Raw genomic sequence first — 72,089 nt, 5'->3', positions numbered from 1 at the left:
TGGTTGCCAAAACCTTAATATGAAGGTTTACCAGCAGTGGAAGTTGTTGTAGGCCTATAAATTCTACCCTCTGTTTACATACTTTTGATGTACTTCTTCTTAGCTCTTGCCTTTACGTCCCGAACACATACCCTCATTTCACATTAATGCAATTTTTAACGCAAAATGGCTCACGGATAGCGAATGCAGGAAAATCCCAAAAATCTTTACGTACAAGCGGTTCATTCCAGCCTTTGAAGCACAAAAAAAAAAATATTCTAGGAGATTGAAACTATTATAGACAGTATTGGCATAAGAATAGGCTAAATCGAGTTCTAGAAGCTAAGAAAAATGCCCAATGGGCTTGCCTGTGTTGACATACACTAGCTGTGCTTGATTTATAATATAACAATAATTAAATAAAAAAAAAAGAAGTTTTTTTAACTGAAAGTAAGGAGCGACATTAAAACTTAAAACGAACAGAAATTATTACGCATATGAAAGGGGCTGTCCCCTCCTCAACGCCTCGCTCTTTACGCTAAAGTTTGTTATTGTTTAAAAAAAATAGAGTTGTGAGAAAGTCAAACTTTAGCGTAAAGAGCAAGGCGTTGAGGAGGGGACAGCCCCTTTTATATACGGAATAATTTCTGTTGCTTTTAAGTTTTAATGTTGCTCCTTACTTTCAGTTAAAAAAACTTGTTTTTTTTATTTAATTTTTTAACGTTTTAGAATAAATGCAGGTTTTAATCTTGGCTCACAGTACATGAATAATTAAAACAAAATTTTCATATTAATTTACTTTTATTTGGTTAAATGGCCTTCTCGAAACTTGTTTCATTTTATTTACGAACGTTTTTATTAGTAATAAATATACGTAACTTACGAATTAACTTACGTAACGAACTTCTATAGTTATATATTTTTAATACGTATATTAGGGGGTTTGCCCCCTAGTCAATACCTTGCTCTTTAAGCGAAAGTTCGAATTTTGTTCCGCTATTCTTTTAAAATGGCCGCTTATTCACAAAGGCCGTTAATTAGAATAAATAGCTCTTATGAAAGTACTAAAAAATCTCTGGCTTAAAGAGTGAGGTATTGACTAGGGGGTGAACCCAATCATGTATGTAATATTTTCTGTTCGTTTAAAGTTTTGATGTTGCAGTTGAAAAACTTGTTTTTTTATATTTAATTTCTGATCTTTTTTTAAATAATGCTGGGAAGTCTGGCGTCCCCTTCATAGCAATGTCCCTTCCCCCATGAAAACTTCTTTCATGGAAAGATCCTCCTACATAACCCCCAACCCCAGGCACGTACGCAGGAATTTGTTTGGGGGGCCCAATTTGTTTCGGGGGGGGGGCAAATCCTTCAAACCCATTATTCAGTGAGAAAAATCAGAAAATTATTGGGAAATGAAAAAAATCGAGAGATTTCGGGGGGGGGGGGCGGGCCCGGAGTCCCCCCCCTGCGTAAGTCCCTGCCCCCCCCCACACTACCAGGAAAAATCTCCCCTGAAAACGTCTGTACTGTATACTTCCCAATAACCAATACTATATGTTAACATTGGGTAAGTTCATAACTTTCGGCCCTCCTCCCGGGAACTTCGGGGGATTAAGTCATCCTAAAAGACATACTTATAATATTTTTGAATATGCTGAACAAAATGGCTATCTCAAAATTTTGATCAGGTGACTTTGGGAAAACAATGAGCGTGGGAGGGGGCCTAGTTGCCCTACATTTTTTTTGGTCAGGCGCGAACTTTTAATGGGTAGGATTAAACTTGATGAAACTTATATATTTGAAATCAGCATTAAAATCCTATTCTTTTGATATATCTATTTGTATCAAAATTCCGTTTTCTAGAGTTTCGGTTACCATTGAGCCGGGTCCCAATAACCAATACTATATGTTAACATTGGGTAAAGTTCATAACTTTCAGCCCTCCTCCTCTATCCTAAAAGACATAGTTATAATATTTTCGACCATGCTGAAAAAAATGGCTATCTCACAATTTTGATAGGGTGACTTTGGGGAAAAAATGAGCGTGGGAGGGGTCCTTGCTGCCCTCCATTTTTTTGGTCACTTAAAAAGGGTAATAGAACTTTTAATTTCCGTTCCATTGGGCCCTCCCATGATATTCTAGGACCACTGGGTCGATACAATCACCCCTGGAAAAAAAAAACACGCATCCGTGATCTTTCTTCTGGCAAAAAATAGAAAATTCCACATTTTTGTAGATAGGAGCTTCAAACCTCTACAGTTGGGTTTTATGATACGTTGAATCTAATGGTGCGAATTTTATTAAGGTTCCATAACTTTTGGGGGGTCTTTCCCCCTTTTTCCGAAAATCAGACAAATTTTCTCAGGCGTGTAGCATTTCATATGTAAGATTAAACTTGATGAAACTTATATATTTGAAATCAAAATTAAAATCTGATTCTTTTGATGTATCTATTGGTGTATATGATGTATCTATTGGTGTACCGCCGTTTTTGATGTATCAAAAACGGCGGTTTTTGCGTGAAAACATTGTGAGCCAAGGGATACTGCTTATATTATAATAATGTCATAGAACAGTTTATTCATTACAAGGGACCATGGGACTGCTCCTACATTTCAAGATGGGTATTTTAGTTGTTAAGATAAGCAACATCACAAATTACTACACTGACGGTAACTTCAAATTTAAATTCAACAAAGACAAACGAAAATCCTCTAAAATTTAAATAATCAAAGCTAGCTATGCAGTTATCATAATTTACGATGCTCAGTGACCAGTATTGAGACGAAAACAGTAAGAAAGGAGTAGCCAAACGCTTTCGAATTTAAAAGCTTGGAACAATATTGAAAGATTGGAATGATATAATAAACTATTTTTTTTTCAATACAGTATAAATCCAAATATTTACAACACAATTACCTATTCTAGCAAACAAGAGATTGGAGCGCGATGTGTCAGCAAATTATGATAAATTATGGTATAATGGTTTCAGTGTCAAGTGCAACCTAGTAAACAACGAACTCTAGCACATGTTAATCTAAATTTGAAAATTAATAGAAGAATGTCCCTTATAGTTATCATTGGACTTTAAAAGCCCGTACCGTGATCCTATTATTTCAAACATTATTTACTTTCAATTGTTTCGACTTTTGAAATTTGCAAGTTTACGCTGCAAATGATAAATAATAGTAACTTCTGGCCTACACTCAAAACTTTAAAAATAGTACTTTCAAAAATAACCGGTTTATAATCATTGAAGGAGTTGTGCTTGTTTTATTTTGCTTTCTGTGAGTTGAATCAAAATTTGCGTAATAAAAAAATAAATAATAAAAAACAAATAAAGAAAAATAAGAGTTTGTCACCCATAAAGAGACTGGCGAATATAAGATCCCAATTTTATTCGTGGTATAATAGTCAAATCCATTCTTCCTAAAAATATTTATCCCCGATAAAAACTTATTATTTTTCAAAGCAGTATTTAAAAAAAGGCTCTTCAGCGGGCTCAGGTTACTGTTTAATATAAAGCTGGGCTAGCGTAGGCTTCACATTTGCTAAGTATGCCTTTCACACTGTTTCACTTAAAGCCTGTAAGTCCCTAGCGTATTTCACTTAAAGTCCGTAACGTAAGCCGAAGTTGAAAAAATTTAAACTTCAAATCCAGACACAAGCAATATAAAGAATCGAAAGCGATTTGAGCTATAATTGAACAAGGACTGCTTCATACACCAAAATATGCACTAAAATATAACACTAAAAAAGAAAAAATATACGAGAAAAATAAACAAAATATACACAAGGCTAATGCAGAATACATGCACAACGGTTGCAATCTACGGTACTCAGTTATCCATGAGCTACCCAATTACTCAGAGATGTCAATTATAGAAGTGTAGTGGGTGGGAGGGGCGGAGGGGGTTAACAAATGTGTTTTCAAAAATCTAGGATGCCAGCCAATTTTGTTATTTTTTGGTGAAAATGAGCCAAACAAAAAAAAAAAGTATTTTTCAGTGAAAACACGAAAAACTTTACTTTTCAAAATCTAGGAAGGGGTCAAACAAATCTAATCGGGCAAGAAATATTTCCAAAAAATAGAAAACTGAGCTTGCAATCAAAGCTTCGGGATTGAGGCAAGGTTTTTTATGTTCGTGTTTTGCAAGAAGTTGACCACGTTAAGGAAGATGCTTAAACATAAATAGTAAAACATATGCTGAACCACCTTTCTAAAAATTTACGTATGTTTTTCTTGGGTGCTTTATGTATATTAAAATATTTTTTCCAGTTCTTAGCTGCATTTAAGTAACAAGTATTTCTTAGTCACAAACTTTTCAAAATTTTTCTGAAAACGAGTTTAAATTCAAAATGTTGGGCTTATCATAACTGAAAGTCAAAATATTTGGATAATAAAAATTTTTGATCAGGGAGAAATACTTAAAAGAAGAATAGAAATGCTCATTCATATCTTTCTTCAAGAAGAAATGAATAGCCTATAATTCTTTAAAAGTGTATCCACAGGTAAGCACAGCGAAAAGTGAATTGAAAAATGATTATGCCTGTGGTTATAAGTCTAGCCTCACCAGTTGTTGAGCCACTAAACTTTCAGGTTAGTTCATCTTAGTGCTCTGTAAAATATTAACTTTACCATTAGAACTAAAATGAATGAGAGGCTCACAGGACTGCAGGATGACATACTACAAATGAATATCCTTTTAAAATATAACGAAAAGAAAGTAGTATTCTGTCAATATCGTGCTGGTACTGATAAGATGCATCACTAGTCCCATCTAGCTTTCGGTTATTTAACTCCTATTTTAGTCAGCCTTAAATTGTTGCATACTTGTCTTTTAAAATGTAGCGCAAAGAAAGTAGTATTTTGGCACTACCAAGATTAGGATGCCAAGATTGTTCTAAGCTAAGCTAGACATACTTTTTGTAAAAGATTTTGACGATAAATTACTTTTGAAACCAAAAAAGGCTGCTAAATCACCAGAAATTTCAGCTATAATATTACTCTAGAATTTACTGAGAGTTCCTTTCATTAGTATTTCTACATGTAAACAGTGGCGGATCCAGGATTTTTTAGGGGGGGGCAAAATAGGTTGATCCGATAAACTTGCGTTAGGAGTAAGTTTAATTAACACAAGCTTGCGTTAATCAAGTAAATTACACTACTTTAGACTAAGTCAGAGGGGGTGCCCCCCTCGCCTCCCTCTGGATCCGCCACTGATTCACACTAAGCCAACGTAAAATTCAGTAAAACCATCATGATCATCAACTAAAATCACAGCAATCATCTTACACCAACTATTCAAAATAAAAAATGTTGATTGGAGATTTAATCTCTGATGATGATCCCGTGGGTATTGTAGCGGAATGGCTTGTGATGAAAAGACCGCGTGAAGGGCAGGGGCAGATCCAGGATTTTTTTTTAGGGGGGGGGGAAAGGTTGATCTGATAAAAAAAATTTTTAGGGGTGGGGGCGCAAAATAGGTTAATCCGATAAACTTGCGTTAAAAGCAAGTTTGATTAACGCAAACTTGGGTTAATTAAGTAAATTACATTACTTTAGACTAGGCTGGGGGGGGGTGCCCCCTAGCCCCCCCTTGATCCGCCACTGGTGAAAGGCTTTCAAGGAAAAGGAAAGGCCGGATCCGACCAATTTTTACCGAGTGAAGTAAAACAAATTATTTAGCTTCGGAGTTACCATCATGTTTTTCAGGAATGTTTAGTCTTGCGTCAACTATTCACGGTCATTTGACACGATCTTCTCAGTTGGTGCGAAGACCAGCTATGGTCACGTCTAGGTTTTCAATTCGCCATGTTGTTCCGTTAGTTTGGGAGAGTTTGCCAGAGGATTTGAGGAATGTTGGGGGTTTGCAGGATTTTCGTAAGTCGCTAAAGAACCATTGTTTTGATGTGTATATTTTGAATGGATTATTCCACGCCACTTAAGTTTTGTTTTTGAGGAGGGTTTAGTTGCAGCTGAATATGATTATAATTATTATAATTTTGTCGGGTGTTGTTTGGAGGTTCGTTGGTTTTCGGGTCCGGTAAGTTGAGCTCTAATTATGTTTTTTTTTTTTTTTTCTATTTCTTTTTTTTTTTTTCTTCTTTTTTTTTGTTTTTTTTTCTCTTTTTTTTGGTTTTTGGTTTTTTGATTTATTAGTAGGATTTTCCCGTGCACAAGCATTGCTTCAAGGACTTGATGATGCATACATAATTTTTTTTTAAATAAACCCTATGGTACATTGTTAAATGCTTCTGGATAGCAAAATTCTTTGCAAGAGAAGTTGAAAGGTCTTCAACTTTACTCGGTTTAGTGGGAAAGAGCATATGGAAATTTTGAAAGATAAGCTTCAATGACTTAAGACTAAATGACTGAGTTTCAATGACTAATCCGTAACATAGACTTAAGTAAAGTAAAATTTCTATGTCCAACTTGAGGTTACTTGGCACTGGCGGACAAAATTTACTTGCATCGGATTTCATAACTAAACGTAAAGTTATGGTAGTATGAAGGGTTCTATGATGTAGTGTGAAACAGGGGCGGATCCAGGATTTTTTTTAGGGGAGGGGGGCAAAATAGGTTGATCCGATAAACTTGCGCTAGGAGCAAGTTTAATTAACGCAAATTTGCATTAATTAAGTAAACTACACTACTTTAGACTCCGCTAGGGAGGGGGCCTGGATCCGTCACTGCATGTAAATCCACTGGCAGCATCCGGGATAAATATAATTGTGTTTCTCAGGGTAAGCTTAAAGCTGGTTATGGGAAAATTGTTGCAAAACAAGAACGTTTTAACAGGCGCGGTGCCACTAAATTCTACAGTAGTTTTGTCACCAAGCGATTTTATCCATTAGTGGGCTATATCCACTTTTTAGTAAGCATGGTCTTAAAAAATGAATATTGTAAGTTTTTATTGTATTTACCACTTGCTGTACGAAATAGGCGTCTTGTGGGTCTTTAATTTGTCCTCGCTTGATATTGTGCAAAAAAAGATCAGTCAAAATGCTAGTTCTCGTTAGAGCCCACATCATAGTATTATCTGATTTTTCTTTTGTCAGTCATTATTTCTGTTGGTATATTTATTGATATTTTTTTTTTAAATTTCTTTGTTCTTTTTTTTACTCTAGTATTTACCTGTATTTTGTACAGTGGGTTAAATTGAGTAATTATCATTCGTATCATAAAATTAGAGATGAATTACTCAAATTATCCAATTTTCTGCTTTTTGATAAAGTCACCACACGCTTTTCCGTCGTCATCACAAGCAGTTTTCAATTCCCATCTTCCCAGATTAAATCACCGAAGATCCAACTCCTATAAGTTTCGCACTCTTTTTGGTTCAAGTCTGAAAAGAGTTGGGTCCTAGCAGGGCGGTATCCAGGCTTTTTTTGGAGGAGGGGGGGGGGGTAGTTACCGTTGGTTCCCATTGATGTGTTTTTTTTAACACAAAAAGGCTCACGGGTAGCGGATGCAGGAAAATCGCAAAAATATTCACACAGAAACAGTTCACTGCAGCCGTTGAAGCGCAAAAAATATTATGAGATATTTAAATAGAGAAACGTAATATCATTATCTCATAAAAATATACTACTACTACTAACAACTCACCGCAGCACTAAGCCACCCGAGGCCAACACAGCTACGTACGCTCCTCCTCTATCCCAATATATTCAAAGCGTCCCTTTTTACAACCTCCTAGGAAGTTCCCATTCCCTTTAAATCTTTCTTTTTGACATCCTCCCACCCAAGACAGACAACCTGCTTTCCATTAGCCCTAGACGGTTGGTCGAAAAGAACAATCTTCGGCAATCTGTCATCCTTCATCCGCACAACGTGCCCTAGCCACATCAGCCTTTCTTTCATTGTTTGAAATACGGTCAGTCAGCCGGGTACCCAGAATAATCCTTAAGCAATTTCTCTGGAAAACATCTGGCAAATCTTCATCCGCTTTTCGGAGCGCCCATGCTTCAAAGCCATATTTGACCGCTGTCATCACTGTAGCTTCTAATATTCTAATCTTGGTCTGCAGACTTATCTTCCTATTCTTCCAAACCTTTTTAAGCTGTGAAAAAACACCCTGAGCCTTGGCTATTCTACTTTTAACATCTACACTATTCCCACCATCTTTACTAATAATACTACTAAGGCAAGTGAAGCTGCCCACCTGATCAATCTTTTCTTACCCAACGTCACCTTTTCATCTTCACTTATTCCTAGCCTTAGTGACTTAGTCTTCTTAACATTAATTTTCAAACCTATAATCTAAGTCCAGGAGAGTTTTTCCTCCCCATTTGATTCCGTGGTTTCCCATTGCCTTTCCTGTGCTCCTTAAGACAAAATCCATCAAAATAATCCATATAAAGGGGGATAGAACACAACCCTGCTTAACTCCTGATGTAATACAAAACCAGCTGCTAACCTCATTTCCTACCTTAACCGCAGCAGTGTTATTCTCGTACGTAGCACTAATCATAAAATATTAGGACGTCTTTAGAAAGCAAATGCATAGGAATAGGCTAAATCAAGCTCTAGAAGCCAAGAACGATTTACAAAGGTCTAAACTGTATAAGCCTAGGCCTAGCTATACTTAATAAAAATACGATTCTTATCTTGTATGTCCATTTCATTGAAAATATTCCCCCAGGCGATAAGGATTAAAATCTTGAATTAAAAGAACACAACCCTCATTTTTTTCGTCAAATATTAATGGGAACCTTCTGATAAACTTGATTGGTTGCTCAGTTACTTGCAATTTATGGGAACCTTCTGATAAACTTTATTGGTTTCTCAGTTACTTGTAATTTATGGGAACCTTCTAATAAACTTGATTGGTTTCTCAGTTACTTGCAATTTATGGGAACCTTCTGATAAACTTGATTGGTTTCTCAGTTACTTGCAATTTATGGGAACCTTCTGATAAAGTTGATTGGTTTCTCAGTTACTTGCAATTTATGGGAACCTTCTGAATGGGAACCTTCTGATAAACTTGCTTGGTTTCTCAGTTACATGCAATTTATGTTCCAAAAAGCTTTTAATCCGGAATAACGGATGCGATTTTCAATGATTCAGTAAAAATAGTTCGACGCAGCCGTTGAAACGTTGTGACGCATAAACTTGCAACAAAAAACGGAGAAAATTTGCTGCACGAGCCGAACAAAAATTTCGGGGAAAGGGAGGTTCAAACTCGGTAATTCTCCTGGACACGGCCCTGGGTTCTAGACACTTCCGAAAAATTTATAAAATAAAGTATCTCAAGGTCATGTTACAGCTCATTTTTAAAGCTGCACTAATTCACAAAACATCAGGTATTTTGCAAAAACCGTCATTTAATAACATTATTACCAAAAATGCTTATAAAAGCTATTTTTGTGCGGTCACAACAGAGTAGTTAGTTAGCAATTTTACTAACATTTGAGTTTCTGCAAGCTAAAAACTATTTCTAGAGAGTCAAATCGTTGTTGGAGAATTCGACAAGCAATCTTTAAAAGCGATACTGTGGCAAAGCAAGGTGAGTAGTTTCTATGCTATGAAAACTGATGGAAAATTAATTACAGGTCCATATTCGGGGGAAGGGGACCGGGCTTGAACCCCCTCTCCCTGAAATAATTTCTACAACTAATAAACTGGCCTTTAATGTGCAGAAAAAAAAATATCCTCAAACCCCGCGCTCAAATTTAATTCTTTTGTTATTCCTCTATCCTGAATAGGCATATTTTAGCTAGCAAATTCTTTTGTTGATATGCTAAAAATATATCACCAGAGAGAAACTCGCCCACTGGGTCATGCAGAACAAACTAAATATAACTACTAGTAGACTTATGTTGACCTAAATTTATCAAAACTTAGCATAATTTGGTTTTACCAGAGTATATTTTATTAGTTTTTTTTTTTACCAGTTTTTGTTACCTACTTTTGCCAAAATCTCATTTTTACAAACTCGTTTTTATTTTCATTTCCCACCAAACTAATATGTTTCTGAGAAGTTTTTGAGGAAACTTGAAAAATTGAAAAAGATGAAATACCTGAAAGACGAAATATGATGACGAATATAAAAGATGAGTATATGAGGTTACGGAAGAAAAAAAAATCAAGATTTTTAGGGGGGAGAATGGTTCACGTCATAAAATCCATCTTTCTTCTTAACTGCCTCAACTGGTCACTGGAAGAATGATAATATAGCAAAAAATCAAATTTTGTGCAAAATTAAACACTTTTATAATCGAACTAGCTTTTATGTTTATTCCTTTATGTAGGTGCTGTACTTGTCGAGTCAAAAAACCCTCAAAACTTTTGACATTTTAATTAAGGACATTTAGATTCACCAATTATTATCTCTTTCCCACTGAATAGGATTTTACGAATACGATAATTACTGCAACACTACCATCGTGCCGAAAGGTCGTATCTGACACTTCCACGCGTCTGAGGTGATTTCAAGAAGCCTTTTGCTAAGCTGTTCACTAAAGAGATGAGCAGGGAAGTACATATTATATCGCGCTGTAACCCTCCTGATCTATATTACCCTAATGATCCTACCTTTGAAAACAGCTCAGCAGACGCTTTTTCGCCATTATCCTATAGGTTTGAAAACGCCAGACACGACCTTTAGGCATGCCTACGACGATAGGTGAGTAAAACATCTCACGATCTTATTTTAAGCTTAAAGATATTAAGATTCAAAACTCAGAAAAAAACTTCGATAAGCAAAGAAATAAAATTGGAGGGTACCACAAAATTTGAATACAACTTCTCAACTTGATCTGATTCGACATTAATTTTCAGTATTTACTGTTAGCCAATCATCAGAAGTTCAAACATAACTTCTTTCCCAAAAAACTTGAATACAACTTCTTAACTCGATTTGATTCAACATGAATTTTCAGTATTTGGGTTTAACCAATCATTACAAGTTCAAACATAAGCTCCTTTCCCCCAAAAATTGAATGCAACTTCTCAAATTGATTTGATTAAACATTAATTTTCAGAATTTAAAGTAAGCCAATCATCAGAAGTTCAAACATAACTTCTTTCCCAAAAAACTTGAATACAACTTCTTAACTTGATTTGATTCAACATGAATTTTCAGTATTTGGGTTTAACCAATCATTACAAGTTCAAACATAAGCTCCTTTCCCCCAAAAATTGAATGCAACTTCTCAAATTGATTTGATTAAACATTAATTTTCAGAATTTAAAGTAAGCCAATCATCAGAAGTTCAAACATAACTTCTTTCCCAAAAAACTTGAATACAACTTCTTAACTCGATTTGATTCAACATGAATTTTCAGTATTTGGGTTTAACCAATCATTACAAGTTCAAACATAAGCTCCTTTCCCCCAAAAATTGAATGCAACTTCTCAAATTGATTTGATTAAACATTAATTTTCAGAATTTAAAGTAAGCCAATCATCAGAAGTTCAAACATAACTTCTTTCCCAAAAAACTTGAATACAACTTCTTAACTTGATTTGATTCAACATGAATTTTCAGTATTTGGGTTTAACCAATCATTACAAGTTCAAACATAAGCTCCTTTCCCCCAAAAATTGAATGCAACTTCTCAAATTGATTTGATTAAACATTAATTTTCAGAATTTAAAGTAAGCCAATCATCAGAAGTTCAAACATAACTTCTTTCCCAAAAAACTTGAATACAGCTTCTTAACTCGATTTGATTCAACATGAATTTTCAGTATTTGGGTTTAACCAATCATTACAAGTTCAAACATAAGCTCCTTTCCCCCAAAAATTGAATGCAACTTCTCAAATTGATTTGATTAAACATTAATTTTCAGAATTTAAAGTAAGCCAATCATCAGAAGTTCAAACATAACTTCTTTCCCAAAAAACTTGAATACAACTTCTTAACTTGATTTGATTCAACATGAATTTTCAGTATTTGGGTTTAACCAATCATTACAAGTTCAAACATAAGCTCCTTTCCCCCAAAAATTGAATGCAACTTCTCAAATTGATTTGATTAAACATTAATTTTCAGAATTTAAAGTAAGCCAATCATCAGAAGTTCAAACATAACTTCTTTCCCAAAAAACTTGAATACAACTTCTTAACTTGATTTGATTCAACATGAATTTTCAGTATTTGGGTTTAACCAATCATTACAAGTTCAAACATAAACTCCTTTCCCCCAAAAATTGAATGCAACTTCTCAAATTGATTTGATTAAACATTAATTTTCAGAATTTAAAGTAAGCCAATCATCAGAAGTTCAAACATAACTTCTTTCCCAAAAAACTTGAATACAACTTCTTAACTCGATTTGATTCAACATGAATTTTCAGTATTTGGGTTTAACCAATCATTACAAGTTCAAACATAAGCTCCTTTCCCCCAAAAATTGAATGCAACTTCTCAAATTGATTTGATTAAACATTAATTTTCAGAATTTAAAGTAAGCCAATCATCAGAAGTTCAAACATAACTTCTTTCCCAAAAAACTTGAATACAACTTCTTAACTTGATTTGATTCAACATGAATTTTCAGTATTTGGGTTTAACCAATCATTACAAGTTCAAACATAAGCTCCTTTCCCCCAAAAATTGAATGCAACTTCTCAAATTGATTTGATTAAACATTAATTTTCAGAATTTAAAGTAAGCCAATCATCAGAAGTTCAAACATAACTTCTGTCCCAAAAAACTTGAATACAACTTCTTAACTTGATTTGATTCAACATGAATTTTCAGTATTTGGGTTTAACCAATCATTACAAGTTCAAACATAAGCTCCTTTCCCCCAAAAATTGAATGCAACTTCTCAAATTGATTTGATTAAACATTAATTTTCAGAATTTAAAGTAAGCCAATCATCAGAAGTTCAAACATAACTTCTTTCCCAAAAAACTTGAATACAACTTCTTAACTTGATTTGATTCAACATGAATTTTCAGTATTTGGGTTTAACCAATCATTACAAGTTCAAACATAAGCTCCTTTCCCCCAAAAATTGAATGCAACTTCTCAAATTGATTTGATTAAACATTAATTTTCAGAATTTAAAGTAAGCCAATCATCAGAAGTTCAAACATAACTTCTTTCCCAAAAAACTTGAATACAACTTCTTAACTCGATTTGATTCAACATGAATTTTCAGTATTTGGGTTTAACCAATCATTACAAGTTCAAACATAAGCTCCTTTCCCCCAAAAATTGAATTCAACTTCTCAAATTGATTTGATTAAACATTAATTTTCAGAATTTAAAGTAAGCCAATCATCAGAAGTTCAAACATAACTTCTTTCCCAAAAAACTTGAATACAACTTCTTAACTTGATTTGATTCAACATGAATTTTCAGTATTTGGGTTTAACCAATCATTACAAGTTCAAACATAAGCTCCTTTCCCCCAAAAATTGAATGCAACTTCTCAAATTGATTTGATTAAACATTAATTTTCAGAATTTAAAGTAAGCCAATCATCAGAAGTTCAAACATAACTTCTTTCCCAAAAAAATTGAATACAACTTCTTAACTCGATTTGATTCAACATGAATTTTCAGTATTTTGGTTTAACCAATCATTACAAGTTCAAACATAAGCTCCTTTCCCCCAAAAATTGAATGCAACTTCTCAAATTGATTTGATTAAACATTAATTTTCAGAATTTAAAGTAAGCCAATCATCAGAAGTTCAAACATAACTTCTTTCCCAAAAAACTTGAATACAACTTCTTAACTAGATTTGATTCAACATGAATTTTCAGTATTTGGGTTTAACCAATCATTACAAGTTCAAACATAAGCTCCTTTCCCCCAAAAATTGAATGCAACTTCTCAAATTGATTTGATTAAACATTAATTTTCAGAATTTAAAGTAAGCCAATCATCAGAAGTTCAAACATAACTTCTTTCCCAAAAAACTTGAATACAACTTCTTAACTTGATTTGATTCAACATGAATTTTCAGTATTTGGGTTTAACCAATCATTACAAGTTCAAACATAAGCTCCTTTCCCCCAAAAATTGAATGCAACTTCTCAAATTGATTTGATTAAACATTAATTTTCAGAATTTAAAGTAAGCCAATCATCAGAAGTTCAAACATAACTTCTTTCCCAAAAAACTTGAATACAACTTCTTAACTCGATGTGATTCAACATGAATTTTCAGTATTTGGGTTTAACCAATCATTACAAGTTCAAACATAAGCTCCTTTCCCCCAAAAATTGAATGCAACTTCTCAAATTGATTTGATTAAACATTAATTTTCAGAATTTAAAGTAAGCCAATCATCAGAAGTTCAAACATAACTTCTTTCCCAAAAAACTTGAATACAACTTCTTAACTCGATTTGATTCAACATGAATTTTCAGTATTTGGGTTTAACCAATCATTACAAGTTCAAACATAAGCTCCTTTCCCCCAAAAATTGAATGCAACTTCTCAAATTGATTTGATTAAACATTAATTTTCAGAATTTAAAGTAAGCCAATCATCAGAAGTTCAAACATAACTTCTTTCCCAAAAAACTTGAATACAACTTCTTAACTTGATTTGATTCAACATGAATTTTCAGTATTTGGGTTTAACCAATCATTACAAGTTCAAACATAAGCTCCTTTCCCCCAAAAATTGAATGCAACTTCTCAAATTGATTTGATTAAACATTAATTTTCAGAATTTAAAGTAAGCCAATCATCAGAAGTTCAAACATAACTTCTTTCCCAAAAAACTTGAATACAACTTCTTAACTCGATTTGATTCAACATGAATTTTCAGTATTTGGGTTTAACCAATCATTACAAGTTCAAACATAAGCTCCTTTCCCCCAAAAATTGAATGCAACTTCTCAAATTGATTTGATTAAACATTAATTTTCAGAATTTAAAGTAAGCCAATCATCAGAAGTTCAAACATAACTTCTTTCCCAAAAAACTTGAATACAACTTCTTAACTCGATTTGATTCAACATGAATTTTCAGTATTTGGGTTTAACCAATCATTACAAGTTCAAACATAAGCTCCTTTCCCCCAAAAATTGAATGCAACTTCTCAATTTGATTTGATTAAACATTAATTTTCAGAATTTAAAGTAAGCCAATCATCAGAAGTTCAAACATAACTTCTTTCCCAAAAAACTTGAATACAACTTCTTAACTTGATTTGATTCAACATGAATTTTCAGTATTTGGGTTTAACCAATCATTACAAGTTCAAACATAAGCTCCTTTCCCCCAAAAATTGAATGCAACTTCTCAAATTGATTTGATTAAACATAAATTTTCAGAATTTAAAGTAAGCCAATCATCAGAAGTTCAAACATAACTTCTTTCCCAAAAAACTTGAATACAACTTCTTAACTCGATTTGATTCAACATGAATTTTCAGTATTTGGGTTTAACCAATCATTACAAGTTCAAACATAAGCTCCTTTCCCCCAAAAATTGAATGCAACTTCTCAAATTGATTTGATTAAACATTAATTTTCAGAATTTAAAGTAAGCCAATCATCAGAAGTTCAAACATAACTTCTTTCCCAAAAAACTTGAATACAACTTCTTAACTTGATTTGATTCAACATGAATTTTCAGTATTTGGGTTTAACCAATCATTACAAGTTCAAACATAAGCTCCTTTCCCCCAAAAATTGAATGCAACTTCTCAAATTGATTTGATTAAACATTAATTTTCAGAATTTAAAGTAAGCCAATCATCAGAAGTTCAAACATAACTTCTTTCCCAAAAAACTTGAATACAACTTCTTAACTCGATTTGATTCAACATGAATTTTCAGTATTTGGGTTTAATCAATCATTACAAGTTCAAACATAAGCTCCTTTCCCCCAAAAATTGAATGCAACTTCTCAAATTGATTTGATTAAACATTAATTTTCAGAATTTAAAGTAAGCCAATCATCAGAAGTTCAAACATAACTTCTTTCCCAAAAAACTTGAATACAACTTCTTAACTAGATTTGATTCAACATGAATTTTCAGTATTTGGGTTTAACCAATCATTACAAGTTCAAACATAAGCTCCTTTCCCCCAAAAATTGAATGCAACTTCTCAAATTGATTTGATTAAACATTAATTTTCAGAATTTAAAGTAAGCCAATCATCAGAAGTTCAAACATAACTTCTTTCCCAAAAAACTTGAATACAACTTCTTAACTTGATTTGATTCAACATGAATTTTCAGTATTTGGGTTTAACCAATCATTACAAGTTCAAACATAAGCTCCTTTCCCCCAAAAATTGAATGCAACTTCTCAAATTGATTTGATTAAACATTAATTTTCAGAATTTAAAGTAAGCCAATCATCAGAAGTTCAAACATAACTTCTTTCCCAAAAAACTTGAATACAACTTCTTAACTTGATTTGATTCAACATGAATTTTCAGTATTTGGGTTTAACCAATCATTACAAGTTCAAACATAAGCTCCTTTCCCCCAAAAATTGAATGCAACTTCTCAAATTGATTTGATTAAACATTAATTTTCAGAATTTAAAGTAAGCCAATCATCAGAAGTTCAAACATAACTTCTTTCCCAAAAAACTTGAATACAACTTCTTAACTTGATTTGATTCAACATGAATTTTCAGTATTTGGGTTTAACCAATCATTACAAGTTCAAACATAAGCTCCTTTCCCCCAAAAATTGAATGCAACTTCTCAAATTGATTTGATTAAACATTAATTTTCAGAATTTAAAGTAAGCCAATCATCAGAAGTTCAAACATAACTTCTTTCCCAAAAAACTTGAATACAGCTTCTTAACTCGATTTGATTCAACATGAATTTTCAGTATTTGGGTTTAACCAATCATTACAAGTTCAAACATAAGCTCCTTTCCCCCAAAAATTGAATGCAACTTCTCAAATTGATTTGATTAAACATTAATTTTCAGAATTTAAAGTAAGCCAATCATCAGAAGTTCAAACATAACTTCTTTCCCAAAAAACTTGAATACAACTTCTTAACTTGATTTGATTCAACATGAATTTTCAGTATTTGGGTTTAACCAATCATTACAAGTTCAAACATAAGCTCCTTTCCCCCAAAAATTGAATGCAACTTCTCAAATTGATTTGATTAAACATTAATTTTCAGAATTTAAAGTAAGCCAATCATCAGAAGTTCAAACATAACTTCTTTCCCAAAAAACTTGAATACAAATTCTTAAATTGATTTGATTCAACATGAATTTTCATTATTTGTGTTTAACCAATCATTACAAGTTCAAACATAAGCTCCTTTCCCCCAAAAATTGAATGCAACTTCTCAAATTGATTTGATTAAACATTAATTTTCAGAATTTAAAGTAAGCCAATCATCAGAAGTTCAAACATAACTTCTTTCCCAAAAAACTTGAATACAACTTCTTAACTCGATTTGATTCAACATGAATTTTCAGTATTTGGGTTTAACCAATCATTACAAGTTCAAACATAAGCTCCTTTCCCCCAAAAATTGAATGCAACTTCTCAAATTGATTTGATTAAACATTAATTTTCAGAATTTAAAGTAAGCCAATCATCAGAAGTTCAAACATAACTTCTTTCCCAAAACACTTGAATACAACTTCTTAACTCGATTTGATTCAACATGAATTTTCAGTATTTGGGTTTAACCAATCATTACAAGTTCAAACATAAGCTCCTTTCCCCCAAAAATTGAATGAAACTTCTCAAATTGATTTGATTAAACATTAATTTTCAGAATTTAAAGTAAGCCAATCATCAGAAGTTCAAACATAACTTCTTTCCCAAAAAATCTGAATACAACTTCTTAACTTGATTTGATTCAACATGAATTTTCAGTATTTGGGTTTAACCAATCATTACAAGTTCAAACATAAGCTCCTTTCCCCCAAAAATTGAATGCAACTTCTCAAATTGATTTGATTAAACATTAATTTTCAGAATTTAAAGTAAGCCAATCATCAGAAGTTCAAACATAACTTCTTTCCCAAAAAACTTGAATACAACTTCTTAACTCGATTTGATTCAACATGAATTTTCAGTATTTGGGTTTAACCAATCATTACAAGTTCAAACATAAGCTCCTTTCCCCCAAAAATTGAATGCAACTTCTCAAATTGATTTGATTAAACATTAATTTTCAGAATTTAAAGTAAGCCAATCATCAGAAGTTCAAACATAACTTCTTTCCCAAAAAACTTGAATACAACTTCTTAACTCGATTTGATTCAACATGAATTTTCAGTATTTGGGTTTAACCAATCATTACAAGTTCAAACATAAGCTCCTTTCCCCCAAAAATTGAATGCAACTTCTCAAATTGATTTGATTAAACATTAATTTTCAGAATTTAAAGTAAGCCAATCATCAGAAGTTCAAACATAACTTCTTTCCCAAAAAACTTGAATACAACTTCTTAACTTGATTTGATTCAACATGAATTTTCAGTATTTGGGTTTAACCAATCATTACAAGTTCAAACATAAGCTCCTTTCCCCCAAAAATTGAATGCAACTTCTCAAATTGATTTGATTAAACATTAATTTTCAGAATTTAAAGTAAGCCAATCATCAGAAGTTCAAACATAACTTCTTTCCCAAAAAACTTGAATACAACTTCTTAACTTGATTTGATTCAACATGAATTTTCAGTATTTGGGTTTAACCAATCATTACAAGTTCAATCATAAGCTCCTTTCCCCCAAAAATTGAATGCAACTTCTCAAATTGATTTGATTAAACATTAATTTTCAGAATTTAAAGTAAGCCAATCATCAGAAGTTCAAACATAACTTCTTTCCCAAAAAACTTGAATACAACTTCTTAACTTGATTTGATTCAACATGAATTTTCAGTATTTGGGTTTAACCACTCATTACAAGTTCAAACATAAGCTCCTTTCCCCCAAAAATTGAATGCAACTTCTCAAATTGATTTGATTAAACATTAATTTTCAGAATTTAAAGTAAGCCAATCATCAGAAGTTCAAACATAACTTCTTTCCCAAAAAACTTGAATACAACTTCTTAACTCGATTTGATTCAACATGAATTTTCAGTATTTGGGTTTAACCAATCATTACAAGTTCAAACATAAGCTCCTTTCCCCCAAAAATTGAATGCAACTTCTCAAATTGATTTGATTAAACATTAATTTTCAGAATTTAAAGTAAGCCAATCATCAGAAGTTCAAACATAACTTCTTTCCCAAAAAACTTGAATACAACTTCTTAACTCGATTTGATTCAACATGAATTTTCAGTATTTGGGTTTAACCAATCATTACAAGTTCAAACATAAGCTCCTTTCCCCCAAAAATTGAATGCAACTTCTCAAATTGATTTGATTAAACATTAATTTTCAGAATTTAAAGTAAGCCAATCATCAGAAGTTCAAACATAACTTCTTTCCCAAAAAACTTGAATACAACTTCTTAACTTGATTTGATTCAACATGAATTTTCAGTATTTGGGTTTAACCAATCATTACAAGTTCAAACATAAGCTCCTTTCCCCCAAAAATTGAATGCAACTTCTCAAATTGATTTGATTAAACATTAATTTTCAGAATTTAAAGTAAGCCAATCATCAGAAGTTCAAACATAACTTCTTTCCCAAAAAACTTGAATACAACTTCTTAACTTGATTTGATTCAACATGAATTTTCAGTATTTGGGTTTAACCAATCATTACAAGTTCAAACATAAGCTCCTTTCCCCAAAAATTGAATGCAACTTCTCAAATTGATTTGATTAAACATTAATTTTCAGAATTTAAAGTAAGCCAATCATCAGAAGTTCAAACATAACTTCTTTCCCAAAAAACTTGAATACAACTTCTTAACTCGATTTGATTCAACATGAATTTTCAGTATTTGGGTTTAACCAATCATTACAAGTTCAAACATAAGCTCCTTTCCCCCAAAAATTGAATGCAACTTCTCAAATTGATTTGATTAAACATAAATTTTCAGAATTTAAAGTAAGCCAATCATCAGAAGTTCAAACATAACTTCTTTCCCAAAAAACTTGAATACAACTTCTTAACTCGATTTGATTCAACATGAATTTTCAGTATTTGGGTTTAACCAATCATTACAAGTTCAAACATAAGCTCCTTTCCCCCAAAAATTGAATGCAACTTCTCAAATTGATTTGATTAAACATTAATTTTCAGAATTTAAAGTAAGCCAATCATCAGAAGTTCAAACATAACTTCTTTCCCAAAAAACTTGAATACAACTTCTTAACTTGATTTGATTCAACATGAATTTTCAGTATTTGGGTTTAACCAATCATTACAAGTTCAAACATAAGCTCCTTTCCCCCAAAAATTGAATGCAACTTCTCAAATTGATTTGATTAAACATTAATTTTAATAATTTAAAGTAAGAAAATCATCAGAAGTTCAAACATAACTTCTTTCACAAAAAACTTGAATACAACTTCTTAACTTGATTTGATTCAACATGAATTTTCAGTATTTGGGTTTAACCAATCATTACAAGTTCAAACATAAGCTCCTTTCCCCCAAAAATTGAATGCAACTTCTCAAATTGATTTGATTAAACATTAATTTTCAGAATTTAAAGTAAGCCAATCATCAGAAGTTCAAACATAACTTCTTTCCCAAAAAACTTGAATACAACTTCTTAACTTGATTTGATTCAACATGAATTTTCAGTATTTGGGTTTAACCAATCATTACAAGTTCAAACATAAGCTCCTTTCCCCAAAAATTGAATGCAACTTCTCAAATTGATTTGATTAAACATTAATTTTCAGAATTTAAAGTAAGCCAATCATCAGAAGTTCAAACATAACTTCTGTCCCAAAAAACTTGAATACAACTTCTTAACTTGATTTGATTCAACATGAATTTTCAGTATTTGGGTTTAACCAATCATTACAAGTTCAAACATAAGCTCCTTTCCCCCAAAAATTGAATGCAACTTCTCAATTTGATTTGATTAAACATTAATTTTCAGAATTTAAAGTAAGCCAATCATCAGAAGTTCAAACATAACTTCTATCCCAAAAAACTTGAATACAACTTCTTAACTTGATTTGATTCAACATGAATTTTCAGTATTTGGGTTTAACCAATCATTACAAGTTCAAACATAAGCTCCTTTCCCCCAAAAATTGAATGCAACTTCTCAAATTGATTTGATTAAACATTAATTTTCAGAATTTAAAGTAAGCCAATCATCAGAAGTTCAAACATAACTTCTTTCCCAAAAAACTTGAATACAACTTCTTAACTTGATTTGATTCAACATGAATTTTCAGTATTTGGGTTTAACCAATCATTACAAGTTCAAACATAAGCTCCTTTCCCCCAAAAATTGAATGCAACTTCTCAATTTTATTTGATTAAACATTAATTTTCAGAATTTAAAGTAAGCCAATCATCAGAAGTTCAAACATAACTTCTTTCCCAAAAAACTTGAATACAACTTCTTAACTCGATTTGATTCAACATGAATTTTCAGTATTTGGGTTTAACCAATCATTACAAGTTCAAACATAAGCTCCTTTCCCCCAAAAATTGAATGCAACTTCTCAAATTGATTTGATTAAACATTAATTTTCAGAATTTAAAGTAAGCCAATCATCAGAAGTTCAAACATAACTTCTTTCCCAAAAAACTTGAATACAACTTCTTAACTCGATTTGATTCAACATGAATTTTCAGTATTTGGGTTTAACCAATCATTACAAGTTCAAACATAAGCTCCTTTCCCCCAAAAATTGAATGCAACGTCTCAATTTGATTTTATTAAACATTAATTTTCAGAATTTAAAGTAAGCCAATCATCAGAAGTTCAAAAATAACTTCTTTCCCAAAAAACTTGAATACAACTTCTTAACTTGATTTGATTCAACATGAATTTTCAGTATTTGGGTTTAACCAATCATTACAAGTTCAAACATAAGCTCCTTTCCCCCAAAAATTGAATGCAACTTCTCAATTTGATTTGATTAAACATTAATTTTCAGAATTTAAAGTAAGCCAATCATCAGAAGTTCAAACATAACTTCTTTCCCAAAAAACTTGAATACAACTTCTTAACTCGATTTGATTCAACATTAATTTTCAGTATTTGGGTTTAACCAATCATTACAAGTTCAAACATAAGCTCCTTTCCCCAAAAAATTGAATGCAACTTCTCAATTTGATTTGATTAAACATTAATTTTCAGAATTTAAAGTAAGCCAATCATCAGAAGTTCAAACATAACTTCTTTCCCAAAAAACTTGAATACAACTTCTTAACTCGATTTGATTCAACATGAATTTTCAGTATTTGGGTTTAACCAATCATTACAAGTTCAAACATAAGCTCCTTTCCCCCAAAAATTGAATGCAACTTCTCAATTTGATTTGATTAAACATTAATTTTCAGAATTTAAAGTAAGCCAATCATCAGAAGTTCAAACATAACTTCTTTCCCAAAAAATCTGAATACAACTTCCCAACTTTATTTGATTCAACATGCATTTTTAGTATATAGGTTTAGCCAATCATCAGAAGTCCAAACATAAGCTTCTTTCCCCTAAAAAATTACTACAGCTACTGAAATTAATTTGATTCAAGATCATTTTTTCAGTATTTAGTGTTAGCCGATCATCAGAAGTTCAAACATTCCCAAAAATTTTGAATACAACTTTTCAGCTTGATTGGATTCAAAATGGATTTTCAGTACTTAGGTTTAGACAACCATCAGAAGTTCAAACATAAGCGTCTTTCCCCAAAAAATTGAATACAACTTCTTAGCTCGATTTGATTCGACATGAATCTTTCAGAATTTAGTGTAAGCCGATCATCAGAAGTTCAAACATAATATCCCTCCCAAAAAAATTGAATACAACTTCTTAACTTGATTTGTTTTCAAGATAAATTTTCAGTGTTCAGTGTTATCCGATCGTCATAAGTTAAAACATTATTGTTATTAAATTACATTTATATTACTTTTTGAAAGCAACAAATTTTACACACAAATAGAATGAAAAAGAAAATAAAGAATTATTACATTTTTCAGACAGGAGAATCACAAAATTAATTTTTTTTTGTTAAATTTTAAATTTACGTGAACGATTTTTGCATTCTAGGCTGCCAAATTTCTCTTAAACTTGCTCAGAACGAAAATCATAGTTGTCATAATAATTTTTCTAATCTCATAAAAACAAAAGTGAAATTACCTAAAAAATATGTACACAGTTGAAATGTAAGGGGGGGGGGGGGCTCAGAAACTATGGAAACCAGAGCATGTGCAAAGTCACACGTCTACCCGGGAATAGCATGTAAAAAACTTCACTAAAAACATTTCCGCCAAACCTTCGCTTTAAAATTGGCTATTTGGATATTTTTGGGGCCTTACCCGGGAGACTAAGACTTCAGTAAACTCTTAAATATCAACTTAGATCGACATTAGACACCACTCAAAATACAAAAAGCATTTAGTGTTAAGGTAGTGTTAAGTGTTAAAGCATTAAGGTAGTTTGATTTTAAATTTTAAACATAAAAAATAAATTTCTGCTGAATTTTTTCGGCTGCTATCTGGCTTTACATACTTCACTTTATGAAACATATTCACCAATATTTTTTCAAGATCTTTAGTGAAAGCCCCATCAAAGATCTTCATCAATAATGTTCCATTTGGTTTTAAAGCACATTCTGAAAATCGGACAACCTTCCGACATAAATCAATAATAATTTCATGGTCTAAACTGTTCATTCCAGATACTTTAGGCGCCATATCGCTGACAATTACATCAAATTTGGAGTCTGTAGTTTCTAATAATCGTTTCTGAGTTTCAGGGGATGTAAAATCCGAAAGAGGAAATGATGTTACACCAACTATTGGATGAAATGGTGACAAATCTACAGCCATCACTTTTCCAACACGTTTTTCCGCTGAAAAAAAAAAATAATTGAATCCATAAGTGCACACTGAAAAAGTTCAGGAGATTTCAAAGGGAAATCAAGGACATTTTTTAAGGATGTAGGGCGTAGGGTCTGGCGAAAAAAGAGAATTCTCTGACGGTATGAAAATTTCCCAGGGAATTTTATGCAGGGGAGGGGGAGGAAATGGGATTTCCTGGCATGATTTGAAAAAAACGGTCAGAAAAAAACAAGTTTCTTCAACTTAAAGTAAAGAGGAACATTAAAACTAAAAAAGGGAACAGAAATTGTTCCATATATGAGGGGGGCTGCCCTTTCCTCAACCCTCGCTTTTTACGCTAAGGTTTGAATTTTTGTTCCAATTCTTTCAGAAAGACTGTTCAAATGCAATGGTCTTTGAATTTGAATGAGAAGTATTTTTAAGTAATCTTAAGACTTTAGCGTAAAGAGCGAGGGTTACAGAATAATTTCTATAATAAGAGAGAGAGAAAGAGAGAGAGAGAGAGAGAGAGAGAGAGAGAGAGAGAGAGAGAGAGAGAGAGATAGAGAGATAGAGAGAGAGAGAAGGGGGGGGGGGGTGAAGAGAATCTGTATCAGAGATATCCCAAAAAAAGAGAGAAACAACTGTTCATAGTTCAAAGAGAATTTGTACAGCAGGAATTTAGTGAGCCAGCAGCTGGGATAGAAAACTCCCTGCTAGAAATATATATATATATATAGATATATATATATATATATATATATATATATATATATATATATATATATATATATATATATATATGCAAGTTTCTCTTCTTCCTCCTTTCGACGCGCTTCCATTTCATCTTTTTTCCTACGATCATTTTCAAGATGTAACTCTGTCTTGAACCCCAGCAAAGATCAAGCAGCTCTCGCGTAATTGGCAAACATTCAGGTCGGTTTCCGTATTTCTTCATACAATCACAAATCACTAGCCTTGCATTTAGCATCTTCAAACCCATGCAGATTTTATCCTCAGTTAAAATACGACCTGACTTTGAGAAGGTTCTCTCGACATCGGCATTGCCATGTGACTGGGACAAATTGGCTTTTACTACCCCAGAGATCTGGGGGTACTTCGGGTTACCTTGACCGTCTTTCAGGTCAAAAAATACTTCCAAAAGTCTTCAACACTATGTGTGGCAATTGTCGTCTCAGGCTCAAGCTGTAGTAGCGCCCATTCATCTTTGACTCTGTCACAATTTACAGTAAGGCACCACTTGACAGATCTTCAACTAGTCGGAGGAACTTCTGGGAAGCTTACGATTTTCACGGCGAAGGCAACGAAAATATTTCAAGACAGATCCAGGTGGAGGCATCTTTTGCAAAATATGTTTGGACGCAGAAACGTAGGCTTCTTTGACCTTGGTACGAAACTGAGCACGTTCTAACTCTGACAGATTTGAAAGGCATTATCTAACTCCTTGGCCACACTCTACGTTTTCTAAGGAAAGAAAGTTATCAAAGACGTCTAATTCTGCGACCACGACGCTCCGTCTCCTGTGAATATCCGCTAGAACATCAGGTTTCAAGCACCTACTCAGCAGGATGAGCAGAAGCCTGCTTATTTCTTCATATAGAACATGGACCAGAGGATCTTCCCGCTGGAACATTCCAGTGAAGCCAGAAAACAGGTCAGCCAGTGAGACGACGAACAAAACTAGAGCTTTTGTTGCAGGTGATTAAAGCAGCGAAACGATTTCAGTACATCCACTGGACTTCATTAACTGTTTCTGTTTTGACGGAATGTACTTCAAAAAGAACTCAGTAAGTCCATCCCACTGCTCGAGGAGCTTCCTCACTGCTTCTCCAAGAGTAAGCCACCGGGAGGTAACATGTTTCACAAAACGATGAACCGGAAGCCCAAGGGACATTGTATCTTTGTGTATTCCTCTGCACGTAGGGGCCACCCATGAAAAAAGTAGTAAACATGAATTACAAGGTCAGAAACAGCCTGTCCATGAAATTCTAAGCCTTTCAAAAAAGCAATGTGAATCATATGAATATTACAGGTGCCAACATCAATGAGGCCTCTGTCACTACGTAGCAACTTAACTTCTTCATTAAAAAGTCGCCACACTTTCTTGTTGACATTTGGACCGTCGCTGCCCAACATCAGAAGATTAGCAGATGGTAAATCGGCATTAGCCAAGGACTGTTGCAGATGTGCAGATCTGTTTTTGTTACACTACATATGTGTAGATGTGTCTACATGTGTGTCAGATGTGTATCTGAAAAAAAAAACATTTTATAACAAGTTTCCGCACGTTTAAGCATTATTTGAAAAGGGAATGAAAAAAAAAAAAAAAAAATCCAAGCGCCATAGAATAAAACAAAATAATCTCGCACATGGCCAACCACTACGCATTATGAGGGGAACGCAGCTCATAGGCCTGATGTGCTTTTCAAGGTTCCTCTTCAAAAAAGTGACTTTTAGGAACTTTTCAAAAAAATAGTGACTTTTTAGGGACGTTTTCAAAAATAGTGACTTTTAGGGAAATAGTGACCTCGGTGGCAGCCCTGTATATATATATATATATATATATATATATATATATATATATATATATATATATATATATACATATATATATATATATATATATATATATATATATATATATATATATATATATATATATATATATATATATATATATATATATATATATATATATATATATATATATATATATATATATATATATATATACAGGGCTGCCACCGAGGTCACTATTTCCTAAAGTATATATATATATATATATATATATATATATATATATATATATATATATATATATATATATATATATATATATATATATATAAAACTGGTAATTGCAAAAATACTTGTATATATAATATAACTTTCTTTCCTTAGAAAACGTAGAGTGTGGCCAAGGAGTTAGATAATGCCTTGTAAATCTGTCAGAGTTAGAACGTGCTCAGTTTCGTACCAAGGTCAAAGAAGCCTACGTTTCTGCGTCCAAGCATATTTTGCAAAAAATGCCTCCACCTGGATCTGTCTTGAAATATTTTCGCTGCCTTCGCCGTAAAAATCGTAAGCTTCCCAGAAGTTCCTCCGACTTGTTGAAGATCTGTCAAGTAATGCGGACGTGATTGTCTCTTACTAGGTTGGAAGCTACCGCTGCAACCCGGATCCGTCTTTTAGTGGGTTGCAGCTATTGCTGCGACCACAATGTACCAGTGTTCATTTACATATAGTGTTCTATTTATATATATATATATATATATATATATATATATATATATATATATATATATATATATATATATATATATATATATATATATATATATATATATATATATATATATATATATATATATATATATATATATATATATATATATATATATATATATATATATATATATATATATATATATATATATATATATATATATATATATATATATATATATATATATATATATATATATATATATATATATATATATATACATATTTTAAAAGTACATTTTATATTCAAAATTATTTCAATCATACTTTAAGATATTTTAAGTACCTTGCTCTCCATTGGCATTCGTTCGTTTTGCGAGTACTTGGGACCAAGCTCCAGGAGCAGCTCCGCAATCTAAGACCGTCTGTCCTGGGCGAAGAAAATGGTAACGATCGTCCATTTCAATCAGCTTGAATGCACTACGAGCCCTAAAAAAAAAAAAAAAATGAATTAACTCCTGTTTGAAAAAAAGGGGATCGAAGGAACAAAGTTTTCGAAGTAGTATTGTTTTCCCAGGATAATTTCTGAAAACTCATGCAAAAATAGAGAAAAATCAAGATGACAATATATTGTTTTTACACAGAATGGTAGCATTAAGTCTCTTTCCCTTTTAGAAATATTATATTATTCCTCAACTATCCCAAGAAACTGTACATGGATATATGGATATTCTGATCAATAAATACTTTCCTTCAAACTAGAAACGACGCTTCAACCTTGTGCTGAAATAGTTTCGAGCTGAAACATTGTCCATGTGTAATATTAGAAAACGCATGGCAGTTGATAATTCATTTAATCTTTACCGAAGAGGATCAAGGGTTAAAACGTGTCATTGCATTAAAAGCATTATTTTAGATTTAAAAATTTAATATTTTGTTTTCATTTGATGAGTAATATTTGTTATTATTAAATTGTAAATATCTCTAACTATACTTAGGGATAGTAATATCGATAAAAAAAAGTTTACATATAGAAACAAACACTGGTACATTTTCATATAGAACTGAACACTGGTAAACTTACGCATTTCTATATGTAAATGAACACTGGTACATTGTGGTTGCAGCAAAAGCTGCAACCCACTAAAAGACGAATCCGGATTGCAGCGGTAGCTTCCAACCTAGTAAGAGACAGTCACGTCCCATACTAAGAAATACAATGACCCACAACTCCTAAAACTAGAGTCAGATCAAAAAAAGAAGTACGCCGTTAGAGCCGCCTCGTTCAATAACCCTACATAGGAAACTAACTGTCCCTTTGCTTGAACAACAAGGAAAATTCATTGGTTTGAAAAAAAAGAAAAGTGGCTCCAAACACGATATTCTGCATCGACGGCATCTTTTTTTTACCTTTTTTTTGTTCAATACAGCTAGCAGGGCACTGGAAAATCATAGAGAACTGTTTAATGGCTCATTTGAAAGGAAATTGCTACATCTAGTGCCTTTTTTAACCAAAAAAAGTTTTCAAAATAGAATCCATATTTTTCGGAAAACTGCATTTTTGTACAACACTGTAGTAGCAAATAGTGTTTTTAACATTACAATCAGCATATAGATATAGTTATATAAAATGCAATAATTCTTTTAGGGTTTTTAACAAAAAAACTGATTGGTGAATTGAAACTAGAGTAATTCCTGAAAATTTAATAAAACTCCTGAAAATTAAATAATTTTATTTCATCTCTCAGTTCAAAGTTACAATCGTCTCCTGGAACCAAACTTTTTTTGGCTTAACTTCTAAAGTGTGCATCTCTAGATAGTTGTGCTATATTTCCATAGCAAAAAAGAAAATTACAAAATGAATTTTATTTTATTTTAGTTCTCAGTTCAGGATTGCTAAAGTTATTATGTAAACTGCAAAAATATTTATGATGTCTGAGCAATAACTTTAATTTTTAATTCCAACCAGAAAAATACCTGAAAATTTTAAAATTAGTTTTCTTTTTTTGTTAGGTTCTTACTACTCAACGCGTGATTTTATGGGTATAATCGGGTCGCAGCGGTAGCTAGCAACCTAGTAAGAGACGATCACGCCCATTAGTAATAACTACAATAACCCAGAACTCCTTAAAATAGAGCCAGATCAAAACAAAAAGTACACTATTAGAGCCGTCTTGTCCGATAACCCTATGTAGGAAACTCACCGTCCCTTGGCTTGAACAACAAGGGAAATATGTTGGCTTGAAGATCAAGAAAAGTGGCTGAAACCACGATATTCTGCATTATATTAAAGAAAGAACTGTTGCCCATAGTAAATGATGGCAGCCGGCGTTTACCCCCCCCCCCGGAAAACAAGGCTTCCCAAATTTGAGAATTTTATTTGAGTTTTTTCCCCCTACGAGGAAGGAATTTTGGTACTTGTGTATTATACGCCAGTCACACTCAAGTTTAAGTTGTGTAAAACTCGAGAACAAACCGGTTTCTTCGTTAGTTTCTTTCAGCTTTGAACGATACAAGAAAAAGACAAGAGACAGAATAGATGGGAAATATATAATTTGGGCTATATATTTGCACAAAAGGGGTGAGGGTAAAGTATTTGGACAGTTTGAAGTCAGAAAATAATTCTTACTTCATAATATGCAAAATAATTCTTACTTCATAATTCTTACTTGCTTCATAATAGTACCTAAAACATTTTGCATGCAGACCCGCTACACTTTACCCCCCCCCCCCTAACGTGCAAATATATAGCCCAAATTTTTTCTAAAGTAAGAAATTTCTAAGAAGTAAGAAACGAAGAAATCGCTTTGTTCTCGAGTTTTACACATCGTAAAATTGAATGAGTGGAGCATAATATACAAGTACCGGATTTTTCATGGAGAGAGAGAGCCGGATTTCCCGGTATTATTTAAAAACGATCAGAAACTAAATTAGAAAAAAAAAGTTTTTTCAACTGAAAGTAAGGAGCAACATCAAAACTTAAAACGAACCGAAATTATTAAGTATATGAAAGGAGTTGCCCCTTCCACAAGACCAAGCACGCTAAAGTTTTCACTTTTTGTAAGTTTTGCGCTTCACGCTAAAGTTTTGACTTTTTGTCCTAATTCTTTAAGAACGATTCCTGAAATACAATGGCCGTTTGATTAGAACAGTAAGCTTTTTTTTAAATTCTATAAAAACAACTTTAGCGTAAAGAGCAAGGTCTTGAAGATGAGGCAACCCCTTTCATATACGTAATAATTTTCGTTCGTTTTAAGGTTTGATGTTGCTCCTTAATTTCAGTTGAAAAACTTGTTTGCTATTTTATTTAATTACTTACAGATAGTATTTGTTAATGGGAAACATACGGAACAATTTTTTAAAGAAAAGTAAAGAGCATCATCAAACCAAAAATGAGCAGAAATAAAGTCAAACAATTTTCAAAGTAAAAACTATGGAGTCTAATAGAAAAAAAAACAAAAAGATATGAAATATTGGGTTTAGTTCATTTATTGATGGTGATTTGTGATAGTTTTACGCTTGGAGAATTATTTGAATTTATTTTTACTCAAAGGTGGCTGAACGAGACTCTTTACTATTCTTTGACAAACTTGTTTTATAGAAAAGTTTTTTTAAATTAATTTCTGTTCATTTTTTATTGACATAGTCTTTTTCATACAGATTTTTTTTTATATCTTTGGTTGCAGCAATAGCTTGCAACCCATTAAGAGATATAGTAAAGAACGGCGTCTCTAGCCCATATTAACTGAAATAATCTATTGACAAGATAACTTCAAACAAACATATTTTGAAAGTTACTTCTCTAAGGTACGTTATATAAGGGATCAGTCTAGTTTGATATTAAAGAACGAACTGTTGCCCAAAGTAAATGATAAATTTACCAGTGAAGATCCTGATCAAACAGTTCGTGGTAACGACCTGTAAGTAAGGAGCGACTCGGCTCAATGGTAACCGAAAGTCTAAAAAACGGAGTTTTGATACCAATAGACACATCAAAAGAATCAGATTTTAATTCTGATTTCAAATATATAAGTTTCATCAAGTGTAATCTTACCCATCAACAGTTACGCGCCTGAGAAAATTTGGCTGATTTTCGAAAAAAGGGGAAAAGACCCCCTAAAAGTTATAGGCCCTTAATGAAAATCACAACATCATATTCAGTATATCAGAGAACCCTACTGTAGAGGTTTCAAGCTCCTATCTATAAAAATGTGGAATTTTCCATTTTTTTTTGCCAGAAGAAAGGTCAGAGATACGTTATTATTTGTTTTTTTTTTCTTTTTCCCAGGGGTAATCATATTTACCAAGTGTTCCTAGAATATCTTAGGAGGGCTCATGTGAACGAAAGTTAAAATTTCTAGCGCCTTTTTCAAGTAACTAAAAAATGGAGGGCAACTAGGCCCCCTCCCACGCTCATTTTTTTCCCAAAGTCACCCGATCAAAATTTTGAGATAGCCATTTTGTTCAGTATGGTCGAAAATGTGATAACTATGTCTTTTAGGATGACTTAATCCCCCGAAGCCCCCGGAGGGAGGGCTGAAAGTTATGAACTTTACCCAATGTTAAAATATAGCATCGGTTATTGGGAAGTATACAGACGTTTTCAGGGAAAGATTTTTCTGGTAGGGGGGGGGGGTGGGTCTGGGGTTATATGAGAGGATCTTTCCATGAAGGAAGTTTTCATGGGGGAAGGGACATTGCTATGAAGGGGGCGCCGGACTCCCCAGCATTATTTAAAAAAAAAAATAAGAAATTAACTTAAACTTAAAACGAACAGAAAATATTAGCTATATGATTGGGTTCACCCCCTAGTCAATACCTCGCTCTTTAAGCCAAATATTTTTTAGTACTTTCATAAGAGCTATTTATTCTAATTAACGGCCTTTGTGATTAAGGAGTCATTTTTAAAGAATTGGGACAGAATTCGAAGTTTAGCTTAAAGAGCAAGGTATTGACTAGGGGGCAAACCCCCTAATATACGTATTAAAAATAAATGACTATAGAAGTTCGATACGTAAGTTAATTCGTAGGTTACGTATATTTATTACTAATAAAAACGTTCGTAAATAAAATTAAACAAGTTTCGAGAAAGCCATTAAACCAAATAAAAGTAAAATTAATATGCAAATTTTGTTTTAATTACTCATGTACTGTGAACCAAAATCAAAATCTGCATTGATTTACAAACGGTCAGGAGATAAATTAAAAAAAAAGGTTTTTTTTTTAACTGAAAGTAAGGAGCGACGTTAAAACTTAAAACGAACTAAAATGATTCCGTATATGAAAGGGATTGTGCTCTTCTCAACGCCTCGGTCTTTACGCTAAAGTTTGACTTTCACACAACTCTATTTTTTTTTAAATAAAAAACTTTAGCGTAAAGAGCGTGGCGTTGAGGAGGGGACAGCCCCTTTCATATACGGAATAATTTCTGTTCGATTTAAGTTATAACATTGTTCTTTACTTTCAGTTAAAAAAAACTTGTTTTTTTTTATTTAATATTTTGTATTTAATATTTTATATTTTTTATTTAAATATTTAATATTTTTTTAATTGGAATCACCTTATCCGAGACCCCTAAATCAATTTTTTTTATGCATTTTCATATATAAGATAATTAATGACGTTAAAATTGTAGTTCACAGCCAACAATGATGTAAAAGTTGTAAAATAGAAGAACAAGGTCATACTAAAGGGAGAAAGAACGAGGTCATATTCCGGAAAAAAAGCTACAGATTGCAGCATATGGTAGAAAATCAATTGGAATACCTTACAGAATAAGAGTAACACCCTTTGAATGAGTAACAGCGATAGTGACCTCTTTTGTTTTGATTAATTAAAAAAAACTTTCCAAAAAAGAAGTTTTTTAAAGAAAAGTAAAGGCCATATTAAACTTAAAAACACAAGAAATAGAATCCTACAATAAAATAAACTCAGAATAACCAGAAATTACTATTAAAGACTAAATGAATCCCAAAACTAACAGAAATTAAATAAACAATCATAACAAAAAAACATGCAACAGGTACTAATATAAATGAATAAATAAATCTTAAGACGAGTAAAGCTTAAATGCTACATGCAAATCAAGCTTATAAGGAACAAAAATATTTTGCTATTGAAGCATAAATGAAACCCAAAACGAACAGAAATTAAATAAACAATCATAGCAAACAAACATAAAAAATGGTACTAATATAAATGAGTCAATAAATCTGAAAACGGGTGAAACTTAAATTGAATATGCAAATCAAGCTTAAAACAACCAAAATCTCTACAAACAAGAGTTTGGGTTTTGCCTCCTTCTTTCACTGTAAAAATCTAAAACCTACTGCGTCATTGGCGCTTTACTGAAAACTGTATGTGTCTTGAACAGTCTTGAAAAGTACCCATAAAATCAAACTGAATGTTTGATATATAATGCTATTAATTGTTGAAATATCATCAGTTCAAGAGTTCATTTCACTGTAACTTTATTGTCAATACTGCAATAACTGGAAAAGAAAATATTTGTAACATAATTCGCTTTCAGTGAAGCACCAAAGACGCAGTAGCTTTTAGACTTTTACAGTTAGAGAAGGGGGCAGTATCCAAACTCTTGTTTGTAGTGAAGCTATATTTGTCTTGAACAGTCTTGGAAAGAACTAATAAAATTAAACTGAATATTTTATATATAGGGATATTAATTGCTGAAAGCTCATCAGTTAAAAATTTTATTTTAGTGCAATTTTTATGTTTATTTTCTATGTTGTAATAAGTAAAAAAGAAAATATTTGTAATTCAATTCGTTTTCAGTAAAGCGCCAATGATGCAGTAGGTTTTAGACTTTTATTTTCGTTTTTCGAAAAGATTTAATTTCTGTTCGTGTTTGATTGGCAAAGTTTCAAGTTTTTCAAAATTCCCCTATTTCAAAATAGTTTTTTATCCAAAATAAATCAACAGTTTTGGCAAGAACTAATAAAATTAAACTGAATATATGATAATATCAAATTTATATATAATTATATTAATTGCTGAAAGCTCTCCAGCTCAAGATTTTGTTTCATCCAGGGCCGGATTTGAAGTTTGACGCTTGAAGTCCCAAGCGTTTTTGCCTCTCTGTTTTTGCAAAATTTTCTGGGAAATCCCCAAAACTTCGGAAACAGTGAAAGCCGCAGGGCTTATTGGTAAATTCTGGTCTGTTTTCGCTGCAATTTTAGTTTTATTGTCAGTGTTGTAATAAGTACAAAAGAAAATATTTGTAATATAATTCCTTTTAGTAAAGCGCCAAAGACGCAGTAGGCCTTATACTTTTACCGTTAGAGAAACGGGCAGTAACCATACCCTTGTTTGTAGTGAAGCCAGTCACTAGAAGTACATAACCCCTACTCCCTGAAAACGACCGCGGTCTAACAACCAATCCTTAATCCAATTCTCATTTGTCTTTGAATTCTGTTCTCCCAATTATTATAAACAAAAAGCTAAACTAATTTTGCAGAACTTTGTAGCCACTTAAGTAAGAGATTGAAAATCTATGAATCTATGAAACACTCATATCATTTTGAATTCCAATGATGTAAGCGTTACAGCTATGCCAGCGTCCCTGAAATTTTTTCAGTAACTGAAGAAATAGTCACTCTCAACCTCAGAGTGGTTGAACCACTTGTTGGCAATGATTAATATGTGAAACAGTTTCTATTTTTTACCTTAGTTTTGAACATAATTTAGTTAGCATAATTCTAAGACCTATAGTAATCATGTTTTGCCTTAAATTTACCTAAATTGCAGCCTCTGGCATATGCATCAATTTCTTTCATACCCTTCTCACTTTTAGTTATAATTTAGTCATATTTTAGTCATAATTTAGTCATAATTTAGTCAATTTTAGTCAATTTTAGTCATAATTTAGTTATATTTCTCACTGTCATATTTGTTTTTATACTATTAGCGAATGTGTATATTCGATATACACATTCGAATACAACATATTTCCACGAGGTTAGGGGGGGGGGGGAGGTTCAACCTCGGAAGCGTAGTTATTTGGCATTTGGACTATCTTGAACAAAATGGCTATCTCAAAATTTTGACCGGATACCCTTTGGGAAAGTTGGGCGTGGGCTAGTTGCCCATTAATCACTTTAGACTCGTGAAAAAGAGCGAAAAGTTTCAAATTTCGATCGAATGAGCCCCCTCCAAATTTACAAATCTTCCACAAAAACCTTATATTCAAATAATGGGCAACTTACATAAGTTGCAATCCTTTCCCGGGGGTTAGGGAGGATTTCTCAACTCCCTAAGTTATAGTAGTTTGAATTTTGGAATATTTTGAACAAAGTGATTATTTCAAAATTTTGATAAGATGCATTTGGGAGGAAAAGGCAAAAGCGGGGGGGGGGGGAGGTTCTTACTTTTTGATCACTTTCGATTCTTAAAACTTACAGCTTACACAAGTTACAATCCTTGTTCTGTGTACTATGGAGGATTTCTCAACCCCTAAGTTACAGTAATTTGAATTTTGGACTATTTTGAACAAAATAGCTATCTCAAAATTGTATTGGATGTATTTGGGGGAAAAGGCATAGAGAGAGGGGGAGAGGTAGATACCCCCCAATCACTTTTGATGATGTATCCCTGTAGTTTATATGACCACCCCTTACATAAAATCTTATATGCCCCCGGGCATAGCTTACAACACTTGATCCCGGGCTCTGGGGGGTTGTATTGACCTTGGAATTTTTGTAATTTGATCTTTAAACTATTTTGAAAAAAAAGCTATCTCAAATTTTGATTGGATGCACTTGGTGAAAAAGGGCCTTGGAGAGAAGGCTAGTTGCCCATCCATCCCTTTTGACTCTTAAAAAGGGCACTAGAAGTTCTGATTTACAATTGAATGAGCCCCCTCTGAAGTTTTTACGACCACCCCTTCCATAAAAACTTTAAATGCCCCCAGGCAACATTTTACAACACTTGCTCCTGGATTCTGGGGGGTTGTTTTATCCCTGGAGTTTTGTTATATTATTTTTGGTCTATTTTGAATAAAATAGCTATATAAAAAACTATATTGGACACATTTGGGGAGAACAAGGTTGTGAGGGGGGAGGGCTAGTCACCATCGGATCACTTTTGACTCTTAAAAGGGGAATTGGAACTTTCAATTTCTAATTATTTGAGTCCCCTACAAAGTTTATGCAACCACCTCTTCCATAAAAATCTTATACTACAACCCTTCCCTGGGTTGGGGGGGGGGGGTATGTTGACAGAGAAGTTTTTGTTATCTGATTGTTGGGCTATTTCAAACAAACTGGCTATCTCAAAATTTTCATAGGATGCATTTGGGGAAAAGAGGCTATGTGTGTGTGTATGGGAAGGGAAGGGGGACGGGGTAGATGCCCTCCCTTCACTTTTGACTCATAAAAAGGTAACTAGAACTTTCAATTTCAAATCAAATGAGCCACTTGTAGAACACAGAAATATTAAAAAATGGTGCTTTTAATATCAAAATTCTTTTATCCATATCTTCCAAAGTTAATAAAAGCAAACCCCAAAACTTAATAACAGCAAAACCCCAAGTATTTTTTGGTTCTTCTAACCCTGTTTAAAATTAAAGACTTTGTAATGTAATACCTTTTTAATTAGGGGAGGAAATATTTATTTAAAAAAATCCAAACACTATCACAAGTCCACAAAGGGCCGAATTCGGACTTCGGAGTCGACAAATCATATGATTGCACGAAAACTGACGAAAATGCAAAATCAACAACGAAAAAAAAAAATCAGAATGAATAATCATTTGTGCGTCAATAATTTAACGGTAAAAAGTCAATTAAAAAGTTAAAAAGATAAAAACTTTTCAAACTAAACTTAAACAAAAACAAGACATATTTTTTTTAAGAGACATTAAAAAAAGGGGGGACAAAATAAGCGAAGAAATACAAAAAGAGAATGAGATATAAATATATACAAACATTAATTACTTAAATTATGAAAATTAAAATTGCCATCAGTAATAAAAATTAATTACTGATGACAATAGGTTGCGCAGGAATAAAAAATCCCGCCACTGTAAACACCGCAGTGTCCAGAAGCTGATAAACACACACTGTTAATAGGTAAAGAATTAATAGCTAAAGCACACACAACCTAAATTTAAAAGGCTTTTTGCTTCCAGAAGTTTTGCTCACTGACTCTGACCTGAATTTCTTATTTAATCAATTTTCTGGTATGAAGTCCAGGGGGTGTAGGCCACTTCAAAAATTTATTGTGGTCTGATCAGCTAATTATCAGTTGTTTTTTTTTGTACCAGTTGCTTTTGCTTTGGAGTAAACCATCTGCTTCCTCAGTTACCTTTTTTTCTTTTTTTTGGTGGGGGGGGGATAATGTTGCAAGTACCTGCAAGTAAAAACAAATGCTGCCTTGGATTGATAAAAGCAAAGTTTTGGATGTTATTCAAAATGCTAAAAGACAAACAAATGAGAATGCAATTTCTAGTCCAAAGGTGGAAACTTTTAAGATATTCTACAGCACACCTGCACCCAGGGAGGGGGAGAGAAGAAACTCCATCCCCTTATGTTATGAAAAATAGCTTCAAAATGCTCCTTTTATTTTAACCCCCTTCCCCACTTTAAGAAACATCTTGTAACCTCCCCCGACCCAAGAGCTGCGCTCCTTACCTATAATTCTGTCATCTTCAACTGTGTCCCCTATAATTGCTTAGCAGAATAATATTTTGACCAAAAAGTCACTTCTGGTGTATTAGCATCATGGTTGCAGCAACAACTGCAACCCAGTAAAGAACAAACCACAGCCCATGTAACCAAAAAGTTAAAAACCTTGTTTAAAAAAATTATAGTAAAAACCAAGCTCTAGTCCATAGTAATTTGAATATTAAGATCAAATTAGTATTCTTAATACAGAACAATGTGAGTATTTACTAAAAAAAATTCTCCTGTATAGTGTCAAGAAACATTTTGTTTTAATTCATCCCAGTTATATCATTTTATTTTTTCAATTCTACCTTTTTTTTGGAAATTGTAAATTTTGAAAAAATACAGTCGAAAGAACAATTAGAAATGAATATTATGTAGTCTGGTTAGGCGTTAATTGGTCTTAGAGGATTAGATATCATTAATTTTAAAAATAGTGCCAGGAGGCAACCAAGTAGACTAAAGACTAAACTCTCAAGTGAGGATGAATTGCTATTTAAAGCCGATTCAGGAATGGTAATTGTTATTTTGATTAACCTTAATGATATATGTTTGTTAGAACAAATTTATGGGAATTTAAAAGCCACTATGTACATCCACGCCATCAAAAGGCTGTGCATACAATGTCTTAGGAACAATGTCTTAGTAGTTGCAACCTAATAAAAGATGAACACAGCTCATCGTAACAAAAAATAGCCTGAAACCCCCTAAAATAGGTGTCAGATTGAAACACAAAGTACACCATTGGAACCACCTTGGCTAAAAACCCTATACAGGAGACTTACAGCCCCTTGCCTTGAAAAAAAAAGGGAAATGCATTTTCCATCGACGGGTGCTGTCTGGCATCCGTCGCTTACACAGAAGCACAGAAACGAACTGGAAACAATTCAGAAGAGAGCCTGCAAAATAATTCTTGGGCCGAATTATAAAAACTATGAACAAAGCCTGAGCCAACCCAAGCTCCCAACTTTGGAGGAAAGGAGGCATGAAAGGCTGATGAAGTTTGGAGTTTATATCCTGAAGTCCTCAACACACCGAGATATCTTTCCTCCGTTTACTTCAGAGACCCACGTATACAAAACAAGGTTGGAAACTATAGTGCCCTGAAGTAGAGGTGATGGTTCATCATTTGTGTTTTTCTTGGTGCTGAATCTTTTTGTGCTTTTCTTTTTTTTTGTGCTTAAATTGACGATACCCATGTTATTGCAGTGTGATAAAGGGAACGAATAAAGATTATTATATAATATTATGTTTGCTAAAAAACAAGGGAAGTGGCTGGAACCACAAAATTCTACATCGGAAGCATCTGTTTTTTTCGTTTTTTCTTCTTCACAGCTAGCTGGGCTCTAGAACGTCATAGAAATCTTTTTGATGGTTCGTTTTAAATGAAATTGATTCATATAGTTGCTTTTGTAATTAACAAAAAAATAATCTTTAAAATAAAATCATTTAAAAAAAAAAAAAAACTGCATTTTCAAACACAAGATGATGGTATGTTTAAAAGGGCGTCTTGGGAGACTATATAGTTTTTCCTTTACTAGTTTCAGCTAAGAAAAAGCCCTTGGCTTTTTTGGCTTGCTCCCATTAACAAAGGATAAGGCCAACAATATCACATATATAGGTTTAGCTCTCATTAATCAAGGTCAAAGTCAACAAGAACAGAATAAAACTGCAAGGTAGTCCATCTTTAAAGAAATATCAATAATTTAAGGAGAAAAAATAGGCAAGTAAGGAAAAAAGAAATTACTGCAAGAGATAAGATACTTTGGTCAGATTATAGAATGATTCAACTGAAATAATGCTATACAAAAAATAACCTTATTTCAAAATCTCTTAGATTATTATATTAAATGAACAAACATTTATGAACAGTTCTATTTTTTGTATTGCAGCTAGAAAAATACCTGAAAATTAAAAAAAAATATTTTAATTTTTAAGCGTTATGTTACAAAATGTGATCTGTATATTGTTTTATCTGTTATTTCTTTGCTATCATATAGACAGGAAGCCATACAGAAAAAACAAAAAAACAAAGGAACTTATCAGGACTGAGCAACCAAAATATCTACTGCAATAAAACAGCAGCACAGCAAAAATAGACAAAGAGTGCTAGAAAATATGAGAAGCAGATTTAAAAGAGACAAAAAGCCTGCCATAAGAATCAGGGCTTAAGCACATGAGCATGCACAAGGACTTGTGATCTTGTGATTTTAAGAAAATGAAACATGACAGAGGAAAACAAAGGTATTCAACAGACCAGGACCATCAACAAGCAAAATTTGAGAGAGTTAAACATGACAGAGGAAAACAAAGGTACTCAACAGACCAGGACCATCAACAAGCAAAATTTGAGAGAGTTAAACAAAAGATCAAGGAGCATTGTCATAATCATGAGGGTTACCAAAAAATATAGAGGAAAATAGCTGCTAGCAGATTGATTGCAATATTGGATAAAAATAATATTTCAAATGATATAAAAATATGGACAACAATGGAAGGAAACATGATAATTAGATTAATAGAACAATTTGGTACTGCATATATACAGTAAGAATTTAGGTACAGTTCTAGTTTAGGGGCTTCTTGCTATCTCAAAAAGTAGTTGAGCTGCACAAACAAAAGTTTCAGGAATGTGCCCAGACCCAAAAATATACATTGGAAAGACATGACAAAGCTATGATGTCTACCCTTATTTCTAGGGCTTAAAAGATTGCATAAATACAGGTCTATAACTATCTGAATCCTGATAAAAATGTTACTTAAATTTTGATTTTTAATCTGTTTTTCATTCGCTTTAATTGTGGATATACAAATTCCTTTTATTCAACATAATTTTGAACTGCATCAATAGTTTTTTCCCCAAATTTAAGAAATAGGTTCACATATGTTTAAAACTACACGAATCGGGATTGAGCAGAGGTTTGACACTCAAAACAATTAATTATGCCTCATCTGAGCATAATATTAATTTCGTAAGGTTTTTGCTTTTATAACACAAAGGTAGTTAAAGCTCAGTGTCCTCTGGAGGGAGAAGGAGTAGATGTAGGTACTTCAAATATCAGTATTGGCCTACAGTTGGGGCTATTGAGAAGGAAACAAGTAAAAAAAAAACAATTCTTACTCCACAACGTGCAGAAAAATTGTGGTTGTCACATTTTAAATACATTTTTCACTATACTTTACACTCCCCTCCTAATACAAAAATATATGAACCAAATCAAAATTACATATTTTTTATGTATTTTTCTGTTTCTTGATTTCATCAGTTTGGCTCATTTTATGCACACCAGTTGAAACAAGAGTGATGCATGGCAAAATGCATGGGAAATATAGTTTTGGCTATATATTTGCATATTAGAAGGGGGGAGAAGAGTTAAAGCACAGTGGAGGGGCCTTCAAAATATGTTAACTACAATTTTTCTGCATATTAAGAAGTTGAATTGCTTTCTTAACATGTATTCTTCTCAACAGATTCAATTGTAGACTATTACCAAAATATTGGTAAATTGGCAATTTAGAACATAATTTAGCTAGGATGAAAGAAAATACATCACTTGATGCCCTGTCTTATACTCTTTCACAGTTAAATAATTGTTTCAGGGGCAGATTCCATTCTGAATCCTTAATGGGGCACCAAAAGGCAAAACAGTCTATTGTTGCCAAAAGTTTTAAACATGTTTTTAATAAAACATGAAAAAAATTGCCATTTGCAGCTAATTGAGGTGTGGTAATTATTATTTTTCTTAGGTCTTAATAGTAAAGTGTTATTTAGAAACCAAATTTATAGGATGTTTTCAAAAGAGCCTGAAACCCCTCCAAAATGACATAGAAACAAAACGGGAAGACGTCATAACATCTAACCGTCAGGAGCATTAACGTCAGGAGCACTACAAAATCCGTAATAACATCAACAAAGAAATCCGCCAGAACCACTAACCGTCATAACATCTAAAATTTTAAAACTTTAGTTTTTTGGGGTTTAGGGGGAAACGATAGCTAGGTTAGGTTGCGTATTTAATATATGCTATGCTTTACCCCCACCCCTCATGATGTGCAACGATTTTTTTTTAAATTATCATATACTTATTATTATTGTATAAACTATTGAGAGACAAAGTAAAAGTAAGACAATTGTGATTCCCTGCCCTCTTTTATTGAAATCATTTCATAAAAAAAGTTTTTTTTAACTGAAAGTAAGGAGCGGCATTAAAACTTAAAACGAACAGAAATTATTCCGTATATGAAATGGGCTGTCCCCTCCTTAACGCCTCGCTCTTTACCCTAAAGTTTGACTCTGTCTCACATTTTTTTTAAACAACAAAAAACTTTATCGTAAAGAGCGAGGCGTTGAGGAGGGGACAGCCCCATTCATATACGAAATAATTTCTGTTCGTTTTATTAATTTTGTTTAATTTTATTAATTAAAAAATATTTGCACATTCATTTTACTTTTATTTGGTTAAATGGCTTTCTCGAGAGTTGTTTAATTTTATTTACGAATGTTTTATTAGTAATAAGTATATGTAACTTACGAATTAACGTAAGTAACGAACTTCTATATTCATATATTTTTAATATGTATATTAGGGGTTCGCCCCCTAGTCAATAACTCACTCTTTACGCTAAAGTCCGAATTTCTGTCTAATTCTTTGAAAGTAACCCCTTAAACAATAAGGCCATTAATTACAATAATAAACTCCTTTGAAAGTATAAAACATTATTTAGATCAAAGAGCGAGATATCGACGTGGGGGTGAGTCCATTTACATAAGTAAAAATTTCTGCTCGTTTTAAGTTTTGATATTGCTCCTCACTTTCAGATGAAAACATTTCTTTTTTTTAATTTAATTTCTGATCGTTTTTTTAAATTATGATGGGAAATCCGGCGACCTTCCTTCATAGCAATGTCCCTTCCCACATGGAAAGATCCTCCCACATAACCCCCACCCCCCATAATCATAAAAATCCCCCCTGAAAACTTAGTATACTTCCCAATAACCAATACTATATGTTAACATTGGGTAAAGTTCATGACTTTCAACCCTTCTCTCGGGGACTTTGGGGATTAAGTTACCCTGAAGCACATATTTTTTATATTTTCAATCATGCTGGACAAAATGGTTGTCTCCAAATTTTGATCAGGTGACTTTGGGAAAAAATGAGCGTGGGAGGGGGCCTAGTTGCCCTCCATTTTTTTAGCACTTCAAAAGGGCACTAGAACTTTTAATGTTCGTTCTTATGAGCCCTCCCACGATATTCTAGGACCACTGGGTCGATACGATCACCCCTGTGGATAAAAACAAACAAAAAACAAATAAATATGCATCCGTGATCTTTCTTCTGGCAAAAAATAGAAAATTCTACATTTCTGCAGATAGGAGCTTGAAACCTCTACAGTAGGGTTCTCTGATACGCTAAATCTGATGGTGTGATTTTCATTAAGGTTCTATAACTTTTAGAGGGTGTTTCCCCCTTTTTTCAAAAATCAGGCAAATTTTCTGAGGCGCGTAAGTTTTGATGGGTAGGCCTAAATTTAATGAAACTTATATATTTGTAATCAGCATTAAAATCTGATTCTTTTGATGTATCTATTAGTATCAAAATTCCTTTTTTAGAGTTTCGGTTACTATTGAGCCGAGTTGTTCCTTACTTACAGTTTGTTACCACAAACTGTTTGATAATTTCATAATCAGACTTGAACTTAAAAGTATTTCACCTTGAACTTGGATTATATTATTTGACATGCATATAACAGTTTGGATTGGAATACTGGACTGGTCCTGGCTATGATATTTAGATTGTGCAATGACTGATCAAAATTTTATTTCATTATTTTAAATATGTTGCTGAGCTTTGTCACCAGATCCATGCTTGATGGTGTGAAAATTTATCATATTATTGAAAAAGGTATGAGTTTTTTTTATATCATGGTACCATTATTAGTACTAAAGAGTTTTTTGTATAAGGAGCTGAATATTCAGAGCTGATGTGTGAAACATACAAAGGATAAAGATAATGTAATTGACATATGTAAACAGTTTAATCAGGCGGCACATCATAATCTGCCTATTCCCACTTTTGTGATCTTCTCACCTTCTGACCTCCAGCCCTAACAATCGGGGAGGCAGTCTTGGCTACTTTAGTCTCGAAAGTTAATGAACTCTCTCGAAAAATTGACGGCTTTTCAAAGAATGTGACGCATTCGGGCCCTGTTTACCCAGTTAGAACTGATACCAATGTAACAACTAACCCTGCCCCAGCTCCTACGTTTGTCGTTGTACTAAAAATTTGTCCTGCAAACCTGGCCTCACTAAGTGCTTGTAAGGACTTTGTTGATAAACTTTGCCCTGAGGGGGTTGACAATAGAAGATTTTATAGGCAAATCTTATAAGCAAATTTCAACCTTTTCTTAAGGTGTGTCGACAACACCACATTGTTTTCGGGATATCAACGGAAATGGAGGACAAATTATTCTTGAATGCTGGGTAGAACCTCGTGAGCCATAGTATGGAAAGAAGAAAATACTGGAGGGAATAGTTGATAAAAGCGTCAGCTTTTTTACACCAGAAGAAATTCTGAAAGCCAAAGAATCGCTCCATCAACTAATGCAGTTTACAACACACTGTAAAATTCACGCAAAAGATGAAGAGAATTTTACAGATATTTGCAGATAGATTCACCAAGCTCACGCCAAGAAGACCAAATTGCCGACCTTTGTTATTGATTATCCCTGCTCAGTCCCAGCTACTAGTGAAGCTACTGCAGCAACCGAGCTATTAAGGTGAAGAATTGTATCGATTTATCAAGAACCATTTTGCTATTAAGGTCAACAAACCCACGAATAATTCAGCACTTTAGATCAGTCTGCTAAGCCCTCTTATACAGTCATTCTGAAAAAGCTGCCCGAGTCGCTTGATACCCCGAGTGCTAGGAAGAGATTCGGTATGTGTGGATACTAGTGACATATCTGAATTACGGAAAGTCACATCGGTCTGGAAACTAGTGGTCCATTCAAAAGACACAGCTGAAACCATTGTTGAGTCAATCAAGACCAGCCAGCCGCAGATTTCAGCTGCCATAAGGAGCCCTAACTATATTGATGTAGTGAAACGAGTCCCCTCTGAGATATCAGCGGATGAGCTAACTGCACTGATCCCCAAAGCTACGAAGTCTGAACAGCTTGGCAGTTCCTGTTCATTCAAGGTATTTTTGAGCTGTCGATCAGATTTGGATAAATTTCTTAAGGACTCTGTGAAGATCTATTACGAAAAACTGCCCACTGAAGAATTCCGTTTCATACCCCGTCGTTGCTACTCGTGCCACAACCAAGGTCACCTAGCTGCCGAGTGCATCAACAGCCCTCTATGCTGTAGATGTGGCGCGTCTGACCACGTCTCCAAAAAGAACGATGCAGAAAAGTGTACTCGTGCTATGGTTTGCATTTTGTGCAAGAAAGCGGGTCATACCTACTATAGCGTGAAGTGTCCAGAAAACCAGTGAAAGGCAACTCATTAACATGCTGAATAACGAAATCTCTAACATTTCTATACACTCTTGGAATATAAACGGATATTTTTCCGAGCGGCATCTTGTAGTTGACCAGTTTGTAAATAAATATAATGTGATATGCCTGCAAGAACATTGCATCATAGAAGCTGGCCTAAACCTACTAAATCTCTGGCCGTCCTACTCTGTGTTCTTTGTACCTGCAAAACATTCACCTCCGTGGGGCCGTCTGTCTGGCGGTATTGCCAAGTTGGTTAGCAATCGTCTCGTGTGCAAAGTATACAATAACAGTGACAATTTTCTTGTAACTAGACTAGGTAACCTGCTAGTTATAAATGTGTACCTTCCAACTGATTACCATGACGACAAATCAGATGGTGCTTTTGCTATAAGTGCTGCCAAACTAGCCCATTGCCTTAAAAAAGCCGAGCACGAGTCCCTTGAGTGCATAATCATGGGTGACTTTAACTGTAATTTAGAAGTTGATATTAGCACCCAAAACAGTCGGTGTTGCGTTCTGATAGGGATACTTGAGAACCGCTTTACTATTCACCAGAAAAACCAGGACTTTCCGTATATCTACCAATCTGGTTCTACATCCAATCTAGACCATATTGTTAGCTCTAGTTCTTTGTCAGTACGTGAGGTTCTTGCCCTTCTGAATAGTACACTTTGGATCATTTTCATGTTCAGTGTATTATCAGTAGGCCCACCTCGTTTTCGCTGCAAATAATCAGTTGGCATTCACTCAGAGGTGGCATGAGGTTCCGGTTTGGCGTAAAATCTGATAAAGAAAAGTTTAAAGATCCTTATGATCTTGTTCTGTAAAAAAGTCGCGTACCGTTTGACCTACTTATGAAATTCTCTCATCACGATGAAAGAGATGCGCGGCTACGTCTTAATATTTATTACGCCAAACTGACCCATGCTCTTCTGTTTGTTGAATCTCAGGTAGTGCCCAAGTCTCGTGCTAGACAAGGAACTCAAGAAAAGGGATGGTCTTCTAACCCTTTGTTACAATTAGCATGCAACCAAGCTGCCTTCTGGCACGGGATATGGAAAGAATGTGGTAGACCACTCTCAGGAGTAGTTAAAGAGATCAGAGTTGCATTTAAGCGTAGGTTTGGGAAGGAACTTGCTCGTCACCGCATGCAGTTCAAATCTGAGCTTTCTAAAAAGCAATTAAAAATCCTAATATGTTATGGAAAATGTTTGATAAGAAGGAGTCAACGGGTCCCGAGTCAGATATTCCATCTTTAACATGGATAAACTATTACCTTGATGAGTTTTCAGCCCCAAAACAGGATCTTAACATTTCTGTTCAAGAAAAGCTTTCATCCCTCCTCTCATCAATTCCAGACACAGATTTCCTAGTTACCCAACCGCAAGCAGCGTCCACAATCCGACAGTTGAAAAAGAAGAAGTTGGCAGGCATTGACTGTGTATCTGCCCTTCACCTTAGCCATTGCAGCAAGACTTTCATAGGACACCTAACTCTCCTCTTTCAGATGATCTTCACCAAAGAACTTGCACCATCTACATTCAGTACTGGGTCGCTAAGGCCAGTCCCAAAGAGAGGAAAAAGTACTTTGGACTGTGCTTTGTTCAGAACAATCACAGTGGCACCAATGCTTTGCAAAGTCTTCAAACTTTTGGTCATTGATGAAATCCAGGAAAAATGCTGGACTCCCCCTCCCCAGTTTGGGTTACAGAAGGGTCTTAATTGTGGCCCCGCCATTTCTGCTTTGGCTTCAGTCTTGATTGATGCTGATGAATCAAAGGAGTCCATTGTTATAGGTCTACATGACCTCCGCCGTGCCTACGACTCGCTTCTCCATGAGCAACTCATTCTGGATATGGGAATGAGAGGTGTACAGAAGGACATCCTCCTACCCATTAAAGACATGTACGACCACCTACAGGCTGAACTCCTACTTACTGGCCATGGTCAAGCTCTTACTGAATATACACCAGACGTGACACTGTCCTAACGAGGGAATCCTGTAGTTTCAGTAAAAAAGGGTGCTTGACAAGGATCAGTCACATCTCCTTGTGCCTTTAATAACTGTATTATTGAGCCACAGTTTACTATTGAGCCATCCTGGCTAAGTGGACGTGCGCTGGATTGAGAATTCTTTGTGAGGGGCACGGGTTTGATCCCTGGCGTGGCCATTTATTTGGTTTGGGACGCGGTTCAGTGGTGTAACTCTGTATGCTTAGCCAGAGTCGACCCAGCTCTAAATGGGTACCTGGAGATATCTGGGGAAGGTAAGCAGGAAGGGTGTGGGAAAGCACAGGATGGCTGGCCCCCAGCCCCACATTGCACTTCCTGGCTGAAGGGCCTCAAAACAGAGATCAGCACCAACAGTTTGAACCTTAAGGGTCTAATGCTGTCATACTTACTTTTACTTACTATCGAGACAACATGCATAGATTGTGACATAGACGTTAAAATGATAGCCTACGCTGATGACATTCTGAACCCCAGCTGCACAGTTGCAGGTACAGAGACCACCTTCTCCATACTACAATCAAATTACAGTCACATTGGCCTTGAATTTAACCCGCAGAAGTTGGAGGTTCTTCTGTTCAACTGGCATCAAGAAGAGGTCTCGTCTGTGAGGCTGGGGGAAGTGTCTGTAGCCCTTGTCCCGAAAATTATTTACCTTGGTTTACCAATCGGAAAGGATCTCAAAACTACCCACTCCCTTCTTATTGATCATCTACGTAAGCGCCTGGCTGTTGCTTACAGTAGAGTAGTTTCATCTAAAATCCATTTCAACCGTTTAATTCTGGCTTGACTTTATAACGCAGCATCTGTTCCCCATTTCTTGTACCTAGACCCATTTTGGAGAATTTTTCTCGAGCCAGAGAAAAGAAAGCTCAGATCCGCGTTTTTTAAGTATGTAAAGTTCCTGTTGTGGCTCCCGCCGTGGGCAAGAAATTCGCACCTTGTTAAAAATTTTGAAATTGCGGACCCGACGGCAGCTATAATTGAACAAATTATACATCGAAAAAGTTTCTTCCCACCCTTGGTACCATTTGCTGCGAAAGTGAATCACTGTCCATTTAATTGTGTTTGCCCTAGTGCCTTGTCCTTTCCTTTCTTTTCTAAAAAGTAAAATATGTTAGGTACCTACAGTGCAGTGTATAATTGAGATTTAGTTTCTTGTCTTTGTAATTTGTTTGAAGTGTTTTTTTTTTTTTTTTTTTCTTTTTTAGAGTTACTCTGTCTTTTGTACCTTTTTTTTTATAGGTTATAAATAAATAATAATTGTTTCTCATGTCATAAAACCAGGTATCTGGCCTTGCAGTGCTCCAATCAGGCCCTCTGCTCTTGCTGTGGATCATACAATCACACCTCTAACAGTGCCTCTCCATGTTTAGAAAAAAATATTCTCTCTAGAATGTAAAGTTGCCAGCCATACTTGTTACAGTGTAGTCTCCCAATAACAACATTCAACTAGCAAAACCCATGGTATGATATCTGTCTACTACTGTGCAAGCTGTACTTTTGTGGAATATTAATGGTGGACTTTTAGTCAAACTTTGTGTGATAAAAGGTTTGCTTTCAAACTGTGATGTATTTTGCTTGCAAGAACAATTTTGACAAGTCATATTTTAGGCCTTCCTAAAATTGACAATAATTTTGCTAGCTACTCAGTCCCTACTAAACAATCTGCTTGGAGTGGCCGTCTCTTGGGTGGTATTGTGATGCTTGTTAGGACATCCTACTGGTTGAGTATTTTTGACTCATGTGATTTTTTCTTGCTGTCCATGTAGAAGAGTCTGTTATTGTAAACGTCTATCTCTTGACAGATTACCACTATGACCAACCCGAATTTTTATTTACTTCTGCATGTGAGAAAACTAGGGTCTTGCCTTTCAAAGATTTGCCAGTCAAAAAGTGTTGTATTATTATAGAAGATTTAAACTGTAATTTAACTGATGCCTCATTATTGCATATTTCTATTGTATCTGGTACTTTTTGATGATTGGCTTAGGATCTTGCTAAAAGATCTCAATTACCCTTACACAAACCATTTAAGTCGCTTGTCAAACATTGACCATGCAGTTTCTTCTGCAAACCTCCAAGTGTCACCTGTTCCCATTGTTCCAACTATCAGACCAACACATCAGCCTCAGGCCCAATTTTACAAGGATTGGAATAACATCCAAGGCGATCTTTTTGCAACAGTAACTAATTCTGTCTTATGCAAAATTCATGTTCCATTCAAGCTGCTCATGAGAAATCTGCAAGCTGATGCAAATGAAATATGGGTGTTGCTAGATATCTATCTTGCACATTTTGGCCATGCCCTGCAATGCACAGAAAAAGCCACTATACCTCTTAAATGTATACATTGGGGTGTCATGAAGCATTGGTCTAATAATCTGAGCCTAGTTGAAAGTTTGCAAGAGAACTATCTATCCACGAGAACTATCTATCCACAAGAACCAGATAGTTGAAAAGACATCCAAGCAATCTTCTCTCTCCCAACCTTCCTTCTGAAGAAATGTATCAAGAGATCCTCCTAGCACCCACCTCTCTGCTCAAGATATTCCTGATTTTGAGTTGAATCAATATTTCTCTGCTAAATTATCCCTGCCAGATGCTGCCCTACAGTCCAAATATGAAGATAAGCTTGATTAATTTTTTTTTATAGATGTCTTACCGACAATTTTGTTGTTTCGGTTGATTCTGTACTGCAAGCAATCCAATGCCTAAGACGTAAGAAATCTTCTGGCATCAATAAAGTGAGCAATCTTCACATTCTCCATGGAAGTGAGCTGCTGGTGAACCATACTGCTCTTTTGATGCAGATGATTGTTACCCAAGGAGTTGTACTTCTTTCTTTCTTGATTGGAGATCTCATTCCAATTCCAAAGAAAGACAAACTCACCACCCAGTGCTTGTCTTTCCACCCTATAATGGTGGCTACTACCTTCTGTAAGGTTTTTGAACTTCTGTTCATTAACCATCTGAACACAAAATGCTATTTACCCCCTTACTGATTTGGATTCCAGCCATGTCTTGGTTGTGCCCATGCTTTGTCAGTTGTTGTGAACACATTGATTGATGCTGATGCATCAGGTGAAGCTCTTGTGTTAGCCAGGCATGATGTTTATAAAGCATTCAATTGTCTCATTTATGCAGCTATACTACTCCATGCAGAAAAACATGGAGTGAGCCCTTCATATATCAGAGTCCTTCAAGACATGTATTCCCATCTTAAAGTTCACCTAATTCTTCACCCATTATCTAATGCTGATGGCTCTCAAGTCTACACACCAATCCCTAATATTTTTGTCAATGTTGAAAAAGGTACCTGTCAAGGTGCTTTTTCTTCCCCTGCACTCTTCAATAATAGAGTTCTTGATGCAGTCAGCTGCTCATACATCTTTCATCTTTGCCAGTCTTGATGTATCTCTTGTATGTTATGCTGACAACATTCTGAATTTGAGCTGCACTATCCAGTGCATTGGCAAGATTTTTGCAATGCTACAGTCTGAGTATGCAAAACTAGGTCTTCAGTTCAATGTTGAAAAGTCTGAAGTTTGCCTTTTTTCAACTGGAAGCAAGTATTGTCTGGGGGATATTCCTTTCAGAAATAGTAAGATAAAGCCAGTAGATCATATCACCTACCTTGGTCTTCCAGCTGGTTTGTCAATAATGCACACATGACAACAATTAACTGCACACAATGAACATGGAGTTGGGTTATCATATGCTTCTTTTTTAACAAATAAATTATGCTTCAGCTGCCATCTTCTTTGGAAACTTTTCAACTCTATTGCTCTACCACATTATCTGTACATATTGCAATTTTGGAAAATGCTCACAAAATCTGATAAGTCAAAATTTGGTTCAGTTTTCTTCCAGTTCACAAAATTTATTTTATGTTTTCCTCCTCAGACCTGCAACTCTTTTCTAGTTAGAAAATTCAGAATTGCTGACCCCATTATAACTGTGTAAAAGCAAATTTGTGCTTATAATTCCTGTTTGACAAAGTTGAACCATCCTTGGTTGTTAGTACTGGCCCAGTAGTTAAGATGTATGTTTTTTTAAGCGTTTGTTTTCATGCTTAATGTGTATTTCTTTTTTATTCTGTTTTGTTTATTGCTCCAACTTTTCCTTTCTTTGTATGACAGGTTTTTTTGATAAATAATAATAATAATTACCAATCATGAATCAGCTATAAATGGCAATTTTTCTCACTAGCTAGTTTTTAATTTTTTTGAAAAATACTCTTAAAATTTTGGTGCTAAAATTCTCGTTTAGCTAATTTTTGCTATCCTGGAAAGGGGTTAGATTAGGGAAAATGAAACTTTCAGGGATGGGTCTATATGCTAAAGCATGTCCTGGGAAGAAATTTCAAGTAGCTACCTTGACTCCTTCTTCCTCTAGAGGGCAGTGACCTTTGATGACCTTTAAAATCTTTGTGTTATGAAAATGAACCTTACAAAATGGATCTTCCACTTAAATGAAATACAATATAATGATTTTTAGCTTCACAACTTTGCTCAATCCCAAATTATGGGGTTTCAAAGACCTGAAAATAGGGTAAAGGCACCAATGATTTTACAATATTTGTAAAAAAAACACTCTTTCTACTCTGGAAGGCCTAAGTTAAATACTTTTGGTTTGAAAAGGGTTTCAGTTTGTAGGAAAAACATCTAGGAATCTTACTGTTTGATTAGAAGTTTTATCAGGAAAGGATACAAAACTCCAATTTTCTGAAATGGGACCATTTTCACCTGCAGATTCAACAGAACAAAAAAGTTACCTGTTTTCAACATTAATTGGACCCAATTCAACACATGTCAAAATGCTTGGGGAATGCTTGTAGGCAGATCCTTGTGCATTTGACATACCTATTCTTTTTACTTTATTTCTTTGTTTCTCTTCAACTTTGTTTAATTTGTAAACATAAAAAACACTATTCAGATAGCAGAAGCAAAATATTGAAAAAATTGTCTCAGGTAATGGAATGAAATCAGATAATCATGTGGAGTGTAAATGTGTGACCTAGGGCATATGCCTTTTTTCTTTTTTGCCCATTTTTACATATATGCCACAAGAACATATAAGTTCCTCTCAGCTTTAAGGGTCTAGCAAAGATTTTTTTGTTGTTCACAGTGAAAATGTTGTCAACATTTGGCCATTTCAAAGGGAATCTGCTATTTTAATCCTCCTTAAAAATTTTAGTTTTGACTATCCTTTGTCTGGAAAGTCCTGAATCCTTGAAATATGCATGCCATACTTAAGATTATCAGAAATTTATGACAGTGAAGAGTTTAACATGTTTCACTAGAATTTTCGGTGGAATAGGGTCTAAAAAAAACAGGAGTGGATTTCAAGAATTTTAAAAAGTTTATTGTTATTATAATTGATATAGTGGAATTTATGTTTGTATGTAAATTATTAGCCTTGTCCTATACATGGATTTTGATGGGGCCACTTTTGATATTTCTATGACATACTTTGAGGATCAGCAGGTAATTGACACATTTACACCTTTGAGTGAATCTTTTACCAATTTCATTAATCAATACTAGATTTAAGAGTGGTCCTAACAAGGTTCCTTTAGGAATTCTACACCAAGCAGGGAGGGGATCAGAGAGAACATTTTTGTATTTTAGAACTTGGGATCTATTTGAAAGAAAACAATTTACTAACAGAGGGTCTATTTCTAAGTTATTCAGTGATAAATGAATTAAGATGTTGTGATAAACCAAGTCAAATGCTTAAGAATATGAACATGGTATGAGGCCAAGTGGCAGTTCCTCAGATGATGGAATTTGACACCAATTGGTTCTCATCTGTTTTACATGTTCAGTGAAGCTATGACAGAGTCACCTATATTTCAACAGGGCTTGTTGCAGTCTGTCAAAGGTTTTGACAAGGTTACTGCAAGTTACCTTAAATTGCAGCTAGGAACAATCTAAGCATTTCTCCTTGTAGAGCTCCTGAATGATGACTAGTTGTATGCAAGAATCACTAGTGACCAGGTGCTGCTCCATCTTTGATAGCATCCCAATTGAATTTACACTCTTTAGAGGACCACTCAGCATATAGCTTTTGTTTAAAAACATCAACAGATCCAGCAGTAACAGTTTCATTAGATAATTTGTTCCAATTGTTGACAATATGTGTTGGGAAGAATTGATTACAGACTCTAGATGTTGTAAACTGCTTGACAAGTTTCAGTTGATGACCTTTAGTTCTTGAATTGGTTCTAACAGTAGGGAATAATGCTGGGAGAATGTTAGCCCTCAATAACTTAAAGACTAAAATGGCATTCCCTTTATTTCTTCTGTATACAAGTGTAGGGAGATTCAACTTTGATAATCTTACAGTATAGGAAAGCTCTTGCATGCTATATATCACTTTAGTGACTCGTCTCAGTACATCTTCAAGAACTTTTATAGCTTTTTTAAAAAATGGAGAGGCAAGTGAAATCCCAACTTCAAGCTTAGGATACACAAGTCCCTTATAAAGGAGACTGATGACTTTAGAAGAATGAGTGGAGATGGTATGCTTAATCAAACCCAAGGTTGAACTAGCCCCAGCAGCAGACCTCTTAGCATGTGTGCCAAATTTTAATTCATTGTCAATAGTGACACCAAGATCTTGCTCATTATTTGCAGAGGAGAGTGGGTGGCCTAAGAAAAATAAGAGCAGCATGGATTCTGTTTGCCAAAGTGAATGATATGGCAAGTTATTCTCAAAAGAAATGAATCTCATGATAGAGGCCAATGTCTACATTCAAATTTGGCTGAAGGAAAATTTTTAGTCAGCCTTGTATTCCACTATGTCAAAGAATAATTTTTGACACATGGAGCATAGTTTTGTCAATATAATATTAGGCTAGTTACCATTTTAATTTGATTTTATCAAGAAAAAGCCAATGTGGCTACATTTTAGAGAAGATCAGGTGTATCTTGATGCATTGGTGCTGATCACATTGGTGCCTTTTTGCTAAAAAAAAATAACCAAGTAGGCTACTTTGAACCTTACACAGTCAAAAAATTGTTGGGAGCTTAGTTTGTGTCAAAAACAGGAAACTGACTGAGCTGAATATTCTTTTCTTATCTCATTGTACCTGATTTTTAGTATAAATGTATGACAACACCAGGTCATAAGGAAACATGATAAGAAAATGATTCTTACCTCATAATATGCAAAAAAATCCTAGTTAACATATTTTCCAGGGGGGCACCTTTATCGTCACTATTTTTACTGTTGTACAATTTTTTCCTTAGCTATCTGAATATTCTTTGGTAAAATTCTACTTTAGTTACTTTTGGCTATCTTGGAAAGGAGTTGGGTTAGGAAAATGAAACTTTCAGGAATGGATGTACATGCTAAGGTTTGTCCCAGGAAGGTACTTTGAAGTACCGACCGCCCCTCCTCCCCCCCCTATATAATGGTCAATTACTGCACATTACTAGTTGTTTTTAACTCATATTTCATACTATATTACTATCATAAATATAAATCACTGCTTACCTTACACAACTTCTGCTTTTAACCTTGTTCATTAAAATATATTCCAAAATCCTATTTAAATCCTAAGCCATTTAATTTTCAACCCATGCTGACTGTTAGTTGTGATGTCACACTTGCCTTATCAGGCACCCTTACCCTTAAGGGTAGCAGGCACATGCCAAACAACTCTGTTGATAAGACCATTTAAACTGTATTAATTAGGGAAAGGATTTCACAAGAGAGATCAGTAAAAATAACCTAATCCTTTTTAGAGGACAAATTATGTCATAGGAAGATGTTTAGGAAGCATTAATAGATAGAGTGCTAAAAACATCAGAATCGACTTCAGAGGACACGTTATATCACGGAAAGAGGTTTTTAAAATCCCCCTTCCCCCCAAACTCAAAATTTACAAAATTTTACTTTAGAATCTTTTATATATTTCTAAAGCACTAATAGATAGAGCGCTAAAAGTTTCAGAATTGACTTCAGAGGACACGTTATATCACGGGAAGAGGGTTTTAAAATCCCCCGTCCCCCCTAACTCAAAATTTTCCAAAATTTTATTTTATAAGCTTTTTAAATATTTCTAAAGCACTAATAGATAGAGTGCTAAAAACCTCAGAATCGCCTTCAGAGGACACGTTATATCACGGGAAGTGGTTTTGAAAATCCCCCTTCCTCCCAAACTCAAAATTTTCCAAAATTATACTTTAGAAGCTTTTTAAATATTTCTAAAGCTCTAAGACATAGAGTGCTAAAAACATCAGAATCGACTTCAGAGGACACGTTATATAACGGGAAGAGGTTTTTAAAATCCCCCTTCCCCCCAAACACAAAAATATCCAAAATTTAACTTTAGAAGCTTTTAAATATTTCTAAAGCACTAATAGATAGAGCGCTACAAGTTTCAAAATTGACTTCAGAGGACACGTTATATCACGGGAAGTTGTTTTTAAAATCCTCCTTCAACCCAAACACAAAATTTACAAAAATTATAATTTAGAAGCTTTTTTAAATATTTCTATAGCTCTAAGACATAGAGGACTACAACCATCAGAATCGACTTCAGAGGACACGTTATATCACGGGAAGAGGTTTTTAAAACCCCCCTTCTTCCCAAACTCAAAATTTTCTAAAATTCTACTTTAGGAGCTTTTTAAATATTTCTAAAGCGCTAAAACATAGAGTGCTACGGGAAGAGGTTTTGAAAATCCTCCTTCAAGGAGGATTTTCAAAGCACTCTACGGGAAGAGGTTTTGAAAATCCTCCTTCCCCCAAACTCAAAATTTTCCAAAATTCTACTTTAGAAGGTTTTTTAAATATTTCTAAAGCGCTAAGACATAGAGCGCTAGAAATATCGGAATCGACTTCAGAGGAAAAATTATGTTATGGGAAGATGTTTTTGAAATCCTCCTTCCCCCAAACTCAAAATTTTCCAAAACTTTACTTTCGAAGCTTTTTTCAATAGTTCTAAAGCGCTAAGACATAGAGTGCTAAAAACATCAGAATCGACTTCAGAGGACACGTTATATCACGGGAAGTGGTTTTTAAAATCCCCCTTCCACCCAAACTCAAAATATTCCAAAATTATAATTTCGAAGCTTTTTAAGTATTTCTAAAGCGCTAAGAAATAGAGTGCTAAAAACATCAGAATCGACTTCAGAGGACACGTTATATCACGGGAAGATGTTTTTAAAATCCCCCGTCAACCCAATATCAAAATTTTCAAAAATTATTCTTTAGTAGCTTTTTAAATATTTCTAAAGCACTAAGACATTGAGTGCTAAAAAAATGAGAATCGACTTCAGAGGACACGTTATATCACGGGAAGAGGTTTTTAAAATCCCCCTTCCCCCCAAACTCAAAAATTTCCAAAATTTTACTTTCGAAGCTTTTTTCAATAGTTCTAAAGCACTAATAGATAGAGCACTACAAATTTCAGAATTGACTTCAGAGGACAAATTATGTTACGGGAAGATGTTTTTGGAATCTCCCTTCCCCCCTAACTCAAAATTTTCCAAAATTCTACTTTAGAAGCTTTCTAAATATTTCTAAAGCTTTAATAGATAGAGTTCTAAAAACATCAGAATCAACTTCAGAGGACACATTATATCACGGGAAGATGTTTTTGAAATCCCCCTTCCCCCAAACTCAAAATTTTCAAAAACTTTACTTTCGAAGCTTTTTTCAATAGTTCTAAAGCGCTAAGACATAGAGTGCTAAAAACATCAGAATCGACTTCAGAGGACACGTTATATCACGGGAAGTTGTTTTGAAAATCCCCCTTCCTCCCACACTCAAAATTTTCCAAAATTCTACTTTAGAAGCTTTTTAAATATTTCTAAAGCGCTAAGACATAGAGTGCTAAAAACATCAGAATTGACTTCAGAGGACACGTTATATCACGGGAAGAGGGTTTTAAAATCCCCCTTCCCCCCTAACTCAAAATTTTCCAAAATTTTATTTTAAAAGATTTTTAAATATTTCTAAAGCACTAATAGATAGAGTGCTAAAAACATCAGAATCGACTTCAAAGGACACGTTATATCACGGGAAGTGGTTTTGAAAATCCCCCTTCCTCCCAAACTCAAAATTTTCCAAAATTCTACTTTAGAAGCTTTTTAAATATTTCTAAATCTCTAAGACATAGAGTGCTAAAAACATCCGACTCGACTTCAGAGGACACGTTATATCACGGGAAGAGGTTTTTAAAATCCCCCTTCCCCCCAAACTCAAAAATTTCCAAAATTTTACTTTAGAAGCTTTTTTAAATATTTCTAAAGCACTAAGAGATAGAGAGCTACAAGTTTCAGAATCGACTTCAGAGGACACGTTATATCACGGGACGAGGGTTTTAAAATCCCCCTTCCCCCCAAACTCAAAATTTTCCAAAATTCTACTTTAGAAGGTTTTCTAAATATTTCTAAAGCTCTAAGAGATAGAGTTCTAAAAACTTCAGAATTGACTTCAGAGGACTCGTTATATCATGGGAAGAGGTTTTAGAAACCCCCCTTCTTCCCAAACTCAAAATTTTCTAAAATTATACTTTAGGAGCTTTTTAAACATTTCTAAAGCGCTAAAACATAGAGTGCTACGGGAAGAGGTTATGAAAATCCTCCTTCAAGGAGGATTTTCACAGCACTCTACGGGAAGAGGTTTTGAAAATCCACCTTCCCCCCAAACTCAAAAATTTCCAAAATTCTACTTTAGAAGGTTTTTTAAATATTTCTAAAGCGCTAAGACATAGAGCGCTAGAAATATCGGAATCGACTTCAGAGGAAAAATTATGTTATGGGAAGATGTTTTTGAAATCCCCCTTCCCCCAAACTCAAAATTTTCCAAAACTTTACTTTAAAAGCTTTTTTCAATAGTTCTAAAGCGCTAAGACATAGAGTGCTAAAAACATCAGAATCGACTTCAGAGGACACGTTATATCACGGGAAGTGGTTTTGAAAATCCCCCTTCCCCCCAATCTCAAAATTTTCTAAAATTATTCTTTAGTAGATTTTTAAATATTTCTAAAGCTCTAAGACCTTGAGTGCAAAAAACATGAGAATCACCTTCAGAGGACACGTTATCTCACGGGAAGAGGTTTTTAAAATCCCCCTTCCCCCCAAACACAAAATTTTCCAAAATTTTACTTTAGAAGCTATTTTAAATATTTCTAAAGAACTAATAGATAGAGCACTACAAATATCAGAATTGACTTCAGAGGACAAATTATGTTACGGGAAGAAGTTTTTGGACTCTCCCTTCCCCCCTAACTCAAAATTTTCAAAAATTCTAATTTAGAAGCTGTCTAAATATTTCTAAAGCTTTAATAGATAGAGTGCTAAAAACATCAGAATCAACTTCAGAGGACACCTTATATCACGGGAAGATGTTTTTGAAATCCCCCTTCCCCCAAACTAAAAAATTTACAAAAATTAACTTTCGAATCTTTTTTCAATAGTTCTAAAGCGCTAAGACATAGAGTGCTAAAAACATCAGAATCGACTTCAGAGGACACGTTATATCACGGGAAGTGGTTTTGAAAATCCCCCTTCCACCCAAACTCAAAATTTTCAAAAATTATACTTTAGAAGCTTTTTAAATATTTCTAAAGCGCTAAGACATAGAGTGCTAAAAACATCAGACTCGACTTCAGAGGACACGTTATATCACGGGAAGTGGTTTTTAAAATCCCCCTTCCACCCAAACTCAAAAGTTTCAAAAATTCCGCTTTAGTAGCTTTTTAAATATTTCTAAAGCACTAAGACATAGAGTTCTAAAAACATCATACTCGACGTCAGAGGACAAATTATGGTAGAGCACTATGTTTTTTGAATCCCATGTCCACCCACCCTCAAACTGGTTAAAAATAATAATTTAGAAGATGTATAAATATTTATAAAGAATTAATATATAGAGTGCTAAAAACATCAGAATCTACTTCAGAGGACACCTTATCTCACGGGACGAGGTTTTTAAAATCCCCCTTCCCCCCAAACTCAAAATTTTCAAAAAATCTACTTTAGAAGCTTTTAAAATATTTATAAAGCACTAATAGATAGAGTGCTAAAAACATCAGAATCGACGAGGATATTTACATCTGTTAAGAAGCGACTATTTCAAATGCAGGAAAACCCATACTAAGTTGACTTATCTTTCCAATATATTCATAACCCAATTCACTGTTATCTTTGTTCAACTATTCCCGCCGTTTAACAATGAAAGAATTAATTAAAGCCGCAATAGATATTATGAGTTACAGCTTCAGTCTGTAAATGACAATTACTGAGATATGTCTTGCAATTTTTGTGAAATAAATTTCTGTGGTGGTATCGTTCAATTTTCTACTGTTGAGGCAGTCTTAGAGTTGTATTATAACCATTGCATGTTATTGAGAAGCAGGAATTGCGATATTTGTGGCCAGATTTGTATAAAATATAGAAATTCGTTCCATTGCCAGAAGTCTAGGCTTATACCTATCCGAGGTGGCCGTGAATATTCTCAGGTTAAGTGTAATTTTTCAAAATCGATCTATGACAAAACATGGATGGCTCGTTCACACCTTTCTGAGCTAGAAAATTTCTGTTTTTTGAGGATTTGGCTTCAAATACCGCCTCCAAGGAAGGATTTCATGATCAACAATGTTACTTGTTGTAAACAAACCTTTGTGGATTGGAGCCAGTTCTGCAGAGAGGTTTGTATGTACATATGTCATTCAAACTTCGCTCCTTTGGGAGGAGAAGGAGTCATTGTTGAGATAGATGAAGCCCAATTTGGGAAGCGTAAATATAATAGTGGTCGGATTGTCAAGGGTAAATGGGTCTCTGGTGGAATAGAGCAAGGACCTGGTAATTCATTCATGGTTTCTGTGCCAGATAGAAGTAGTGCCGCATTGTTGGGAATTATCCAAAAGTGAATCCTGCCAGGGACAACAATTATCAGCGACTGTTGGAGGGCCTACGATTGCCTGGCTAGCCAGGTCTATCAGTATTTATGCGTCGACCACAGTATAAATTTTGTTGACCCTGCAACAGGTGCTCACACACAAAACATCGAAAGACACTGGCGTGACGTTCGAGACAATATACCCAGATATGGCAGAAGAGAAGAACATATGGAAGGATATCTGGCAGAGCACTATTTCAAAAAAATATTCAATCTCCTCGAGAATGCACCATTTCATGAAATATATATCGGAGCTTTATAACCCCAACTAATTTGTTTTTTATGGGTATTATTTACTAATTAATGTTTAAAACGTTGTAACAGAAAATTTGGCAATTTACAGTATCTAACCCCATTTGTTCTTAAAGCAATTCAAATGTTTTTGTCCAAATAGTTTAGTGTAGCAATCTTCATTCTTGAAGCTACGAGACGTTATTAAAGCGTAAATAGGGAGAGGGAGAGAGGGGGCAGAAGTAAATATTTGACTATAGATTATTCAGTACTTGTGCATTATAAATAATACACCACTATACACTAAATAAGTTAAGTTTGTTTAATTTTAATTAAATAAAAAAAAATTTTATAAAAATATAATTTTTTATAAAAAAATTTGGGCTTTATATTTGCACCTGAGGGGGTGCGGGCTAAATCAGAGCATATATTAAATACGTAACCTAACCCAGGTACCTTTTTCCCTCCCTAAACCCAAAAAAACAACAGTTTAAATATTGTAAACGCAATAAGAAATCACGCTTTGCGATCCATTTGTCTAACAAATACCCGTTTGTCTGGTTTCCTCGTACAGTCTATAGTGGTGGGCTATTTATAATGCACAAGTACTGAATAATCTATATTCGTTTTTATTATTTTTTTTTGGAAACCCCTTAACATTTTGAGTTGGGTAACCACATAAATCATATTCAAATAGCTTAATCCTATAATGTTGAAAAATTTTGCTTTTCTTTTTTACATCAGCGATTTAAAATATGTAAAAAATGTTGGAACTTATATAAAAATTTTCTTTCGAGGGTGCGAAGGGTAGTTGAAAGGAGATTTGATAGCGGGGGGGGGGGGGGGGGGGGGGCCACGGTGGTCAGCAACCTGCTTGCGGTGCCCCTGCTTATACTAATCTAAGCTGACCATTTCGTTGCAACGTGTTGCACCGGAATAATACTCTAAAATCTGGTTGATAAATTGCCTGTGTAACAAATTTGTCTGAGTTTCGTAAAAGGGGAAACAACCCCTAAAAGTAACAGATTTTAATAAAACTCATACCATCAAAGTTGTGGTTCTTGGCGAATACCCGCTGGAAAATCCCCCCCGGAAAAGACCTCCCTGCAGACAATACCCCCCCTCCCCCCGAGAAATACCCACACGGAAAATCCCCCCTCCCCCACCAAAAAATGCCCCTGGGGAAATTATGATTTTCAAATTTCAATTTATAAACCAGATTTTAGAGTCTGTAGGGGGTAGGGGATGTATGGTAAGGGGGCTTTCTAAAACTTTGAGTAACCTTTAAAAATTTGTGAGTTATAGCAACGGAACCTTGCAAAATAGATCTTCTGTTTAAATGAAGTACAACAAAATTGTTTTCAGCTTCAAAATTTTTCTCAATCCCAACTTATAAGTTTTTAAATATATGCAAATACATTTCATAAATTTTGTAAATAAAACATTGATATGGCTTAAAATTCTACTCAAATAACTGAAATTGCATTTTCAGAACTAAAGCCAGAGAAAAAGAAACTGATAACTGAAAATTAAGGTAAAATGTTGTTTTGTCAATATTTCAATGGGTAATGTGTATTTCAAAAACATCTTCCAATGACATAAAAAACATCTTCCTATAACATAATTTGTCCTCTAAAGTTGATTCTGATGTTTGTAGCGCTCTCTGTCTTAGCGCTTTAGAAATATTAAAAAAGCTTCTAAAGTAGAATTTTAGAAAATTTTGAGTTTGGGGGGAGGGGGATTTTCAAAACCTTTTCACGTGATATAACGAGTCCTCTTAAGTCGATTCTGATGTTTTTAGCACTCTATCTATTAGTGCTTTAGAAATATTTAAAAAGCTTCTAAAATATAATTTTTGAAAATTTTGAGTTTGGGTGGAAGGGGGATTTTAAAAACCTCTTCCCGTGATATAACGTGTCCTCTGAATTAGATTCTGATGTTTTTAGTACTCTATCTGTTAGTTATTTAGAAATATTCTAAAATCTTCTAAATTATATTTTTTGAAAATATTGAGTTTGGGTGGAAGGGGGATTTTAAAAACCTCTTCCCGTGATATAAGTTGTCCTCTGAAGTATATTCTGATGTTTTTAGCACTCTATCTATTAAATCTTTAGAAATATTTAGAAAGCTTCTAAAGTAGAATTTTGGAAAATTTTGAGTTAGGGGGGAAGGGGGATTTCAAAAACATCTTCCCGTAACATAATTTGTCCTCTGAAGTCGATTCTGATGTTTTTAGCACTCAATGTCTTAGAGCTTTAGAAATATTTAAAAAGCTACTAAAGCAGAATTTTAGAAAATTTTGAGATTGGGGGGACGGGGGATTTTAAAAACCTCTTCCCGTGATATAACGTGTCCTCTGAAGTCGATTCTGATGTTTTTAGCACTCTATGTCTTAGCGCTTTAGAAATATTTAAAAAGCTTCTAAAGTAGAATTTTTGAAAATTTTGAGTTTGGGAGGAAGGGGGATTTTAAAAACCACTTCTCGTGATATAACGTGTCCTCTGAAGTCGATTCTGATGTTTTTAGCACTTTGTGTCTTAGCGCTTTAGAAATATTGAAAAAAGCTTTGAAAGTAAAGTTTTGGAAAATTTTGAGTTTGGGGGAAGGGGGATTTAAAAAACATCTTCCCGTGATATAAGGTGTCCTCTGAAGTTGATTCTGATGTTTTTAGCACTCTATCTATTAAAGCTTTAGAAATATTTAGAAAGCTTCTAAAGTATAATTTTGGAAAATTTTGAGTTAGGGGGGAAGGGAGATTCCAAAAACCTCTTCCCGTAACATAATTTGTCCTCTGAAGTCAATTCTGATATTTGTAGTGCTCTATCTATTAGTGCTTTAGAAATATTTAAAAAAGCTTCTAAAGTAAAATTTTGGAAAATTTTGAGTTTGGGGGGAAGGGGGATTTTAAAAACCACTTCCCGTGATATAACGTGTCCTCTGAAGGCGATTCTCATGTTTTTAGCACTCAATGTCTTAGAGCTTTAGAAATATTTAAAAATCTCCTAAAGAAGAATTTTTGAAAATTTTGAGTGTGGGTGGAAGGGGGATTTTAAAAACCACTTCCTGTGATATAACGTGTCCTCTGAAGCCGATTCTGATGTTTTTAGCAATCTATGTCTTAGCGCTTTAGAACTATTGAAAAAAGCTTCGAAAGTAAAGTTTTGGAAAATTTTGAGTTTGGGGGAAGGATTTCAAAAACATCTTCCCATAACATAATTTTTCCTCTGAAGTCGATTCCGATATTTCTAGCGCTCTATGTCTTAGCGCTTTAGAAATATTTAAAAAACCTTCTAAAGTAGAATTTTGGAAAATTTTGAGTTTGGGGGGAAGGTGGATTTTAAAACCCTCTTCCCGTAGAGTGCTTTGAAAATCCTCCTTGAAGGAGGATTTTCAAAACCTCTTCCCGTAGCACTCTATGTTTTAGCGCTTTAGAAATATTTAAAAAGCTCCTAAAGTAGAATTTTAGAAAATTTTGAGTTTGGGAAGAAGGGGGGTTTTAAAAACCTCTTCCCGTGATATAACGTGTCCTCTGAAGTCGATTCTGATGATTTTAGCACTCTATGTCTTAGCGCTTTAGAAATATTTAAAAAAGCTTGTAAATTATAATTTTGGAAAATATTGAGTTTGGGGGGAAGGGGGATTTTAAAAACCTCTTCCCGTGATATAACGTGTCCTCTGAAGTTGATTCTGAAACTTGTAGCACTCTATCTATTAGTGCTTTAGAAATATTTAAAAAAGCTTCTAAAGTAAAATTTTGGAAATTTTTGAGTTTGGGGGGAATGGGGATTTTCAAAACCACGTCCTTTGATAGACCGTGTCTTCTGAAGTTGAGTATCATGGTTTTAGCACTCTATGTATTAGCTATTTAGAATTATTAAAAAAGCTTCTAAAGTAGAATATTGAAATAATTTGAGGTCGGGAGGACGGAAGATTTTTAAAACAACTTCACGTGATATAACGTGTCCTCTGAAGTCGATTCTGATGTTTTTAGCACTCTATCTATTAGTGCTTTAGAAATATTTAAAAAGCTTTTAAAATAAAATTTTGGAAAATTTTGAGTTAGGGGGGAAGGGGGATTTTCAAAACCACTTCCCGTGATATAACGTGTCCTCTGAAGTCGATTCTGATGTTTTTAGCACTCTATGTCTTAGCGCTTTAGAACTATTGAAAAAGCTTCGAAAGTAAAGTTTTGGAAAATTTTGAGTTTGGGGGAAGGGGGATTTCAAAAACATCTTCCCGTGATATAAGGTGTCCTCTGAAGTTGATTCTGATGTTTTTAGAACTCTATCTATTAAAGCTTTATAAATATTTAGAAAGCTTCTAAAGTAAAATTTTTGAAAATTTTGAGTTAGGGTGGAAGGGAGAGTCAAAAAACATCTTCCCGTAAAATAATTTGTCCTCTGAAGTCAATTCTGATCTTTGTAGTGCTCTATATATGAGTGCTTTAGAAATATTTAAAAAAGCTTCTAAATTAAAATTTTGGAAATTTTTGAGTTTGGGGGGCCGGGGGATTCTAAAAACCTCTTCCCGTTATATAAAGTGTCCTCTGAAGTCGATTCTGATGTTTTTAGCACTCAATGTCTTAGAGCTTTAGAAATATTTAAAAATCTCCTAAAGCAGAATTTTAGAAAATTTTGAGATTGGGTGGAAGGGGGATTTTAAAAACCACTTCCCGTGATATAACGTGTCCTCTGAAGTCGATTCTGTTGTTTTTAGCACTCTATGTCTTAGCGCTTTAGAAATATTTAAAAAAGCTTCGAAAGTAAAGTTTTGGAAAATTTTGAGTTTGGGGGACGGGGGATTTCAAAAACATCTTCCCATAACAAAATTTTTCCTCTGAAGTCGATTCAGATATTTCTAGCGCTCTATGTCTTAGCGCTTTAGAAATATTTAAAAAACCTTCTAAAGTAGAATTTTGGAAAATTTTGAGTTTGGGGGGAAGGGGGATTTTAAAAACCTCTTCCCGTAGAGTGCTTTGAAAAACCTCCTTGAAGGAGGATATTCAAATCCTCTTCCCGTACCACTCTCTGTTTTAGAGCTGTAGAAATATTTAAACAGCTACTAAAGTAGACTTTTATTATATGTTGATTTTGGGGCGAAGGGGGGTTTTAAAAACCTTTTCCCTTGATATAAAGTGTCCTCTGAAGTTGAGTCTGAATTTTGTAGACCTCTATGTCTTAGAACTTTAGACATATTTAAAAAAGCTTATTAAGTAGAATTTTGGAAATTTTTTAGTTAGGGGGGAAGGGGGATTTTAAAACCCTATTCCCGAGATATATCGTGTCCTCTTTATTCGCTTATGATTCATTTCGCGATCTATAGGTTTGATCTTTATAAATATTATAAAAATCTTATTAAGTTAAATTTTTTAAAATTTTTAGTTGTGGTGGAAGGGGGATTTCCAAAACATCTTCCCGAAATATAACGTGTCCTCTGAAGTCAATTCTGATGTTTTTAGCACTCTATGTCTTTGTGCTTTAGAAATATTTAAAAAGCTTCTAAATTAGAATTTTGGAAAATTTTTAGTTCGGGTGGAAGGGGGATTTTAAAAACCACTTCCCGTGATATAACGTGTCCTTTGAAGTCGATTCTGATGTTTTTAGCACTCTATCTATTAGTGCTTTAGAAATATTTAAAAAGCTTTTAAAATAAAATTTTGGAAAATTTTGAGTTAGGGGGGAAGGGGGATTTTAAAACCCTCTTCCCGTGATATAACGTGTCCTCTGAAGTCAATTCTGAAACTTGTAGCGCTCTATCTATTAGTGCTTTAGAAATATTTAAAAGCTTCTAAATTAAAATTTTGTAAATTTTGAGTTTGGGTGGAAGGGGGATTTTAAAAACCTCTTTCCGTGATATAACGTGTCCTCTGAAGTCGATTCTGATGTTTTTAGCACTCTATCTATTAATGCTTCCTAAACATCTTCCTATGACATAATTTGTCCTCTAAAAAGGATTAGGTTATTTTTACTGATCTCTCTTGTGAAATCCTTTCCCTAATTAATACAGTTTAAATGGTCTTATCAACAGAGTTGTTTGGCATGTGCCTGCTACCCTTAAGGGTAAGGGTGTCTGATAAGGCAAGTATGACATCACAACTAACAGTCAGCATGGGTTGAAAATTAAATGGCTTAGGATTTAAATAGGATTTTGGAATATATTTTAATGAACAAGGTTAAAAGCAGAAGTTGTGTAAGGTAAGCAGTGATTTATATTTATGATAGTAATATAGGATGAAATATGAGTTAAAAACAACTAGTAATGTGCAGTAATTTACCATTATATAGAGGGGGGATGAGTGGAGGTAGGTACTTCAAAGTACCTTCCCGGGACAAACCTTAGCATGTACATCCATCCCTGAAAGTTTCATTTTCCTAACCCAACTCCTTTCCAAGATAGCCAAAAGTAACTAAAGTAGAATTTTACCCATTCTTTTAATATAAACATTATCCTACACTTCTCTTATCAAGATAGGCCAATTTCCTACAAAAAAAGCCCTTCTCCACTGTTACCCAAATCTAACCTGTAATTTTCAATTTTAGCCAACTTGACATATTCATCGGTGTTCTGCCTTATAAGCCATTCTTGTGATGATTTTTTCTTCCCTTTGAGGTTTTTCAGCTTTTGGTGGCAACACATGGAATGTGAAAGCTGTCTTGCATTCTTGCCGTGTTTAAACATTTTAAATACTGAGTTAGTGACTTTTGAACGTTGCCAAACTTTAAGATAAAATGTAGCCTACCAGTTTTTCGACTAAAACTTGTTCCACGAGAGATAATTAGATACTGTCAGAAAGGAATGCTAAAAATTTGCCAATCGTATCGCTCACTGATGCTTGCACATAACCTAAGTCAAGAAAAATCCTGTTATATCTTGGTAGTCTTAAGTGTACATTTCATCGTATTCCCCCATAATAGCAATATCAAACACAGTTAAAATTTTGGTATTCCAATTTTAACAACAGTTCAATCATATTCTCTTCTTTTCTATTATCATGATATCAACAAGTTTTAACCATGAAATTAGCGTTCCAGTACCATATGTAAGATGAGGTAAAAATTATTACTCTAAAATCCTTATCACAAGCCCTAAAAGGCTGGGCACACGTAGCTGATTTCGGGAACTGCTTTCAGCATCAGTGGACAAACGATAGTGGTAAGAAAAAATCATTAAAAGAAAAATATATTGCGTGAGATTTTCAAATCTCATGGACACAAAATATCATGGACACAAATAGTCAACTGAAGTTTATTAATAGTTGCATGATTGATCTCAGCTTAGTTCTCAGTTTAATTCTCAGGTCAGTAGTAGGGTTTTTCACCACAGACGTCTCTGGCTGGCTATTTATTTGTATCCCTATTTCTTTTGTGACGATCATGGTGAAAATAGGTGCCAAAACTGGAAAATTTTTCAAGCTCAAATCGACGTCGATTTCTTTTAAAATCGTCGCTGATTTCTAAATCAGTTCCCAAATTCAGCTACGTGTGCCCAGCCCTTAATGTTCCAAATTCGCATTTTAAGGGCTAGGCACCCGTAGCTGGTTTTGGGAACAGATTTCAGCATCAGTGAACAAACGATAGCGGTAAGAACAATTTGTTTAAAGAAAAATTTATTATGCAAAATTTTCAAAACAAAAAATCATGGACACAAATAGTCAACTGGAGTTTATTAATAGTTGCTTGATTGATCGCAGCTTAGTTTTCAGTTTAGTTCTCAGGTCAGTAGTGGAGTCTTTCACCACAGATACCTCTGGATGACTATTGTTTTGTATCCCTATTTTTTTTTTATATGATCATGATGAAAATCAGCGCTGATTTTGTAAATCGGTGCCGAAAACTAGAAAGTTTTTCAAGTTCAAATTGACGCCGATTTCTTTTAAAATCGGCGCTGACTTGGAAATCAGTTTCCGAAATCAGCTTCGTGTGCCCAGTCCTTTAGCATCAATTATTTGAAAAAAAACTACGTTTTCTAAAGAGTTAAAGAGGCTGAGTTACAAGGTCAAACCTTGTACAGGGATTAGGAGGCACAGTTGGGGGGCTGCCGCCCCCCAAACCCCGCGCTTTCGCAGCCTTTAAATAAAAAAAAATATTTTAAACTGAAAGTAAGGAGCGACATTAAAACTTAAAACGAACAGAAATTATTCCGTATGAAAGGGGCTGTGCCCTCCTCAACGCCTCGCTCTTTACGCTAAAGTTTGACTTTCTCACAACTCTTTTTTTAAACAATAACAACTTTAGCGTAAAGAGCGAGGCGTTGAGGAGGGCACAGCCCCTTTCATATACAGAATAATTTCTGTTCGTTATAAGATTTAATGTCGCTCCTTACTTTCAGCTTAAAAAACTTTTTTTTATTTAAAGGCTGCGAAAGCGGGGGTTTGGGGGCGGCAGCCCCCAACTGTGCCTCCTAATCCCTGTACGTTTTAAGGTTCGACCTTGTAACTCAGCCGCTTTAACTTTTTAGAAAACGTAGTTTTTTTCAAATAATTTCTGCACATTTTTGTACAGTTTATTACTTATTATTGCTTGACTAACTGTTTGCTGATCGTGTCAGGAGTTATTTAAAAAAGAAACTGAGTTTCTTTTTTAAACTGTAAATTCAGTATATAAAAAAAATTTTCTCTGACGGTGAATCGAACCCAGGTTTCCCGCCTGAGAGTCAGGATTCTTGACCGCTGGATTAAAGAGACACAATTATAATTGTTTTTTAGTAAATTGAATCTATTTTTTAAAGCAAGCAAATCCCCATAAAACTTGATATTTTGTTTTTGGAAAACAGGGAAGGAGTGATCAGATTGAGCTGAAATTTCGAGGATAAGCTCCAAGGCCCCAGGAAAAGTTATCCTCTAAATTTCAGCCCGATCAGACAACGTTAAAGGGGGGTTGTGGTGGGAAAAATTAACATGGGCTATTATAGGAAAACGAGGTATTTCGTAAATGTAAATTCGGGGGATAATTTTTTCGGTCTGAAAATATCAAAAGGCCCTAACAGGTCGAATTTTGCTTCGAATGAATCCTCATTCACCCGGATCAGTTGCCAACTGTGGCCTGTAGGCGTGGATAACAAAATAAAAAGAGGAATGAATTTTAAGTGGCTATATTTGGTTTTTTGAAAACAGGGAAGGAATAATCGGATTGAGCTGAAATTTCGAGGACAAGCTCTCGGACCCTAGAAAAGCTTAACCTCTAAATTTCAGCCCAATCGGACAACGTCAAAGGGGGGCTGTGGTGGGAGGGTCGAAACTTCCGGCCCAGTTTACCCCATGAAGATAAAGTCGGAGGAGGATGAAATTTTGCACGTTTTTTAGTTTGAGCTTGGGCTACAAAATGCGATCACCGCCGTCTCTCTGCGGCCTCTAGGACCTGAAATCGCTTCACATTGTGTTGGGTCGCCTCTGTATAGAGGCACAAGTGTGCCTCCTTGATAGTCGGAGGGGGTGAAATTTTGCACGTGTCTGAGTTTGAGCTTGGGCTACAAAATGCGAGTGCAACTGTCTCTCTGCAACCGCTAGGACTGTAAATTGCTTGCGTGTTTTTATAGGAAAGCCAGCCCACGTTTTCGCGGGCTAGCACGCTTATAGCGGGTTCTTATAGGAAAACGAGGTTTTTCGTAAATGTAAATTCGGGGGATAATTTTTTCGGTCTGAAAATATCAAAAGGCCCTAACAGGTCTAATTCTGCTTCGAATGAGTCTTCATTCACCCGGATCAGTTGCCAACTGTGGCCTGTAGGCGTGGATAAGAAAAAACAAAAGAGAAATGAATTTTAAGTGGCTATATTTGGTTTTTTGAAAACAGGGAAGGAGTGATCGGATTGAGCTGAAATTTCGAGGATAAGCTCCCGGGCCCTAGGAAAGCTTAACCTCTAAATTTCAGCCGAGTATGACAACGTTAAAGGGGGAAAGTGGTGGGAGGGTCGAAACTTCCGGCCCAGTTTACCCCATGAAGATAAAGTCAGAGGAGGATGAAATTTTTCACGTTTCTTAGTTTGAGTTTGGGCTACAAAATGTGATTACCGCCGTCTCTCTGCGACCTCTAGGACCTGAAATCGCTTAACATTGTGGTGGGTCGCCTCTTTATAGAGGCACAAGTGTGCCTCCTTGATGAACGAATAAGGGCCAACAACAAAAAATTATAAAAGGGCCAAGGTCAGTTACGTAGAAATGTCAAACAATTGAAACTCAGAAAGTTAAAAGGTCGATACCGAATCAGCAAAATGTCAAAACAACGAAAACTAGTAAAATTAAAAAGATAATATAAATTGAGAATAAAAAAAGAATTAAAACTGAAAAAAATTAGTTATGGGACCAAAGATTAAAAAGCTCAGAATTTGCAAAATGGATATTAGAATTATAAATTAAGGGGAGGGGCCGAGAACATTCACTGATTGATTATGTCATATGTGAGATTTTATTATTCCATAATGTTATTTTTCTGTAAAATGTAAGACAAAATTTGTTTCACATTGTCAAACGGTCAATTCTTCAAAAACAAAGAACACAAAATTTTAAAGTTTATCAATAAGTCTTTGCCTTGTTAGTAAAAACAAATTACTGCAAGCAATTTCCGCCCCTTTTATGCAGAAATAATACAAGAGGCTACACAAACGAAGGAATATTTATTCAAAGATTAAATATTTTTATTGATTTTGATGTGTCTGTCCGTTACAATATATTCATAGTAAATTTTCCCTATGGATTTTTTTTTATTTTAACAAGACTTTTTTAGACTTTGCTTTTTTGTCTCGCATTTCCAAAAATTGTTAAAAATAATAAAATTAAAAAAGAACTTTAACTTTCACCATACCCAACAATTCACAGTAATTGCGTTAAAAATTTATAAACATAACAATATCTATTACATTTCGATTTATGCTTCTATAGCTATCGTGAGTTTCGACTCACGGGGAAGTTGTTTCATGATAGTTGCCATAAGTATAAATATCAAATGATTTCAATCAATCAATCAATCAATCAATTTATTCAATCAATAAACTCAACAAAATACACTTCAATATAAACTCCCCCGTAAGGCTCTATGGTCAGGAAAAAACAGGGGAGAAACAAAAATGAAACAAATACATAAAAAAAAAAACATTTTCAAAATCATAAATTCACACCTTTAAGGAACTCAACAAAAGAAAAAAAAAAAAAAAAAAAAAAACAATGATCCACATAAAAAAAGAAGCAAAAAGTAATCCTAAAACCAAAAAGTAAGCAGGGGACTAACAAGCAATCAATTTATTCCGCGTGGACCACCCTATGATCAATCAATCATTCATTTTATTCAACCAATAAATTTACGACAAAAACTCTTCAATATAGAACCCCCTGTAAGGTTCTATTGCTAGGAAAAAAACAGAGGAAAATAGAAATGGCATAAATACTAAAAAAAAAAAGTATTTTAGACGAACCAGCAATTAAATAAGTTGGAGAACTATGTCATTTGATTTTGGATTTTAATTGATGCATTTCTTGCAGACACCCTGTGAGACCTAAGGGGTTGTTCACGTGTTTGATTAGATGACTGGGAAGGTGGTTCAAGGTTTCCGCGATTTGCACAAAATCCAAAAAAATATGAACTGCCATCGACGGATACTAGCAAACAACTGACAAAGACAAGGAAACGATTCATTCCCTCGAAAAACAAAACGAACCAGCAATTAAATAAGTTGGAGAACTATGTCATTTGAT

The 72,089-nt window shown here is 34.1% G+C and overlaps 1 protein-coding gene across 2 annotated transcripts; it reads right to left on the bottom strand.

Annotated features, from left to right (window-relative positions):
• Nucleotides 1-23,091: 23,091 nt before the first annotated feature.
• Mrm2 (Mitochondrial rRNA methyltransferase 2) lies at nucleotides 23,092-67,082 on the bottom strand. 2 transcript variants are annotated; one of them, XM_089105866.1, is made up of 3 exons: nucleotides 66,925-67,082; nucleotides 27,404-27,546; nucleotides 23,092-23,843 (listed from the first exon to the last, which is right to left on the bottom strand). In XM_089105866.1, the coding sequence occupies exons 1-3, from the start codon at nucleotides 67,080-67,082 to the stop codon at nucleotides 23,419-23,421; spliced, it is 726 nt and encodes a 241-aa protein (XP_088961992.1). In that variant the 3' UTR covers nucleotides 23,092-23,418. The 2 variants fall into 2 exon arrangements, with proteins under 2 accessions (XP_088961992.1, XP_088961993.1); XM_089105867.1 differs by lacking the exon at nucleotides 66,925-67,082 and adding an exon at nucleotides 28,142-28,255.
• Between the last annotated feature and the right edge of the window lie 5,007 nt (nucleotides 67,083-72,089).

Source organism: Artemia sp. Qi Xiang Cuo, chromosome 20 (assembly GCF_049724085.1).
Source record: "Artemia sp. Qi Xiang Cuo chromosome 20, ASM4972408v1, whole genome shotgun sequence".
Classification (NCBI taxonomy): Eukaryota; Metazoa; Arthropoda; class Branchiopoda; order Anostraca; family Artemiidae; genus Artemia; species Artemia sp. Qi Xiang Cuo.
This window is presented reverse-complemented; position numbering and strand designations above follow the sequence as displayed.

Coding starts and splice junctions, on each gene's coding strand:
- Mrm2 (XM_089105866.1), bottom strand. CDS start 67,082: ATGTTTAAACACGGCAAGAATGCAAGACAGCTTTCACATTCCATGTGT. Junction 27,547..66,924: donor GCTAAAATTGAAAATTACAG/GTTAGATTTGGG, acceptor TTTTTTTTTTAG/GGCTCGTAGTGCATTCAAGC. Junction 23,844..27,403: donor GAATGCCAATGGAGAGCAAG/GTACTTAAAATA, acceptor TTTTTTTTTCAG/CGGAAAAACGTGTTGGAAAA.